This window comes from Vicia villosa, linkage group LG1 (genome assembly GCF_029867415.1).
Source record: "Vicia villosa cultivar HV-30 ecotype Madison, WI linkage group LG1, Vvil1.0, whole genome shotgun sequence".
NCBI classification, from domain to species: Eukaryota; Viridiplantae; Streptophyta; class Magnoliopsida; order Fabales; family Fabaceae; genus Vicia; species Vicia villosa.
The window spans coordinates 108,045,426-108,117,514 of NC_081180.1; the positions used below are offsets into that span (position 1 = coordinate 108,045,426).

The 72,089-nt window shown below is 34.8% G+C and overlaps 3 protein-coding genes across 5 annotated transcripts; 1 reads left to right on the forward strand and 2 right to left on the reverse strand.

Annotated features, from left to right (window-relative positions):
* The first annotated feature begins 29,694 nt into the window (after nucleotides 1-29,694).
* On the forward strand, nucleotides 29,695-41,008 carry LOC131643797 (dihydrolipoyllysine-residue acetyltransferase component 1 of pyruvate dehydrogenase complex, mitochondrial-like). The gene is made up of 23 exons (XM_058914116.1): nucleotides 29,695-29,892; nucleotides 30,719-30,766; nucleotides 31,125-31,179; nucleotides 31,257-31,287; nucleotides 33,351-33,397; nucleotides 33,492-33,536; nucleotides 33,670-33,743; nucleotides 34,691-34,760; nucleotides 35,362-35,553; nucleotides 35,641-35,685; nucleotides 35,833-35,906; nucleotides 36,339-36,408; nucleotides 36,621-37,010; nucleotides 37,447-37,507; nucleotides 37,595-37,639; nucleotides 37,741-37,824; nucleotides 39,109-39,185; nucleotides 39,252-39,314; nucleotides 39,473-39,543; nucleotides 39,652-39,712; nucleotides 40,248-40,308; nucleotides 40,391-40,471; nucleotides 40,550-41,008. Exons 1-23 carry the CDS (start codon nucleotides 29,813-29,815, stop codon nucleotides 40,606-40,608), a joined length of 1,884 nt encoding a protein of 627 aa, XP_058770099.1. The 5' UTR covers nucleotides 29,695-29,812; the 3' UTR covers nucleotides 40,609-41,008.
* A 5,337-nt stretch (nucleotides 41,009-46,345) lies between these two features.
* LOC131614070 (pyruvate kinase 1, cytosolic-like) lies at nucleotides 46,346-50,064 on the reverse strand. Of its 3 annotated transcripts, none has more exons than XM_058885700.1 (15): nucleotides 49,956-50,064; nucleotides 49,718-49,826; nucleotides 49,270-49,366; nucleotides 49,035-49,132; nucleotides 48,781-48,936; nucleotides 48,602-48,679; nucleotides 48,240-48,371; nucleotides 48,076-48,153; nucleotides 47,885-47,956; nucleotides 47,699-47,788; nucleotides 47,266-47,595; nucleotides 47,104-47,171; nucleotides 46,907-47,006; nucleotides 46,741-46,800; nucleotides 46,346-46,639 (listed from the first exon to the last, which is right to left on the reverse strand). In XM_058885700.1, exons 2-15 carry the CDS (start codon nucleotides 49,784-49,786, stop codon nucleotides 46,487-46,489), a joined length of 1,581 nt encoding a protein of 526 aa, XP_058741683.1. In that variant the 5' UTR covers nucleotides 49,787-49,826; nucleotides 49,956-50,064; the 3' UTR covers nucleotides 46,346-46,486. The 3 variants fall into 3 exon arrangements, with proteins under 3 accessions (XP_058741683.1, XP_058741689.1, XP_058741697.1); XM_058885706.1 differs by lacking the exon at nucleotides 49,956-50,064 and adding an exon at nucleotides 49,909-49,935; XM_058885714.1 differs by lacking the exons at nucleotides 49,718-49,826; nucleotides 49,956-50,064 and adding an exon at nucleotides 49,517-49,637.
* Nucleotides 50,065-55,478: 5,414 nt separating this feature from the next.
* LOC131651095 (uncharacterized) lies at nucleotides 55,479-57,050 on the reverse strand. The gene has a single exon (XM_058920766.1). It carries the CDS (start codon nucleotides 57,048-57,050, stop codon nucleotides 55,479-55,481), a length of 1,572 nt encoding a protein of 523 aa, XP_058776749.1.
* Nucleotides 57,051-72,089: the final 15,039 nt, after the last annotated feature.

Here is a 72,089-nt window from a genome sequence, read left to right on the forward strand (position 1 = left end):
TTGAGAAAAGGCCTATCTGAGTTGTAGTATCGGGTAGCGACTATGCTCTCAACATACATCAAGAGTAGTCCCCCCACTACGTTCCTAAAAGTCAGGATGGGTTAAAGGTAACTAAAGGTCCTTAAGCTCCGACTAACCCACGGACATCCGCACGAACCTCCCTCATACAAGAGAAGCATGCAAACACCCATAGAGGCCTAACTTAAGCGTGAACTCTCATATTGACCAATCCTCCACATACATGAAGGAGGTCGCCATGACTATGCCACTTCCTATCTTAGATGTACTTGAATCCGGGTGTAGGATTCGTCCTTCAGTTAATTCCTAAAACAGCCCTGAAAAATAAAGCAAGCAAAGCAAACAAAAGAATACAATTAAGTGATCCTAAACTTTTAAGGTAACCCCTATTTTTATCGAGAATCCCCAACAGAGTGCCAGTTCTGTAATACGGTGAACTGACTTTTATAATCGAAATGTTGCGGATAGCAAGAGTTGCCACCGACTTTTATTTTATCCAAACAAGTTAGAAAGGCTAAAAGAAACAGGAAAAACCTTTTAAATAAAATAGGGTTCGGGGGGTAATTATGCAAAGGGAAGGTGTAAGGCACCCTTTGCATCCATGGTTTTCCATGGGCTCTTAATTGCTTTGCTCTTTGTTTTTTTAGAAAAGTAGATGAAAAAGATAGGGACTTTAGCTCGTAAGTGAGCGTAGCCCTTTTGAAGGATTATGAGAAAGAATATAAAATTTTTGAGCAAGGCAAAGCAATTAGGGGCAATTACCTTAAACTTAGATGATAGGTCTCTTTTAGCCTTTCAGGGTGAAAGGGTCTATCCTTGCCATAAGAGGGCAGGAAGCCTTTCATTTGGAGGTTGAAGGGTCGTCGAGTTATCATTCGCCTTAAAACTGTCCCATGCCATAGAGAGGCAGGTAGTCTAAAGGGAAGGATCAGAATAGCCTTTTTCGTAGGCAACCAGAGGATACCTCAGCCTTTTCCGTAGGCAACTTCCGAGGGTCGAGGTCATATTAGTGTATCGAAGGCAGCATCATTAGGGACTCATGATCTTAATTGAGGCAACATGGCTGAGGTATCCTCGTGTTCGAGGGACATAGCTATTCTGCAAAAAACACAAGGCAACAAGGCAACAAAGAGGTTACCCCAAAAGTGTGCGTGGGTGCAACAATCATGTGATTCAATTCAGATATTTATCTTATAATTAGTGAGGCTAATTCAATTCAAGACTTGCACTCCCTAGGATTACTAACCATAACAATTAATATTAACAGTAGTAATGGGGAAGGGAAATTGTAACCAGCGGAGGAGAAAGGAATTGAAACCAGCGGGATATAATTAAAAGAAAAAGGTTTAACACAAGTAATAATTGAGGATAGGGTTTAGGGTTACCGATACTCGTAGCTTTGGCAATTGACAAACCCTGAAGATTGAAAAAGAAAAAATAAACAAAGAAGGGGTGAGTGCATTATTGATTCAGCCATAAACAGGGTTAACCCTAATCAATAAAAGTAAAAATATAAGAATAGGGTAAAGACACTTAGCTTTGATTGATGAAGGTAGATGGTCGGAGGTTGCCCGAAGCATTGACTCTGACCCTCGGAGAATTGAGAGAAAAATAACATGAAGCAGTGAGTGTATGGCTAATTCAATAGCAATTAAGTTTAACCCTAATTTGATAAAAAACACAATGAAATAAAATGATTATTTAAAATAAATACGAAATAGAACTTAGCTCTTGATTTGATCTGACATGGTTGGCGGTCAGAGGAAGCCTCGGGGTCACCCTGAAAAATGGCAACGACAAAAGAGAATGAAGGCAAGACAAACTCTGATTTTAAAAGGAAACAAAATAGACTTTGAAAATGAATAGGGTACTTAGCTTTGTGAAGGGTATGTCGCGTGATCGGAAGGCATCTGAAAATAACCCTGAAAAAGGACACAAAGAAATATTTTCAGTGTAGGGAATGATCGTCATAAACCCTGATTAGTGCGCGAATTGAGTAAAGCAACGCAATCGTTTTAATTAATTATTGGTCTCGCGACCTAATTAATTAAACCCGAAAAAGAAAATAAAATCAGGCGAAACATTTTTTACGATTTTTTTAAAATAAAACATATATGAATTTTGAAAATATATAGATAAATAATCTAATTAAATGAATAAATAATAAATATATTGGGAAAATAAATAACAAATAATATAAAAGAATTAATAAATATAATAAAACTTACTATTATTTATATAAAAGTTTTTTTTTTTGGAAAATTAATGTATGTTAAAAAAGAAACAAATATATATAAACATAAATTGGTTTGTATAATAATAAATAAAATTATGAAATACTTAGCTTATTATCTGGTGTAGCTGCGCTTGGAGCTGTATAGTGTACCCAAAACCTGATGGGCGTTGGATCCAGGAGGACTTTGATCTGAAAGGCTGAGATATGAAGGTGCACCATACGCAGGAGTTGACCGCCTGCATTGAATCTGGGGTTGGTTCTAAACAAGAAGAGAAAGAAAAAAACTGCATGGGACAAGTATAGAACTCACGCTCCTGGGCTTACGAAACTCGGTCCCCATTGTCCCACCACTAGGCCATGTTTCAGTTGGTGTTAATGCAGTCAAACGTAACATTAATATATACCAAGCAAACGGATAATAAAACAAAAAAAATCAAACTTGTTTCGCGCCCAGATTCATCATCTTCTTCCTTGCGAATTCTGGAAAAATACAGGCTTTTCCCTACGGTTCCAAGCGTGGTTATACCCTGCAATAATCAAGACTCGACAAATATACCACATAAATCACATATAAATACATGAATCGAACGGAAATCTCCTTCTGAATTCAATGGTGCCATTGATTTCGTCTAATTTTGTCTCCACCTTAAAGTCCCAAATCGAAGCTCTTGTGACCTAACAACGGTGGATTGCAATACTCGTATCTAAACTCGAATTAAATGGTATCAATAGCTTTGAAACTTCATCCCAAACACACACATATATTCAAACCGTATTTATAAGGCCGGAAAAACGAAATTGATTGCAAATTTTAAAAGCTCAAACCGTGAATGTGTGCGCTTTGGTTCTGAATGCTTTAGGCTCTAATAAGAATTGGGACGACTTCCTGGAGCATCAAGGATCAGTATTGAACCTTTGAAAGCCTTGGAATCCTCTTCTAAACCTGAAACCGATTGGGATTTTTCCCTTCAATTTTTGAACTCGGTATGGATATTTCTGGCTGCAAAACCTTGTCCAAGGCCCCCTAATGTTGTGAACTGATCAACTATTTATAAGTGAGTGTACTAGGGCAACAGAAATACATCCAATCTTCCTTAAATCCTTGATTGAATTTACTTGAAAATATGTGTTAAAAGTTCCTAAAAATAGGCCAAACTTGATCTTTCTCAATCCAATCTTTCTTGCACGAATTTGAGTGAAATATATTGTCTAATTGATGATTGAAATTGATTGGAGACAAAAGCAAATCAAATCTTTTGCAATTTATATGATTTATTTTGATTTTAATCACTTTTAATATGAATAAAAATTCATAATAAATCAAATAAATTAAGTAAATTCGTGACAATTGGATTTTGGATCATGGATAACTTGGGGAGCAAGATTGGGCCATAAAAACTTGGGCCTCTTTGCAAAGAAATCAATTTTGACGCTCTTTTGTTCACATTTTTCCCTTCAAAATTAGCCAAATTTGACAAGGCATATCTCTCTCAATTTTTGAGGTATGGAAGAGTTCTAGGACTTTTTAGAAACCTTGAAGAGTCCTCTAACCAGTGTCTTTGGTCTCATATCAAAATTATTTTCCATGCTCATTTTATGTCCTTTTTAAAAAAAGTGTCTTTTTGTTGACTTTTGAAAAGGACCTATAATATTTTGGTACACATCTCTCAAATGAAGCATTTTTAGACTTGGCATGTGAGACACAATTTTGTAGAGAATCAAATTTCCTTCAAAATGAGATTTGGATGGAAAATTTTGGCTGTTCCATGTGAGAGTTATGGCTGGTCAAAGTTCAGTTGACTTTTCCTATGCAAAACCCTAATTTAGAAACTTTTTTGATTTGTTGATTTTTAATCTCTCCTTGATGAACCATGATCAATTCTTGATAAAATGGTGAATGATACTTCAATATGAGGATCTTGACAAAAAATCAGGAGTTTTGACTTTATTTTGACCACAGTTGACTTTTAGGTTAAATTAGTCGACTGTTGACTTTCTGAACAACTGAGTGACCAATCCTTTGAGATATGCCTTGATACTTGTCATAGAGGTAATGTGGGACATATTGAGCCATATGAGATACCTTGGAACCATTGATTTACTGATTTTCCTTTAAATAAGTCAAACCCTAGTTCAAAGCCTTGTATAGGAGAAAGTGTCTATGAACTCTGTGTATTGATTTGCATTTGTACAAGAGAAATAGTATGGGCAAATTTTGGGGTATGACAGCTGCCCCTGTTCAATTTTCTTAAACCTGAAGATGTAGAGTGGTATGTATGCCAGTCGGAATCTGAAGGTAGAAGAGGATTGAACACTAGAATACCAAGAAATTTGCCCTTGAAGTTGGGACTTTTGTCGGAGATGGGCTCAAAGATGCCACCCAGGCAGAGTACTGACGGAGATGGGCTTAAAGGATGCCATCCAGCTTGATAGACTTGAGAGTCAGAATACATCGTATGTTAGACCTTTTCTGAGAGATAGACTTAGGTTGAGTCGTACGTTAGACTGGGTCTAGTTTGCATCAGCAGATGTCTGGAAAAAACCGTGCGTTAGGTCGAAGAATAAATCGTGCGTTAGACTATTCTCAATTGCATCCTCAGATGTCTGGAAAACTGTGTGTTAGGTCGAAGAATAAATCGTGCGTTAGACTATTCTCAATTGCATCCTCAGATGTCTGGAAAACCGTGCGTTAGGTCGAAGAATAAATCGTGCGTTAGACTATTCTCAATTGCATCCTCAGATGTCTGGAAAACTGTGTGTTAGGTCGAAGAATAAATCGTGCGTTAGACTATTCTTAATTGCATCCTCAGATGTCTGGAAAACCGTGCGTTAGGTCGAAGAATAAATCGTGCGTTAGACTATTCTCAATTGCATCCTTAGATGTCTAGAAAACCGTGTGTTAGGTCGAAGAATAAATCGTGCGTTAGACTATTCTCAATTGCATCCTCAGATGTCTAGAAAACTGTGCGTTAGGTCGAAGAATAAATCATGCGTTAGACTATTCTCAATTGCATCCTCAGATGTCTAGAAAACCGTGCGTTAGGTCGATGGATAAATCGTGCATCAGATCAGATCCAATTTGCATCCGTAGATGTCTGGAAAACCGTGTGTTAGGCGTTGCTTTGAATAAGATTCGAATCTTTGTAATGTACCTGTCAAATATTGTTAGCTCTTCATGCGATGTTATGATGCGTGAGCTATGTGCTTCTCAAAATAAATGAGGAACATGCATATGAGGTAATGCATGTGATGTATGAATATGTTTATGACTTATGATGTATGACTATGATTTATGTTATTTGACACATCTTGATTGAGAAAATGGATCTCCATGTCATTGTAATTTTGAGGTTTGATCTTATCTTGAAGATGCTCAGCTGGGGATTTATGATTTTTGCTTGGGGATGATCAGTAACTTGATGTACCCTGATTGGGGATTAGAGATATTAATGAACCATTTTGGAGAAGAGCGAAGTGTTGGAGAACCGGTAGTGTTGAAGATGTAAATTCTGTTGGGGAGCCATGTCTTTGTCGGGACGAGAGCATTTGAAGATATCTTCTTAATGATCATTCTGTGGGGATATGATCTTGTGAACCTGGCTTTGTGAGGAGACATGGGTGTCTCGAAAGATGCCCCCAGCATTATAGTAACCACCATTCCTGGATTTGATTAGGACACACCACTGAGTATTGATCAAGATGTCAAACTGGACTTGCATAGGTTTGCCCCAATTAGCATGAACCTTGGAAAGATTCGCCTCGCGAGGACTTTATGAGATGTTCACTATGGGCGATATGCCCCCAGTAATCATAGGCTCATGACAATGTCTTACGTTGATTGGGGAGTAGCTTTAGATATACTTGGATGCATGCCCCTGATTGTTCGAGCATCCATGAGAGATTCTTAGAATCTTGACTTGATTGCCCCAGATTGATCGGGAAAAGCGTGCCATGCCCCTTGTATACGTAGGAAACATTGCTTCTTGGAGTAATCTGTGTTGGTCGGGATAACTTTGAGTCATTAGCCATACCCTGTGCAAGTTCTTTCTGATGCTAACATTTGAAATTATGTAGCAGAATATGTTTAATAATGAATTCATGAGATGCAATGCATACGTCTGTCTTGAGATTTTTTGAAAATGCTTAAAACAAGAGATGTAAAAATGCGATATTTGTAAAAACGTGATATTTGTAACAATGTGATGTTTGTAAAAACGTGATATCAACTCGGCCTTTATGGTAAACCTTAAGGAGTCGGGATACCTTTTTGGTGACAGTATGCTTTCGAACTAACCATGCTTCAATTAGGACTTTCAAGGGTTGTAGCGTGGCTTAGTTCACGGTTTAAGAAACAAAGGATAAAGGCTCAAAATTTGATTGTACCCACCCCTCTTCATGATGATCTTCAGTCCTAAGCTTAGTTAATTCAACTTATGCATTCAGGTTCCAAGAGACTTTTGGATTTGCACCTTTGATAATGATGATAGTTCACAAGCAGAGAGAACTTTTTGAGATGGCAGTCACTCCTTCCTTTTGGTGGTCACAACATTGTGTTGTTTAGGAATTTATTGACTTCTCTTCTTTCACCTTTTTGATATCCCTAACTTTTGCCTGAACTGTCTCTTTTGAGCTTACAGTCAGCGGGACGCCTCGATTTTTGCCTAAGTCTTCTTTTTGATTTTTGACTTAGCAGGCTTTTCTTTGCATATATGTTTTTTCATTTTTTTCTTTTTGAAAGATATTGACTGCCTTGTTTGATGATTGATGAACCGTCATTGTCTTTTGATTGACATTTCCAACACTTTTTTGATGTGTGCGGTTGAACGTTGGTGATTGAAACCTTTGTTGAAAGGTGTACTAAATGATTCTCTTAAAATAGAATGCACAACCAAATTAACTGAGAACTACCCTGCCCCAGGTTATGATCAAGGGTTTTAATTAGTACAAGAAAGAAACTTCTACTTCTTAGGCTCAAAGGGGTTGACGAGGGATTATCATCCTTATATCTCCACTGTTTAGGAATTGAAACAATGTCTGTACATCGTCAGCATAGTCCGCTCGAAAGCATATTATATGAGGTTGCCGTATCGTTTTCGTCATCCTCCCTCAAAAGGTATACAACTTTAGCAGGAGTTGAATATCACAAAACACATGTAAAGTAAAGACATAATTTAAAATGAGTGATAGCGAAATAATTTATTCAAGACAAGCATATGCAATGCACTGATGATGATTATTAAAACAGATAATGTCTATCATGATTTGAATGTTTAAACAAACAGAAAAGAAATTGCAACTGGAAGTAGGACTAATGATCCAAAATTGCATCCTTCTAGACGTTAATCAGTCTTGTCATGACTAGGCGTGGAAGTGGTGATCACCCTAGGAGTTTTAAGAAGATTGAACTCAACTTCGCCAGCATCGATCATGTCTTTGATCTGATTCTTCAGTGTCCAACAATTATTAGTGTCATGTCCAGGATTATTGGAATTATAATGAGAAAAGGAAGTACTAGGATTCCTCGGAGGGTCTTTCAAAGTAATCAATTCTGACTTCAACAAGTGTCGTAATGCATGAGCCAATGACATATTGATCCGGGTGAATTGACACTTAGGTGCATCTGACTTGCGTCTTTGTTGTGGAACTAGTGTAGAGATCAGAATTGTCCCCACAGATTGGTTGTGTCCATTACGACCTTTCAGATTGTGCACAGCATTATTCGTGATGAGAGAAACGGGTCATGCATTTAGACCATATATGATAGAGGGCGTCAGAGCAAATAGACCATATATATTGAGGGATATCAGAATGAGTCGTACATTTAGACCTTGTCTGTTGAAGGATGTCAGAACGAGTTATTCATTAGACCATATCTGCAGAGGAATGTCAGAACGAGTCATACATTGGACCATATCTGAGGAGGAATATCAGAACGAGCCATACATTAGACCATATCTGAAGAGGAATATCGGAATGAGCCATACATTAGACCATATATGTTGAGGAATAGCAGAACGAGTCGTACATTAGACCATATCTGTTGGAATAGCAGAACGAGTCGTACATTAGACCATATCTGTTGGAGGGTGTCAGAACGAGTCATACATTGGACCATATCTGAGGAAGGATATCAGAACGAGTTATTCATTAAACCATATCTGAAGGAGAATACCAGAACGAGTCATACATTAAACCTTATCTGATGAATAATGCCAGAACGAGTCATACATTAGACCATATCTGACTGAAAATACCGGAACGGGTCATACATTAGACCATATCTGATTGAGAATACCGGAACGGGTCATACATTAGACCATATCTGATAGAGAATGCTTGCTCGTTAGAGTCGAAGAGTTATTTGACGAAGTTTTGGAATGTAAAAGGCTTGTCAGAATGAATCTCCAGCTCGATTATATCTCAGAGGAATGATTGTCGAGGCAGAACCTGAAAACAAAGTTAGAAATATGCAATGTCATGAATGCAAATGAAATGTTTTCAAGGATCTTTAAGGAATTTAGTTAGCAACATTGGAAAGTGATTTGGTCGCATATTTGTTTGAAGAATTCTGACTCTTGTCTTTGAACATCCTTCTTTGAGAATCAAGCTCACCATATCGAATGGGTCATCGCCTCCGATTCGGGATACTTCTAAATTTGAAGGTACATGGATAGAGGAAAATAAATCCTCTTGCCCCTTGCTAAGTACTGATTCTTTGAATTGGAAGGCATGTGGCTAGAAGAAAATAAATCCTCTTGCCCCTAGATAGGAATTCAGTCCTTGATAAGAGCACCTGAAATTGCGCGCCCTAAATTCCTAAGATCCTTGAAAGGGTTAGTTAATCATGTTATGCTTATGATGTCATGATGTCATGAATGTTATGCGAATGCAGTTCATTAAGCATAGTGTGAGATAGTAAGGGCAAACAAGTCCTTTTAACAAAACCTGCAAGGAGCGAAGGTTAGTAGCAAAAACAAGTCACACAAGTCACGCAAGTCACACAAGTCACACAATTTTTGGCTTAAGGCTTGCATGGAGTCTGATCAGGTGTCCTTCCCAAGGGTATTTCTATGGATAAGGATGATATCAGCAACGGGTTCTACCGAGTTACCCAGAATTGTCAGCCCCTCTAAAGCACCCTCGAACATGATACATACATACCATGCAATGATACTTTGAGAAAAGGCCTATCTGAGTTGTAGTATCGGGTAGCGACTATGCTCTCAACATACATCAAGAGTAGTCCCCCCACTACGTTCCTAAAAGTCAGGATGGGTTAAAGGTAACTAAAGGTCCTTAAGCTCCGACTAACCCACGGACATCCGCACGAACCTCCCTCATACAAGAGAAGCATGCAAACACCCATAGAGGCCTAACTTAAGCGTGAACTCTCATATTGACCAATCCTCCACATACATGAAGGAGGTCGCCATGACTATGCCACTTCCTATCTTAGATGTACTTGAATCCGGGTGTAGGATTCGTCCTTCAGTTAATTCCTAAAACAGCCCTGAAAAATAAAGCAAGCAAAGCAAACAAAAGAATACAATTAAGTGATCCTAAACTTTTAAGGTAACCCCTATTTTTATCGAGAATCCCCAACAGAGTGCCAGTTCTGTAATACGGTGAACTGACTTTTATAATCGAAATGTTGCGGATAGCAAGAGTTGCCACCGACTTTTATTTTATCCAAACAAGTTAGAAAGGCTAAAAGAAACAGGAAAAACCTTTTAAATAAAATAGGGTTCGGGGGGTAATTATGCAAAGGGAAGGTGTAAGGCACCCTTTGCATCCATGGTTTTCCATGGGCTCTTAATTGCTTTGCTCTTTGTTTTTTTTAGAAAAGTAGATGAAAAAGATAGGGACTTTAGCTCGTAAGTGAGCGTAGCCCTTTTGAAGGATTATGAGAAAGAATATAAAATTTTTGAGCAAGGCAAAGCAATTAGGGGCAATTACCTTAAACTTAGATGATAGGTCTCTTTTAGCCTTTCAGGGTGAAAGGGTCTATCCTTGCCATAAGAGGGCAGGAAGCCTTTCATTTGGAGGTTGAAGGGTCGTCGAGTTATCATTCGCCTTAAAACTGTCCCATGCCATAGAGAGGCAGGTAGTCTAAAGGGAAGGATCAGAATAGCCTTTTTCGTAGGCAACCAGAGGATACCTCAGCCTTTTCCGTAGGCAACTTCCGAGGGTCGAGGTCATATTAGTGTATCGAAGGCAGCATCATTAGGGACTCATGATCTTAATCGAGGCAACATGGCTGAGGTATCCTCGTGTTCGAGGGACATAGCTATTCTGCAAAAAACACAAGGCAACAAGGCAACAAAGAGGTTACCCCAAAAGTGTGCGTGGGTGCAACAATCATGTGATTCAATTCAGATATTTATCTTATAATTAGTGAGGCTAATTCAATTCAAGACTTGCACTCCCTAGGATTACTAACCATAACAATTAATATTAACAGTAGTAATGGGGAAGGGAAATTGTAACCAGCGGAGGAGAAGGGAATTGAAACCAGCGGGATATAATTAAAAGAAAAAGGTTTAACACAAGTAATAATTGAGGATAGGGTTTAGGGTTACCGATACTCGTAGCTTTGGCAATTGACAAACCCTGAAGATTGAAAAAGAAAAAATAAACAAAGAAGGGGTGAGTGCATTATTGATTCAGCCATAAACAGGGTTAACCCTAATCAATAAAAGTAAAAATATAAGAATAGGGTAAAGACACTTAGCTTTGATTGATGAAGGTAGATGGTCGGAGGTTGCCCGAAGCATTGACTCTGACCCTCGGAGAATTGAGAGAAAAATAACATGAAGCAGTGAGTGTATGGCTAATTCAATAGCAATTAAGTTTAACCCTAATTTGATAAAAAACACAATGAAATAAAATGATTATTTAAAATAAATACGAAATAGAACTTAGCTCTTGATTTGATCTGACATGGTTGGCGGTCAGAGGAAGCCTCGGGGTCACCCTGAAAAATGGCAACGACAAAAGAGAATGAAGGCAAGACAAACTCTGATTTTAAAAGGAAACAAAATAGACTTTGAAAATGAATAGGGTACTTAGCTTTGTGAAGGGTATGTCGCGTGATCGGAAGGCATCTGAAAATAACCCTGAAAAAGGACACAAAGAAATATTTTCAGTGTAGGGAATGATCGTCATAAACCCTGATTAGTGCGCGAATTGAGTAAAGCAACGCAATCGTTTTAATTAATTATTGGTCTCGCGACCTAATTAATTAAACCCGAAAAAGAAAATAAAATCAGGCGAAACATTTTTTACGATTTTTTTAAAATAAAACATATATGAATTTTGAAAATATATAGATAAATAATCTAATTAAATGAATAAATAATAAATATATTGGGAAAATAAATAACAAATAATATAAAAGAATTAATAAATATAATAAAACTTACTATTATTTATATAAAAGTTTTTTTTTTTGGAAAATTAATGTATGTTAAAAAAGAAACAAATATATATAAACATAAATTGGTTTGTATAATAATAAATAAAATTATGAAATACTTAGCTTATTATCTGGTGTAGCTGCGCTTGGAGCTGTATAGTGTACCCTCAACCTGATGGGCGTTGGATCCAGGAGGACTTTGATCTGAAAGGCTGAGATATGAAGGTGCACCATACGCAGGAGTTGACCGCCTGCATTGAATCTGGGGTTGGTTCTAAACAAGAAGAGAAAGAAAAAAACTGCATGGGACAAGTATAGAACTCACGCTCCTGGGCTTACGAAACTCGGTCCCCATTGTCCCACCACTAGGCCATGTTTCAGTTGGTGTTAATGCAGTCAAACGTAACATTAATATATACAAAGCAAACGGATAATAAAACAAAAAAAATCAAACTTGTTTCGCGCCCAGATTCATCATCTTCTTCCTTGCGAATTCTGGAAAAATACAGGCTTTTCCCTACGGTTCCAAGCGTGGTTATACCCTGCAATAATCAAGACTCGACAAATATACCACATAAATCACATATAAATACATGAATCGAACGGAAATCTCCTTCTGAATTCAATGGTGCCATTGATTTCGTCTAATTTTGTCTCCACCTTAAAGTCCCAAATCGAAGCTCTTGTGACCTAACAACGGTGGATTGCAATACTCGTATCTAAACTCGAATTAAATGGTATCAATAGCTTTGAAACTTCATCACAAACACACACATATATTCAAACCGTATTTATAAGGCCGGAAAAACGAAATTGATTGCAAATTTTAAAAGCTCAAACCGTGAATGTGTGCGCTTTGGTTCTGAATGCTTTAGGCTCTAATAAGAATTGGGACGACTTCCTGGAGCATCAAGGATCAGTATTGAACCTTTGAAAGCCTTGGAATCCTCTTCTAAACCTGAAACCGATTGGGATTTTTCCCTTCAATTTTTGAACTCGGTATGGATATTTCTGGCTGCAAAACCTTGTCCAAGGCCCCCTAATGTTGTGAACTGATCAACTATTTATAAGTGAGTGTACTAGGGCAACAGAAATACATCCAATCTTCCTTAAATCCTTGATTGAATTTACTTGAAAATATGTGTTAAAAGTTCCTAAAAATAGGCCAAACTTGATCTTTCTCAATCCAATCTTTCTTGCACGAATTTGAGTGAAATATATTGTCTAATTGATGATTGAAATTGATTGGAGACAAAAGCAAATCAAATCTTTTGCAATTTATATGATTTATTTTGATTTTAATCACTTTTAATATGAATAAAAATTCATAATAAATCAAATAAATTAAGTAAATTCGTGACAATTGGATTTTGGATCATGGATAACTTGGGGAGCAAGATTGGGCCATAAAAACTTGGGCCTCTTTGCAAAGAAATCAATTTTGACGCTCTTTTGTTCACATTTTTCCCTTCAAAATTAGCCAAATTTGACAAGGCATATCTCTCTCAATTTTTGAGGTATGGAAGAGTTCTAGGACTTTTTAGAAACCTTGAAGAGTCCTCTAACCAGTGTCTTTGGTCTCATATCAAAATTATTTTCCATGCTCATTTTATGTCCTTTTTAAAAAAAGTGTCTTTTTGTTGACTTTTGAAAAGGACCTATAATATTTTGGTACACATCTCTCAAATGAAGCATTTTTAGACTTGGCATGTGAGACACAATTTTGTAGAGAATCAAATTTCCTTCAAAATGAGATTTGGATGGAAAATTTTGGCTGTTCCATGTGAGAGTTATGGCTGGTCAAAGTTCAGTTGACTTTTCCTATGCAAAACCCTAATTTAGAAACTTTTTTGATTTGTTGATTTTTAATCTCTCCTTGATGAACCATGATCAATTCTTGATAAAATGGTGAATGATACTTCAATATGAGGATCTTGACAAAAAATCAGGAGTTTTGACTTTATTTTGACCACAGTTGACTTTTAGGTTAAATTAGTCGACTGTTGACTTTCTGAACAACTGAGTGACCAATCCTTTGAGATAGGCCTTGATACTTGTCATAGAGGTAATGTGGGACATATTGAGCCATATGAGATACCTTGGAACCATTGATTTACTGATTTTCCTTTAAATAAGTCAAACCCTAGTTCAAAGCCTTGTATAGGAGAAGGTGTCTATGAACTCTGTGTATTGATTTGCATTTGTACAAGAGAAATAGTATGGGCAAATTTTGGGGTATGACAGCTGCCCCTGTTCAATTTTCTTAAACCTGAAGATGTAGAGTGGTATGTATGCCAGTCGGAATCTGAAGGTAGAAGAGGATTGAACACTAGAATACCAAGAAATTTGCCCTTGAAGTTGGGACTTTTGTCGGAGATGGGCTTAAAGATGCCACCCAGGCAGAGTACTGACAGGGATGGGCTTAAAGGATGCCATCCAGCTTGATATACTTGAGAGTCAGAATACATCGTATGTTAGACCTTTTCTGAGAGATAGACTTAGGTTGAGTCGTACGTTAGACTGGGTCTAGTTTGCATCAGCAGATGTCTGGAAAAAACCGTGCGTTAGGTCGAAGAATAAATCGTGCGTTAGACTATTCTCAATTGCATCCTCAGATGTCTGGAAAACTGTGTGTTAGGTCGAAGAATAAATCGTGCGTTAGACTATTCTCAATTGCATCCTCAGATGTCTGGAAAACCGTGCGTTAGGTCGAAGAATAAATCGTGCGTTAGACTATTCTCAATTGCATCCTCAGATGTCTGGAAAACTGTGTGTTAGGTCGAAGAATAAATCGTGCGTTAGACTATTCTTAATTGCATCCTCAGATGTCTGGAAAACCGTGCGTTAGGTCGAAGAATAAATCGTGCGTTAGACTATTCTCAATTGCATCCTCAGATGTCTGGAAAACCGTGCGTTAGGTCGAAGAATAAATCGTGCGTTAGACTATTCTCAATTGCATCCTCAGATGTCTGGAAAACTGTGTGTTAGGTCGAAGAATAAATCGTGCGTTAGACTATTCTTAATTGCATCCTCAGATGTCTGGAAAACCGTGCGTTAGGTCGAAGAATAAATCGTGCGTTAGACTATTCTCAATTGCATCCTTAGATGTCTAGAAAACCGTGTGTTAGGTCGAAGAATAAATCGTGCGTTAGACTATTCTCAATTGCATCCTCAGATGTCTAGAAAACTGTGCGTTAGGTCGAAGAATAAATCATGCGTTAGACTATTCTCAATTGCATCCTCAGATGTCTAGAAAACCGTGCGTTAGGTCGATGGATAAATCGTGCATCAGATCAGATCCAATTTGCATCCGTAGATGTCTGGAAAACCGTGTGTTAGGCGTTGCTTTGAATAAGATTCGAATCTTTGTAATGTACCTGTCAAATATTGTTAGCTCTTCATGCGATGTTATGATGCGTGAGCTATGTGCTTCTCAAAATAAATGAGGAACATGCATATGAGGTAATGCATGTGATGTATGAATATGTTTATGACTTATGATGTATGACTATGATTTATGTTATTTGACACATCTTGATTGAGAAAATGGATCTCCATGTCATTGTAATTTTGAGGTTTGATCTTATCTTGAAGATGCTCAGCTGGGGATTTATGATTTTTGCTTGGGGATGATCAGTAACTTGATGTACCCTGATTGGGGATTAGAGATATTAATGAACCATTTTGGAGAAGAGCGAAGTGTTGGAGAACCGGTAGTGTTGAAGATGTAAATTCTGTTGGGGAGCCATGTCTTTGTCGGGACGAGAGCATTTGAAGATATCTTCTTAATGATCATTCTGTGGGGATATGATCTTGTGAACCTGGCTTTGTGAGGAGACATGGGTGTCTCGAAAGATGCCCCCAGCATTATAGTAACCACCATTCCTGGATTTGATTAGGACACACCACTGAGTATTGATCAAGATGTCAAACTGGACTTGCATAGGTTTGCCCCAATTAGCATGAACCTTGGAAAGATTCGCCTCGCGAGGACTTTATGAGATGTTCACTATGGGCGATATGCCCCCAGTAATCATAGGCTCATGACAATGTCTTACGTTGATTGGGGAGTAGCTTTAGATATACTTGGATGCATGCCCCTGATTGTTCGAGCATCCATGAGAGATTCTTAGAATCTTGACTTGATTGCCCCAGATTGATCGGGAAAAGCGTGCCATGCCCCTTGTATACGTAGGAAACATTGCTTCTTGGAGTAATCTGTGTTGGTCGGGATAACTTTGAGTCATTAGCCATACCCTGTGCAAGTTCTTTCTGATGCTAACATTTGAAATTATGTAGCAGAATATGTTTAATAATGAATTCATGAGATGCAATGCATACGTCTGTCTTGAGATTTTTTGAAAATGCTTAAAACAAGAGATGTAAAAATGCGATATTTGTAAAAACGTGATATTTGTAACAATGTGATGTTTGTAAAAACGTGATATCAACTCGGCCTTTATGGTAAACCTTAAGGAGTCGGGATACCTTTTTGGTGACAGTATGCTTTCGAACTAACCATGCTTCAATTAGGACTTTCAAGGGTTGTAGCGTGGCTTAGTTCACGGTTTAAGAAACAAAGGATAAAGGCTCAAAATTTGATTGTACCCACCCCTCTTCATGATAATCTTCAGTCCTAAGCTTAGTTAATTCAACTTATGCATTCAGGTTCCAAGAGACTTTTGGATTTGCACCTTTGATAATGATGATAGTTCACAAGCAGAGAGAACTTTTTGAGATGGCAGTCACTCCTTCCTTTTGGTGGTCACAACATTGTGTTGTTTAGGAATTTATTGACTTCTCTTCTTTCACCTTTTTGATATCCCTAACTTTTGCCTGAACTGTCTCTTTTGAGCTTACAGTCAGCGGGACGCCTCGATTTTTGCCTAAGTCTTCTTTTTGATTTTTGACTTAGCAGGCTTTTCTTTGCATATATGTTTTTTCATTTTTTTCTTTTTGAAAGATATTGACTGCCTTGTTTGATGATTGATGAACCGTCATTGTCTTTTGATTGACATTTCCAACACTTTTTTGATGTGTGCGGTTGAACGTTGGTGATTGAAACCTTTGTTGAAAGGTGTACTAAATGATTCTCTTAAAATAGAATGCACAACCAAATTAACTGAGAACTACCCTGCCCCAGGTTATGATCAAGGGTTTTAATTAGTACAAGAAAGAAACTTCTACTTCTTAGGCTCAAAGGGGTTGACGAGGGATTATCATCCTTATATCTCCACTGTTTAGGAATTGAAACAATGTCTGTACATCGTCAGCATAGTCCGCTCGAAAGCATATTATATGAGGTTGCCGTATCGTTTTCGTCATCCTCCCTCAAAAGGTATACAACTTTAGCAGGAGTTGAATATCACAAAACACATGTAAAGTAAAGACATAATTTAAAATGAGTGATAGCGAAATAATTTATTCAAGACAAGCATATGCAATGCACTGATGATGATTATTAAAACAGATAATGTCTATCATGATTTGAATGTTTAAACAAACAGAAAAGAAATTGCAACTGGAAGTAGGACTAATGATCCAAAATTGCATCCTTCTAGACGTTAATCAGTCTTGTCATGACTAGGCGTGGAAGTGGTGATCACCCTAGGAGTTTTAAGAAGATTGAACTCAACTTCGCCAGCATCGATCATGTCTTTGATCTGATTCTTCAGTGTCCAACAATTATTAGTGTCATGTCCAGGATTATTGGAATTATAATGAGAAAAGGAAGTACTAGGATTCCTCGGAGGGTCTTTCAAAGTAATCAATTCTGACTTCAACAAGTGTCGTAATGCATGAGCCAATGACATATTGATCCGGGTGAATTGACACTTAGGTGCATCTGACTTGCGTCTTTGTTGTGGAACTAGTGTAGAGATCAGAATTGTCCCCACAGATTGGTTGTGTCCATTACGACCTTTCAGATTGTGCACAGCATTATTCGTGATGAGAGAAACGGGTCATGCATTTAGACCATATATGATAGAGGGCGTCAGAGCAAATAGACCATATATATTGAGGGATATCAGAATGAGTCGTACATTTAGACCTTGTCTGTTGAAGGATGTCAGAACGAGTTATTCATTAGACCATATCTGCAGAGGAATGTCAGAACGAGTCATACATTGGACCATATCTGAGGAGGAATATCAGAACGAGCCATACATTAGACCATATCTGAAGAGGAATATCGGAATGAGCCATACATTAGACCATATATGTTGAGGAATAGCAGAACGAGTCGTACATTAGACCATATCTGTTGGAATAGCAGAACGAGTCGTACATTAAACCATATCTGTTGGAGGGTGTCAGAACGAGTCATACATTGGACCATATCTGAGGAAGGATATCAGAACGAGTTATTCATTAAACCATATCTGAAGGAGAATACCAGAACGAGTCATACATTAAACCTTATCTGATGAATAATGCCAGAACGAGTCATACATTAGACCATATCTGACTGAAAATACCGGAACGGGTCATACATTAGACCATATCTGATTGAGAATACCGGAACGGGTCATACATTAGACCATATCTGATAGAGAATGCTTGCTCGTTAGAGTAGAAGAGTTATTTGACGAAGTTTTGGAATGTAAAAGGCTTGTCAGAATGAATCTCCAGCTCGATTATATCTCAGAGGAATGATTGTCGAGGCAGAACCTGAAAACAAAGTTAGAAATATGCAATGTCATGAATGCAAATGAAATGTTTTCAAGGATCTTTAAGGAATTTAGTTAGCAACATTGGAAAGTGATTTGGTCGCATATTTGTTTGAAGAATTCTCACTCTTGTCTTTGAACATCCTTCTTTGAGAATCAAGCTCACCATATCGAATGGGTCATCGCCTCCGATTCGGGATACTTCTAAATTTGAAGGTACATGGATAGAGGAAAATAAATCCTCTTGCCCCTTGCTAAGTACTGATTCTTTGAATTGGAAGGCATGTGGCTAGAAGAAAATAAATCCTCTTGCCCCTAGATAGGAATTCAGTCCTTGATAAGAGCACCTGAAATTGCGCGCCCTAAATTCCTAAGATCCTTGAAAGGGTTAGTTAATCATGTTATGCTTATGATGTCATGATGTCATGAATGTTATGCGAATGCAGTTCATTAAGCATAGTGTGAGATAGTAAGGGCAAACAAGTCCTTTTAACAAAACCTGCAAGGAGCGAAGGTTAGTAGCAAACGCAAACAAGTCACACAAGTCACGCAAGTCACACAAGTCACACAATTTTTGGCTTAAGGCTTGCATGGAGTCTGATCAGGTGTCCTTCCCAAGGGTATTTCTATGGATAAGGATGATATCAGCAACGGGTTCTACCGAGTTACCCAGAATTGTCAGCCCCTCTAAAGCACCCTCGAACATGATACATACATACCATGCAATGATACTTTGAGAAAAGGCCTATCTGAGTTGTAGTATCGGGTAGCGACTATGCTCTCAACATACATCAAGAGTAGTCCCCCCACTACGTTCCTAAAAGTCAGGATGGGTTAAAGGTAACTAAAGGTCCTTAAGCTCCGACTCACCCACGGACATCCGCACGAACCTCCCTCATACAAGAGAAGCATGCAAACACCCATAGAGGCCTAACTTAAGCGTGAACTCTCATATTGACCAATCCTCCACATACATGAAGGAGGTCGCCATGACTATGCCACTTCCTATCTTAGATGTACTTGAATCCGGGTGTAGGATTCGTCCTTCAGTTAACTCCTAAAACAGCCCTGAAAAATAAAGCAAGCAAAGCAAACAAAAGAATACAATTAAGTGATCCTAAACTTTTAAGGTAACCCCTATTTTTATCGAGAATCCCCAGCAGAGTGCCAGTTCTGTAATACGGTGAACTGACTTTTATAATCGAAATGTTGCGGATAGCAAGAGTTGCCACCGACTTTTATTTTATCCAAACAAGTTAGAAAGGCTAAAAGAAACAGGAAAAACCTTTTAAATAAAATAGGGTTCGGGGGGTAATTATGCAAAGGGAAGGTGTAAGGCACCCTTTGCATCCATGGTTTTCCATGGGCTCTTAATTGCTTTGCTCTTTGTTTTTTTTAGAAAAGTAGATGAAAAAGATAGGGACTTTAGCTCGTAAGTGAGCGTAGCCCTTTTGAAGGATTATGAGAAAGAATATAAAATTTTTGAGCAAGGCAAAGCAATTAGGGGCAATTACCTTAAACTTAGATGACAGGTCTCTTTTAGCCTTTCAGGGTGAAAGGGTCTATCCTTGCCATAAGAGGGCAGGAAGCCTTTCATTTGGAGGTTGAAGGGTCGTCGAGTTATCATTCGCCTTAAAACTGTCCCATGCCATAGAGAGGCAGGTAGTCTAAAGGGAAGGATCAGAATAGCCTTTTTCGTAGGCAACCAGAGGATACCTCAGCCTTTTCCGTAGGCAACTTCCGAGGGTCGAGGTCATATTAGTGTATCGAAGGCAGCATCATTAGGGACTCATGATCTTAATCGAGGCAACATGGCTGAGGTATCCTCGTGTTCGAGGGACATAGCTATTCTGCAAAAAACACAAGGCAACAAGGCAACAAGGCAACAAAGAGGTTACCCCAAAAGTGTGCGTGGGTGCAACAATCATGTGATTCAATTCAGATATTTATCTTATAATTAGTGAGGCTAATTCAATTCAAGACTTGCACTCCCTAGGATTACTAACCATAACAATTAATATTAACAGTAGTAATGGGGAAGGGAAATTGTAACCAGCGGAGGAGAAGGGAATTGAAACCAGCGGGATATAATTAAAAGAAAAAGGTTTAACACAAGTAATAATTGAGGATAGGGTTTAGGGTTACCGATACTCGTAGCTTTGGCAATTGACAAACCCTGAAGATTGAAAAAGAAAAAATAAACAAAGAAGGGGTGAGTGCATTATTGATTCAGCCATAAACAGGGTTAACCCTAATCAATAAAAGTAAAAATATAAGAATAGGGTAAAGACACTTAGCTTTGATTGATGAAGGTAGATGGTCGGAGGTTGCCCGAAGCATTGACTCTGACCCTCGGAGAATTGAGAGAAAAATAACATGAAGCAGTGAGTGTATGGCTAATTCAATAGCAATTAAGTTTAACCCTAATTTGATAAAAAACACAATGAAATAAAATGATTATTTAAAATAAATACGAAATAGAACTTAGCTCTTGATTTGATCTGACATGGTTGGCGGTCAGAGGAAGCCTCGGGGTCACCCTGAAAAATGGCAACGACAAAAGAGAATGAAGGCAAGACAAACCCTGATTTTAAAAGGAAACAAAATAGACTTTGAAAATGAATAGGGTACTTAGCTTTGTGAAGGGTATGTCGCGTGATCGGAAGGCATCTGAAAATAACCCTGAAAAAGGACACAAAGAAATATTTTCAGTGTAGGGAATGATCGTCATAAACCCTGATTAGTGCGCGAATTGAGTAAAGCAACGCAATCGTTTTAATTAATTATTGGTCTCGCGACCTAATTAATTAAACCCGAAAAAGAAAATAAAATCAGGCGAAACATTTTTTACGATTTTTTTAAAATAAAACATATATGAATTTTGAAAATATATAGATAAATAATCTAATTAAATGAATAAATAATAAATATATTGGGAAAATAAATATAATAAAACTTACTATTATTTATATAAAATTTTTTTTTTGGAAAATTAATGTATGTTAAAAAAGAAACAAATATATATAAACATAAATTGGTTTGTATAATAATAAATAAAATTATGAAATACTTAGCTTATTATCTGGTGTAGCTGCGCTTGGAGCTGTATAGTGTACCCTCAACCTGATGGGCGTTGGATCCAGGAGGACTTTGATCTGAAAGGCTGAGATATGAAGGTGCACCATACGCAGGAGTTGACCGCCTGCATTGAATCTGGGGTTGGTTCTAAACAAGAAGAGAAAGAAAAAAACTGCATGGGACAAGTATAGAACCCACGCTCCTGGGCTTACGAAACTCGGTCCCCATTGTCCCACCACTAGGCCATGTTTCAGTTGGTGTTAATGCAGTCAAACGTAACATTAATATATACAAAGCAAACGGATAATAAAACAAAAAAAAATCAAACTTGTTTCGCGCCCAGATTCATCATCTTCTTCCTTGTGAATTCTGGAAAAATACAGGCTTTTCCCTACGGTTCCAAGCGTGGCTATACCCTGCAATAATCAAGACTCGACAAATATACCACATAAATCACATATAAATACATGAATCGAACGGAAATCTCCTTCTGAATTCAATGGTGCCATTGATTTCGTCTAATTTTGTCTCCACCTTAAAGTCCCAAATCGGAGCTCTTGTGACCTAACAATGGTGGATTGCAATACTCGTATCTAAACTCGAATTAAATGGTATCAATAGCTTTGAAACTTCATCACAAACACACACATATATTCAAACCGTATTTATAAGGCCGGAAAAACGAAATTGATTGCAAATTTTAAAAGCTCAAACCATGAATGTGTGCGCTTTGGTTCTGAATGCTTTAGGCTCTAATAAGAATTGGGACGACTTCCTGGAACATCAAGGATCAGTATTGAACCTTTGAAAGCCTTGGAATCCTCTTCTAAACCTGAAACCGATTGGGATTTTTCCCTTCAATTTTTGAACTCGGTATGGATATTTCTGGCTGCAAAACCTTGTCCAAGGCCCCCTAATGTTGTGAACTGATCAACTATTTATAAGTGAGTGTACTAGGGCAACAGAAATACATCCAATCTTCCTTAAATCCTTGATTGAATTTACTTGAAAATATGTGTTAAAAGTTCCTAAAAATAGGCCAAACTTGATCTTTCTCAATCCAATCTTTCTTGCACGAATTTGAGTGAAATATATTGTCTAATTGATGATTGAAATTGATTGGAGACAAAAGCAAATCAAATCTTTTGCAATTTATATGATTTATTTTGATTTTAATCACTTTTAATATGAATAAAAATTCATAATAAATCAAATAAATTAAGTAAATTCGTGACAATTGGATTTTGGATCATGGATAACTTGGGGAGCAAGATTGGGCCATAAAAACTTGGGCCTCTTTGCAAAGAAATCAATTTTGACGCTCTTTTGTTCACATTTTTCCCTTCAAAATTAGCCAAATTTGACAAGGCATATCTCTCTCAATTTTTGAGGTATGGAAGAGTTCTAGGACTTTTTAGAAACCTTGAAGAGTCCTCTAACCATTGTCTTTGGTCTCATATCAAAATTATTTTCCATGCTCATTTTATGTCCTTTTTAAAAAAAAAGTGTCTTTATGTTGACTTTTGAAAAGGACCTATAATGTTTTGGTACACATCTCTCAAATGAAGCATTTTTAGACTTGGCATGTGAGACACAATTTTGTAGAGAATCAAATTTAATTCAAAATGAGATTTGGATGGAAAATTTTGGCTGTTCCATGTGAGAGTTATGGCTGGTCAAAGTTCAGTTGACTTTTCCTATGCAAAACCCTAATTTAGAAACTTTTTTGATTTGTTGATTTTTAATCTCTCCTTGATGAACCATGATCAATTCTTGATCAAATGGTGAATGATACTTCAATATGAGGATCTTGACAAAAAAATCAGGAGTTTTGACTTTATTTTGACCACAGTTGACTTTTAGGTTAAATTAGTCGACTGTTGACTTTCTGAACAACTGAGTGACCAATCCTTTGAGATAGGCCTTGATACTTGTCATAGAGGTAATGTGGGACATATTGAGCCATATGAGATACCTTGGAACCATTGATTTACTGATTTTCCTTTAAATAAGTCAAACCCTAGTTCAAAGCCTTGTATAGGAGAAAGTGTCTATGAACTCTGTGTATTGATTTGCATTTGTACAAGAGAAATAGTATGGGGAAATTTTGGGGTATGACACTATCAATGTGACATGTATCTAGAGTTTTCATCATGACAACCTTAGATTTATATTATTATTATTATTATTATTATTATTATTATTATTATTATTATTATTTTCATAATATTTTATCCCCTTCAATTCTTTAACATATATTTTTTGGTTTAGGAGATTCTATAAATAATAATTATATCAATATGAATTGGAAAGCTTTAAAATATTACATATAAAATCAAATTTGACAAATATAAAGTAAAAAAATACCATGTTAATTTTACTTTACAAAATATTAATATTACTTTTTATTAAAATTAAACCTAATCTAATATTTTTTGACCTAGCATTTTTCCAAAATTAAAAAGATTTAATAGTGGTAGTTGATATATTGTTATTATTATTATTATTATTATTATTATTATTATTATTATTATTATTATTATTATTATTATTATTATTATTATTATTATTAGTTATAATATAAAACTAACTATAAAAAAATTGAATTAGGGTTCATATTAGAGTAGTTATAAAGATGAAATGTGTTTAGGGTATATGTTAGATTAGCTATCAATGTGACATGTGTCTTGGATTGTCATGACAACTTTAGATTTATATTAAGTAGATGTATAGTCGCAATGTGAATCATATGAATTGTGTAGGTTAAAAGTCTATTAAAAAGATTAAAGTTGATTATGTTTGAAGATGAATAATTCAACAAAATGAATTTTAAATTGACGTGCTTTAATGAGAGTTTGTGGAAGGTATATGTATTTTGTGGCATATACATATTTTTCCCGTGTGGCGGGTTCCCTGTATGGCGGATTGTCTGTGTGACGGGTTGCCTTAGTGGCGTGCTTGTATTTGCATCATCATGGCATATGCATTTTGAAGCTTAAGAAAAACACAATAAATAGGGGTTTGAATTGGATTTTCAAAACTTTTTCCTTTAGAGACATTATTCGTACAAGATAAACAATAACAAATTCAATAAAGAGAAAGATGACACATTCAATTATCCAGGTTCCATGTCCACCCGCCAAGGTGATTTTACCTTAGAAAAGGACTTAATCCACTAATCATCAAAATCATTACAATTGCATGGGCCAACTGTCAGTGACTAACAACCAACGTATTGATCAATCTGTTAGTGATCTCTTAAGAATTATGACCCAACTAGTCCCCTGAGAGATATAAAGATCAATGACTCCTTTAAGAATTTTGACCCAACTGGTCCCTTAAAAAAGATTTATCCACGATAACAAACAGTCAAAGTCTTCTTGAGTATACAGAATAAGACTAGTCACTCAATGAGCAAACAACTAACTGTTGCTTAATGTTTATGTTTACGTGATTGCTTCTATTAAGCTGATCACACAAATGTTTAAGTATAAAGATAACACAAAAGTGTTAAGCAAGATATTAGCAACATCTCCTTGCTTTTATATGATTCTACAAAGATGTATTTGATAAGTGTTTGAGTAGCATCTTATAGTAAACTTCTTTCTCTTATTTCTTTTCTTTCTCTTCATGATTTATCCTCTTTTCATATTTCCTTTTTTTCTCTTTTTGTTTGGCTTTAGCATCTTGTATTAGCTTGCGCTTGCTTTGAATACTTGAGCTTCGACATTAGTTGTTGCAGCAGCAAGCAACTCTATTTCTTCTAAAGTCTTGATCCTCCTTTATAGTCTTCAGAGAAAGAGATGTTGTAAGGATAGAAGAGTCCTTTACAAAAGCCAGCGGTTACTGATGATTTATCTTTGTTCTACTGATGATTTATCTGATGAGTAGTTCATAAACTACTTTGTTATGATAGCATGAAAACATTAGAGCCATTAGGAATAGAACTTTGTCTTTCAGTAATATTAGCAACAACTTTTCTGAAGTAGGGCGCAGGATTTCCTAGATCAAATCTGTATCTGAAGTAAGATAATTTATTTGAGTGGAAAAGAATTCATACAACTTTACATGCAATAATGTCAAAGTTTTTCAAAAAAGAACAATGTTTTCAGATATATAAAGCAACCGTTTTTTGAAGAAAGGTCTTGATATCTAAACTTTGAGTCATGACAACTAAATCGTATTTCTGATCTTGACCATTTTAGCTGATCTTGACTATGTCATCAGATTTGAAAGCAACAGCTCTTTTGACAAACATATCTTGGCATATGATCTTTTGAAGCAACAACTTGTATCTGATGTAGACTTACTTTTTATCTTGAGATACTTGAAACTTATGAAGCAACAACTTATTGAGAAGTACACAATAGATCCTCTTTCTGATTAACATTTAGCATTCTTCAGAACTACTGATGTTTCTTCAGAAGTGGAAGAGAGTAGTCTTTCTGACGAGTCAACTTATCTGATGATTCTTTAGACAACAGTTCTGAATCACAAAGAGCTTTTGATCTGCACACTCAAGAAAATATTAGAAACAAAATTATTTACATATAAAATATATATGTTGTTATCATCAAAACTTAGAGATAAAGTGCACAATCAAATCTTGTTTTAACACTTTTATGTGTGGTGCCTTAGTGGTTGGTTATTTTCCCCATTGTTATGGGATGAATTTTGTGTGGTGCCTTAGTGGCGGCCTGATTATATCCGGATCATGTAGTTCTAAGAGCATGCATATTCATAAGTAAAGATGATTGTAAAATATTGATTTTGTGGATTTGATGTCTCTTAAGCTATTATGTTTTGTATGATTTGTTTTATAATATTGTACCGTATATTTTGTTTGATTTGATATGAAAGATTGACCCCTTACAACCAACATTTTAGGTATCGGTGTGAAGTTTCAAGATTGATTGATGTGTTGCTTGTTGCGTGATCGTGGGAAAGAAGGGTTTTCAAAACAAAAATAAAACTAATATCATGTTAATTATGAGTTTATTTATTTATTTATTGTCTTTCAATTGAATTAGAAATACGATGATGTTCCGCTTAGAAAATTTGGTTTGACATTTGAATAATTAATTATGTTTTAATGTTCTATTTTGTTTAAACAAATATTTTTAATAATTTCTGAGTCATGTCTTGAATGAAAATTTGGGGCGTTAGAAAAAAGTCCTTTATTTATAGGTTAGAGGTTCGAACAAAAAAGGAAAAGAACCAAGGGTCAATTTAATGTCCCAATCGATTAGGTCCTCAAGGCAATCAATTAGATGCACCAAATAATCGATTGCAACGGCTCATTTTGGAAAGAATGAATAGAGAGTCGTTTCCCTTCATTAAGACTATGTCATAACCATTTACGGACGTCATTTGCACTGACCCGATCAATTGGGTATATGTTCATATTGATTGGACAGTTCAAAATTTGGTCCTAAACATTCTGTCCATTCCTAATTCATCTAACACGACTCTAAAATATGTTTAGATTATTTTCTTTGAGAAATACAAGCTTTAAAACATGTTTTAGTGTGTGTGTGTGTGTGTGTGTGTGTGATTCATCCATACTAATTTAGTAGAATGCCCTTGTGTTTCTATAAAATACCAATTACTCAGACGCAATTGGGGTGAGCTTTCACACTTCCTTTCTTTCATACTTTGAATTTTTTAGATTTTGCTGAATAAACCAATCATATAAGTACCCTCTCGAGTCTTCTTGAAGATGAGACCTGAGATATCTTCAAGTTGGATGCCATCATCGGAGGATAAATATCATCTAAACCCTAGTCCATCTGCTTGATTCAGAGGAAAAACTTTGAACAAAATTGTCTTGTGATATAATGCTTGCGTCTTCACAAGTTATCATTAGTGAAACCAAGACCAAGTTGTCATCATTAAAATAATCCATGATAACCTTTAGCTTGGATCACTTCTTGATCGTCTACAAAGCAATGTTCCACAATCTCGGCCTCTTTTGTTGTCCTTGGTATGCTCAGAGAGTTGCCCCTTCTTGATAAGCCATTAAATTGCATTCTTAAGTTAGATGAAATCATTGGTGTTGTGGCCATGAAACTTGTGAAAATGATTGTATTTAGACTAATCAGTTAGTGCAGACTCCTTAACCGAATATGGGTTTCTTATCCCAACATCCTTGAACTTTGTGTTGGAACGCTCTTTCAAGATCCTTTCTCCTAAAGTGTTTAAGGGAGTATTTGCATCAAATCTCAAATGTGGTATGGCCTCACTCTTTTCTTTGGATTGCCCAGAGTCTTTCTCAGATGGGCAACTAGATCCCATATTCTGTGAGACTCGACTTCTTGCATCAGTCAAAAAAATTCTTCATAGTTATAAGGTTGCACCTTACTAAGAAAATCCTTCAAATTGTGGGCTTCTTTGCCTCCTAACTTTTCCTGAAATGCCCAGTCTAGTCTGAGGCCTTTTCAAAGATTTGCCACTTTAGGCTTTCATCTGAGTCTCTAATAGCTACTACCACCTTGGTAAATCGGTCAATATACTTGTACAATGTTTCCTTCTTACCTCGTGTGACTTTGCTCAACACGACCTTGGTGGTTGGTTGACTTTTCATGGCGGTAAAATGGATAATGAAAGCCTTGTACATACAAAACAAGAATCAATGCTTCCGTTCATAAGGGATTTGTACCATACTAGGGCATATTCAGTTAGGATTAATGCAAATACCTCTTGTCTCGTTGTAACACTAGAGCTTCAAAGGCTACTCTAGTGACTTCAGGATCCTACTGTCTTAGATGCGGGCAAACATGGAGCTCTTCTTCCACAGTTGAATGTGGGCATCTTCTTTAGGCTTTCATCTGAGTCTCTAATAGCTACTACCACCTTGGTAAATCGGTCAATATACTTGTACAATGTTTCCTTCTTACCTCGTGTGACTTTGCTCAACACGACCTTGGTGGTTGGTTGACTTTTCATGGCGGTAAAATGGATAATGAAAGCCTCGTACATACAAAACAAAAATCAATGCTTCCGTTCATAAGGGATTTGTACCATACTAGGGCATATTCAGTTAGGATTAATGCAAATACCTCTTGTCTCGTTGTAACACTAGAGCTTCAAAGGATACTCTAGTGACTTCAGGATCCTACTGTCTTAGATGCGGGCAAACATGGAGCTCTTCTTCCACAGTTGAATGTGGGCATCTTCTTCATAACTTTTTCTCTTTCTAGGAAGACAAATTTCAAGAGGAGTGTGACTTTTTCTCCTTCCTTCGAGATCAAAGGAAGGAGTACAATGCCAATGTCATCAACGACTTAGAGACTTCTAGACCTCTTCAGGATCCCTTCTTGGCTCAAGAATGGTAGTTTTGTGTGAGGCTGCCTTTTATACAATGTTGTTCCTTTGATTGGCTTTGTGTAAGATTTCTTCAATTCTAATCTGCCTCTCTATAAAGAAATGGGAGTTCTGCTATTGAACATTTGATAGACTATGTGCAACAGTTCCTTTGCTCCCTGCTAGCCAAGATTGGCCTGTAAGATTATGGGAAATCGAAAATCTGAAGTCGCAAGAATCGAGAAAAAGTTAGATTATGGGAAATCGCAAGAATCTGAAGTCGATTGCCACAAATGATGCCAATATTCTGCTCTAAAACTATATTTGGTCAGAGATGATGAATTTATAATTTGTTGTGGTGGTTTAGAGCTTCCGATGTAGCGGAGAAGAGGCTGATCTGCAAGGTTAACACTACAACGCTCAAGTCAGCAAGAGTGACATGTGATGTTTGAATGAGAAAGAATTTGAATACTTTTCTATTGAAATAAGATATATTTAATTAGTAAATGAACATGTGTGATGATGCGTGAGGTCAATCATTAAATTAACCTATAAGGTTGAATTAAGGCACGCAAGGGAGATTGCTTGTTTGGAAAAAAAGGGGGGCAACCTACTTTTTGTTGGACGTTACTCTGTGTTGTTATAAAGCTTATGTAACTTTAGGTCTTTTGAACGATTCAAAACAATAATTAATATGAAATTAATTATAGAATGTTACATGTAAACATTTTAAAAAAATTAATTCGTAAATATATTATTTATATAAATATGCACAGTAAAATTAATTATTGACTTAATATTCCTTTTGGTCCTATTAACATCGGACTATTAACATCGGACTTTAGATTGATTCTTTAATTATTCAAAACATCATTCTTTTGATCTAACTAATAATAAATAAAAAATTAAAATCGGTACTAAACTCATTGCTAATTAAACCTTAATTATTTTATTTTATTCTAAAATATTAACCTTGCCTACCACCAAAAAAAAATTCAGAAAGCTGGGCTAAACAAAACCAACCCTCTTTTCTCTTCTTTACATACAGCAATCGAATCGATCAACGCACGCATTTCGGATTGATTCTCTTCAATGGCACTCTCGCGCCTTCGCCATCCTCTCCTCTCTCATTCCCTTCGTATCCTCTCTTCCTCCACCAGATCCATCTCTCGGTACTCTCTTCAATCCTCTTACGCTATTATCATTCCTTTTTAATAATTCAACACTAAATATTCGACTTTTCTCTGATTTAACGGGGTTCTGAGTTTTCAGCTCATAGGTTAGTTGCTAGGTTGCTCTTGTTTGATGGACTTGGATTCTGTGACTGTGATTTTGATTTCAACTTATAATATTTCTTATGCATTTAAGTATTGAATTTGAAGTGTGTTTTGCGATGCTTTCCTTTTGAATTCACTTTGTAAATTTGTTTTGTACTCAACTAGATGGTTATAGTCTATAGAGCTGCTGAGTCTGGACTCTTGTTTGATTTCAAAATGGTTTCTTTTCATATTTGGGTATAGTTCTCATGTGAAATTTAGAAACTTGGTTTCTAGTTTAGGGTTTTATGCTCCATTATTTGGATGAACCCGAAGTTGAAGTGGTGCTATTGACCATGTAGTGATGGCATTCTGCTTGTTATGTTTAGTATGCCCGACTCGTCCTGATTTCCATCTGAGATGCTTCTAGCTAGTGCTTAGTCGTGTTGGCTTTCTCTCATTCATGTTTACTTTTTCTATTTGATGAATCCATCCATGATCCATACTGAGAATATATCATATATATACACGATCATATGATGACATGACATCCTTTACTTATGACATGCCATTTCTGAATAGCTTTCGTTGCTTTAGAAATAATGGTAGACTTTTTTTTTTTTTTTTTTTAATGTTCATAGAATCTTAATTATTGTAATTCTGTTTTGATGCCTTTTTCTATTTCTTAGAATGCTGCTTCCATGTTTCTAACACACTGTTTTTGGTTATAATCTTGGCACAGAACTCCCAGTTCAAGGATTTATTCTGTCGGCGGTAATGGGAATCTAAGGTTTGCGTCCATTAACCTGTATTTTTTTCTCATAAGCTACAAACTCAGTTTTTTTTTTTTGCTGTTTTTGATGTTGTTGTTGTGTCATTATTATTTATGTGATTTGTTTATACTTTGAAGATGGGGAGGAACAGAAAAATAGGGAAATATCTTACTATGTCTATTAGGATAAAAAATTGTCCCCTTTTTCGACCACCAATCACTATTATGCATAAAATGTCTGTTTCTTTAAAGCCATTTTCCTGGTATGAGCATCTGAAATAAAAATCTGACATCATTCTCTAGTCTCTCTAGTTCATCCTCCTTCCTTGTTTTTGTATCATCTAATTGAAAGATTACTAATGGTGATGTTTATCAGGCCTACATCTTGGTCTGGGCTTACTGGAGTTTGTGATAGACCTTTGAAGTCAAAGGTTAGTATTTAAATCGATAAAAAATTTCAATCATTGCTATGATATTCTCTGACAACAGCTGTCAACATTTTTGGCAGTGGATTGGTGTCAAATTCTTCTCGTCTTCAGGTACTTAATGTTTCAGTTGCCTAATTTAAAAAGCTTCTACTTTTTTAGGCTTTTTGTTTAATGGTTTCTCTTTTAAATTTAGTAGATGGTTAATGGAAGCTACTACTTTTGGTCGAGAGTTATGATATATATTTGTGTTGGATGCCTAATTTTTTTGTGACATGTTAAATATGTAATTACCATCCCCATCATAAATCCAAGAAGTAGCATCATGTTTAGCAACTTCCAGCCTTCTCATTTATGCTTTAGCATCTTTACAAAATTTAATACTAGAGAGCCTTATGTTTAGAAAAGTAAAGAGACTATGGTAATTTGTTTATACAGAATAGATGAATGTTGGATATTTAGTTGGGGTGCAACTGGAAGTTGATTCCACGGGTGTTAGTCATTGCTCCTTCAAGAGAATTACGATCTATGATTTGCAAAGAGATTGGGCAGTCTTGGTATATTATACCTCTAATTTTTTTCCTTACAAGGTTTTGATAAGGTTGTTTAATGTCTTTTTATCTTGAGTAAAGAACTGGAGAAATTAAAAGGCCTTCTAGGGTTGTCTTAGGAAACCTATATGTTTTTCTGTTTTCCCATTTGGTCATATGAATTGCAGCTTTGGATGCAATCCAACCCAAGAAAGTGCATGCTTTTTTTTTTTTTGCTAGGAATGTATCCTCTTAGATACCTATATGTGAAAATATGCCTTAGTCCAAGGTGTACCCCATTGTAAATGTAAAGGGTACACAAGTGATTCTCTGTCGTTTCGTTACCTTTGATATAATATTTCGGAAAGAATGAATGATTGAAATTAACATTGTTAACTTTTAACCATAACTGTCTGTGGTTTTTTATTATAATCTGATGTCGATATACAAGGACAAGGAACATTGATAATCTCTTTTTCACGGGTGAACAACTTAGATGCTGCCTGTGAAATACCGACGTCTATTCTCTATAACTATTCTTGAATTTTTCTTTGGCCTTCATTAAGGTTGTTTTGGAAACCATAGTACCGTTTATCTGATTTACCAACAAAGGTTTAAAATCAATCTTTAGGTGTCTATACTATTTGGGGAAATTAAGTCCTTTATTTCGAATGCTTGTAATGACACCCTTAGATTAAAAGTTTGCATTTAGTTCCCTATATTACAAACCGTTAAGATACCCAAATTTAGAATACTTCACTAGATGATTGGAAATACTAGCTTAGATAGAATTGAGAATGGTAGCATTGGAGAGAGCTGAGGTAGCACCTATTGTAGAAATATGGTTGAATCTTAACTTGAATGGTTTTGGCTTTTGTAGAGGAGGCGTATAGATTCCGTAGTAAATAAGGTAGATCAGGTGATCGGTAGCCCAATAATTAGAGGCAGAGGAAGGGCACGAAAAGCTATAGGAAGTGAAACTATTGAGAAAAACTTAGAGGTCAATGGTTTTGCGATAGGTATGATTTATGGTAGAATACTATGGATCTATGTTGCCGACTCTACTTAGTGGGATAAGGTTTGATTGTTTTGTCGCAATCTTTTTATGGCACTCCTATTTGTTCAGTTCAGCATTTTTGGTGAATGTTTGGTCTGGTGTGCCTGGTACGCAGATCAATTATTGATGGTTAGTTTCATTTCATTAATGCATTTGCATAAGTAAAGACGCTATTTTTTGTGGCAATAGTGAACCTCTTCTTTAGTAAGGAACATTTGGTTGCAGTGCAACTTTCATATTTTAAGGAGAATTATTTGGCACATCACTTAATTTGGAAAAGATAAGTCATTTGTCATCTTTGTGGCAACGTCACGACTTTTTTGATGAAATTTCACTTACTGATATTTGAGGTTTGGGAAGCTTTGATACACTATTTTTTCTCATTTTCTTGGTTGTCTTTTTTGGAGAATTTCTTGCCCTCCATTCTCTTTGTAATCCACATTCTTCATATCAATATAAGTCACCTTTTGCATAAAAAGCGGATTGTTAATTTTACCGTCTTAACTTAATGTTATGATTAAAAGAGGTTAACTGCAAATTAAGTCATGTGCATCTAGTTATATTCTGATCATTTTCCTTTCATTTGATAGACTTTCCACATGAAGTCCTTAGCATGCCAGCTTTATCTCCTACAATGGTGAGCTTGGGGAAACAGACAGTTTTTTCTCCCTCTTCTGATCTCTTTTCTTTTATGGCTCTCATGGAATTTTGACTTCTTCTTTTGGTTTCAGACCCAAGGTAATATTGCGAAATGGAGGAAAAAAGAAGGGGATAAGGTAGGTCAGTTCGAAATTCTTATGTTTTGATTGTTGCCGATCACAACTCTGTTTGCTTTGATACTTTTATTTTGGAAATTGATATCTTTTAATGAATTAATCATTTTCTCATTGCTACTATTTAATCTTACAGATAGCAGTGGGTGATATACTTTGTGAAATTGAAACTGACAAAGCTACACTTGAATTTGAAAGTCTTGAAGAAGGGTATTTTTTTCTTCCAAAGTTCTGGATGACCTTTAATTTAAAATTTATAAACTCCAATTTCTTACTGTTTAAATGGTAAAGCAACTTGAATGTTAGTTCTTTTTAAGTTCAACATATCCGCCAATAAAATATCAGTTCAACATATCCGTCAATAAAAGAAACAGTTCAACTTCTCTCGGCTGGGCATTTTAGCAACTCAAAGGTTGCTCATAATATGCGTATCTTAGGTCTTCTTTGTTGTACAATTGATAATGGTGACATGATTGATTCTTGTCATAGATTATATCTACGGGATTAGGGTTTCTCTGAAGTTGTTTTGAAGTCCAAAAAGAAATAAATTGAAAAAGCTAAAACACAAAAAAGTTTATAATACTTGTGCCAGCTGGAACTTATTTTCATCTATTTTTAGCTTATAGAAACAAAAAAAGTTTATGGCTAAAGGAAGAGAGTAGAGAGAGAATAAAGACTTTGAATTGTTATAATGTTTTGATATTATGATTCAAAAGACTAAACACTAACACTTATTCATACTAATACTAAACTCCTAGTTGGTAGCATTAGATGAAACTAAAACATTATAGTCGGTGGCGAAAATCAAACTTTAAGATTACATGATAATATATGACCTTCACAATACTCATCTAACAGATAAGAATGACCATGGAGAAAACCATCTATGAATTGTAGCCATTCATTGTTTTTCCACGCGACCGTCTTCGGTACTTTATATGCAGTAAACATGGATGCGTCTGTTATAGACAAAATAGTGTATCTGATTTCTTTCTCTTTTTTGCTTCTCATTGTTATTTGTTATGCCTATGTGGGCCTTCTTTTATATCTGGTTTACTATAATTGAACTAATTTTAACCCTAGAGTTATATCATATAAAACCTGCAAGTTTTAGTGCACAGTTAAAATGTGTTATAGTGATTGGATGGTTCATGCAGATTTCTGGCTAAGATATTGGTACCTGATGGTTCAAAGGATGTGCCAGTTGGACAACCGATTGCAATAACAGTAAGCCAAACCACCATTTAGTTCCAACTCTTGTATTGTTATTTGTTAATGTTATATGGACGAAATAATGTTAGCTTCCGACATATTTGATTCTGCAGATGAAAGTAGCTTTTAAAGACAATTAATATTGTAATTTGTCTGTCCTTCAACATTTCTTTCACTCACTGAGTTTATACAATCCCTTTTAACAAAATTGACTCAACAATTCTTTTCACTGTTTGCACCTTTTATGCTTCTTAAGCTGCTAATGAAAACCTTACGATTTATCAGTTGCCCATTTCATCTAAAACACGATTTGCTTTTACTTCTCTGTCTTCTCAAATTTAATAAAATTGTGTCACACGCTCACTTTTACTGGCTTAAATAACAAGCCATTTTTTATAGAATACTTGCAATAGGAAGTTCGTTCCAGCTTCTATTTGTTTAATGGGAAAATGTAAACTTCAAATATTGTTGTTTTGGTTAATATTGAATCTAACAACTTTTTCCCCCTATTTAATTGTTAACTTCATGATGATTCTAACCTACAATTTTTGGAGTTCAAGTGAAATTTGTATCCTAAATATTTGATATGTAAGCTCTAACAATGGGCCTTGACAAGGTTGAGGAGGAAAGTGACATTCAAAATGTTTCTGCTGCTTCTGTGGGGGGTGAGAGCAAGGTTGAAGAGAAGAAACCAACAACTCAGGATGTTGCGGATGAGGAAAGTAAAACAGAATCAACTTCTACAATTGATACATCAGATCTTCCACCTCACGAAGTTCTCGGAATGCCTGCTTTGTCCCCAACAATGGTAAGATTATTTTGATGCTACTTGTAACCATTTCCACCTTAAATTTCTTTCCATCCATGAAATGATTTTCAATTTTTTTCTGCACAGAACCAAGGAAACATTGCTAAATGGAATAAAAAAGAAGGAGACAAGGTTAGTTATGTTTTTAACTCACGGTTTCAAGTGAGATTTCCTTTTTAATGTATTTTTGAATATTTTAAAATGAGAAGAATGTGAATAAGTCATTAGCATTCATTTTATTTATTGTCTGTCATGAATTAACATCTAGTCATCGAACAGATTGAAGTGGGTGACATATTATGCGAGATAGAGACAGACAAAGCTACTCTTGAATATGAAAGTCTTGAAGAGGGGTAAATATCTTTCCTTATACTAAAAGGCATTCATTATGTTTGGTATAGTTGCCTCGTATTGCAACGTGTTGTGTTATTAGACATTTTTTAGGCCACACTGCTACATCTTAAATAATGTTTTCACATGTAATATGTATTTTTAATATATTTGTTGCATGCATGATATCTTATTGAAGTGTTTACAGACTAATCAGTTTCCTTCAAGAAAGTTTGAAAGAAACCTAGGAATGGTATCTCTTTCATTGTTGCAATTTTGGTATATTGTAATCTATTTCTTTATAATCTGGCTAATTACAATGTCAAATTGCTAACCAGTTTATTAGCACAAAGCTGGCATTCTATTTGATCTAATTTGCAGACAATCATTATTTGTCTGTTTTCTTTCTTCTTCATCTAGCTGACCAATTTATGTCTGACATTGGGTGAGACTAGGTACCTAGCTAAGATAGTTGCACCAGAAGGTACAAAAGAAGTGGCAGTCGGACAGCCTATTGCAGTAACAGTAAGTATGACAGTGCTTTGTAATTTCTTCTTCCAACACATTGTCATGTTTGAGGTCTAACGATCTGGCATCTACTTTTGAAATACAAACTAAGCAAATGTCCAATGATGTTCGATGAATTTATTGGTTGGTTTACCAAATTGTTACCATTTGCTTTTGTCTTGAAAAGTACCGGGTGTATGAAATACTTACGCTGCCTGCCATTTCACTAGGTTGAAGATGCGGGTGACATTGAAGCTGTAAGGAATTCTTTTAGCAGCAGCCCAGTAAACCAAAAGGAGAAGGCCCCCCAATCCAGCACTAAAAGTGAGGTCAAAACCTCCAAAAACAATACCGCACGAATCAGTCCAGCTGCAAAGTTGCTAATTACGGAATATGGTTTGGATGCATCAACATTGAACGCAACTGGTCATCATAGCACCCTACTGAAAAGTGATGTTCTTTCTGCAATTAAATCAGGAAAGTTGTCTCCAAAACCTGCTTCATCTAAAGCAAAGGCACCACCATCTCAAAGTCATCAAGCTGCGGCTTCAGAAGAGTCAAAGTCTGACTTAAAGCAGTCAGATGCTTATGAAGATTTTCCTAATAGTCAAATTCGCAAGGTAGGACCACCAAATATTCTGTTAAATATGAAAGTTATTTTTGGTAATGAGAGTTATTTTTGTCAAATAAGAATATATGAACGTTCAAAAGAGATTCAGCCATTCAGGGAAGACATTGTTTGGTGTCTATGGTTGGGAGTTGAGTGCTCAAATCTTATAAGGAAAATCTTTGTTGTTGGACCTAATATGGGTCAGAATTGTTTTTATTGGCTCTATATAGTGCATTCAGCACATTGTTTTGGTAATACTTGGCCATTGTTGTAGATGTACAGCTTAGTTTAGTGATGTTTTTGTTTGAGCCTTTCTAATTACATCTCTACTGCCTGAATACTTGGGAAAATTGATAATTAATGGACTAAATTTCAAATTATTCTTCTTTACACTAATCCCATCAATTTATATGATTTGCCTGTATATATTTTTGACTATTTTGTAGGTGATTGCCAAGAGATTATTGGAATCTAAAATAAATACGCCACACTTATACTTATCATCAGGTTTTAATCCCCTTATGCCCTACATACTATTGAAAACTACTCTATTTGGTATTAACCTATTCATAATATTTTATTGGAATGTGACAGATGTTACACTGGATCCTCTTCTTTCCCTTAGAAAGGATCTTAAAGGTATGCAGTGATATTACTTTTTTATTGGCACATGTTAGATGGTATGTTTTTGGTCCTTGTCCTGGTTTGTTTTTGATTTTTTATTCGCTCCTTGATTGCAGAGCAGTATGACGTAAAAGTTTCAGTGAATGACATTATTATAAAAGTTGTAGCGGCTGCTCTCAAAAATGTACCAGAAGCGAACGGTAAGTAATTTCCTCTTATTGTTCTATCCATTTGTGTTATATTTACCTTAACTATCTTAGGTGGTAGCAGCAGTGACGGACCCAGAAAGTGCAGGGCAACTCACATATAAATTTATAGCTATTAAAAATATATATAACAATTTTTGTAACAAAAATACTACTAAATTATTATATACAATACTATGAATGTTTCCGAGTTGTTGACTTAGATGTTTAGCCTACAATACCGCACCTGCAAAGTATGTTTCAAGCAGAATCAAGTAGTATAAATTAACCTGGACTCCCTGAGCTTAATAACCATGTGGCCAGAAGGCTGTTGGAGATTAGTCTCTGATGGTAGAAGTAGAACTAGAAAGGCTTACTGGCCTGATACTTAAAGCCCCTATAGTTTGGAATAATCAGAGAACAATTGTAAGATCATATCAGCAGTCAAACTTGAGTACATGCAAGAAGTGGAGAAAATGACGGTTGCTATAGACGAAAAAGTAGGGCGAACACAGATGACACCAAACAACAAAACTTCTTATTTTTGAAACTTAATAGAAGAATAAGAATGAATCAGGTCATGGGGGAGTTGTACTGGTGAGTGCCATGATGAAATCAGATTTTTTTGAATCCCCCGAAACAGCGAAACATTAACTTTAAGGATTTGCTGGAAAAGGAAGGGATGAAAGAAACATCATGTTTTACTGATAAAATGTTCGTAAGATATAGTAGTAACAAGCATCAAATACAAAGCATTGACATTTATAGTTGTTGGAAGTTTGCCTTAATTGCAGGTCACTTCCAGCCGCCTCCAACATTTTATTCGTGCTAGATATGGTCTAAGTGGTGCTTACGGCTTGAGCGATCCTCATCTTACAAGCTGGTTTTGTGAGGGTTATTTAGGTCTTAAGCCTAAATTCCCAGTAAAATAATAAAATAGGCCAGACATAACTAACATGAATAACCTAACCCAAAAAGATTACCAAAACAACTAGCTAACTGAATATGAATTACCTAGTACTCTAACAGGCTAAATTCAGACAGCCATTGCTTGTTTTACCACAGGCTAAATTCAGACAGCCATTGCTTGTTTTACCACAGGCTAAATACAAGTTTCAAAATATTGTAAATTAGATATATAACGGAAATCAAGGGCTCAATACTTGATTGTGTTTTATGTCTTGGTTCATTTTTTAGGATTCTTTGTCTGTTATTGCTACAATTTCATTGCCTATTCTTAGAACTGATTTTTTCCCTATAGAAGTCTCTAATGCTTAAATCTGACTTATACTATGGCAGCATACTGGAGTGATGAGAAGGGTGAAGTCATCTTGCGCGATTCTGTTGACATATCAATAGCAGTTGCCACTGAAAAGGTAATAGATGTTGTTTAACAGTCATTATCATTTTACAAAGAGCTCAAACTTTTTATGTGGCTATAGGGCTTGATGACTCCAATATTAAAAAATGCCGATCAAAAGACAATATCTGCCATCTCTTCAGAGGTAATTTTATGTCATTGTCGTAGGTTCCTAGTTACTGTCTTTTTTAGTACTCCGCCGCTGTTTGTGTTTAGCCATTTTTACTTGAAAAAATTTAAAATATTGGAAAGTGAGGTTATTCTTTGTTCTTAATCAACTTTAATTCATTACTGCTACTTTAGGTCAAGGAGCTGGCTGCAAAAGCACGTGCAGGGAAGTTGAAGCCTCAAGAGTTCCAAGGGGGGACTTTTAGGTGAGTTTACTACAATATTGTCATGCAAGCTAGAAAATTCCTTATTATCATCTTTTTTTTTTTTGTTGCTAAAACCAATAACTCCGAGCTTTGTACAACGCCTTGCAGCATTTCAAACTTAGGAATGTATCCCGTGGATAAATTCTGTGCAATTATAAACCCTCCACAGGTATTTACAACATCTACTTTGCTGGAATATCTAGATGTTAAATTGGTTAACTTTTTTACTTTGTATTATGTTCCATTTTGCTTATGATCTCAGATAATTTCTACTATTCTTTTAATTCCAATGTTTTTTCATTCATTTTTTAAAGATGATATGATAAACCAATTTATATGTCCTTTCACTCGGCTATGTACCATTTCAACAAATGAGCTAACTATCTTGGTGAACCAAGGATGATTTTCACCTAATTTGATTTTATTTAATATAAAGAAAAAAGGAAATAATTGAAAGATTTTGGTTTTTTTATATCTTAATAGTCACTTAGTCGCAGACCTTTCGTGAAGTTATTCCTGTTCTCTGACTTATTTCCTTATTTTGTAATCCTTTCTCGAAATTGTGTCATTTCAGAATGCCTGTTTTATTAATCTGAGAAACAGTTACCCAATCCGCTTTGGGGCCTGGATTTTAAAACGATCAGTGTGTTCTGTTGCTCTGGATTAACATAGCTCTTTATTAATTTGGATATCATGTGATGCAGGCTTGCATTCTTGCTGTAGGGAGAGGCAACAAAGTTGTGGAACCAGTAATTGATGCTGATGGTATAAATTTTTGAACGTTCTTTATGCCACTTAATGCTTAAACTTGAAGTTTGTTTTGACATTGGTTTTTATTTGCTACTAGGAATTGAGAAGCCATCAGTTGCTACTAAGTTGAACTTAACATTATCAGCCGATCATCGTGTCTTTGATGGCAAAGTTGGAGGTACGTGTAATTAAATACTTTAATTAGCCAATGGAAAGTATGGTGTTTTTGATTATGTGGTTTAACTCAATTTTGCAGGTGCATTTCTCTCTGCTCTGAAGTCAAACTTCAGCGATATTAAACGACTTCTTTTATAATGACATACACCAAACTTTCCTGGTGTTTGATTATTGTGCTTCTCATGACAAATCATGTTGATTAACCACAACCTGGCTTGGAGTTGCATAACATAATCATTTTTGTGCATTTTATTTATACCTTCATGGGAAACGGTTTTTTACCTTTGTCGGTTTTTGTAAAATAATATACTGGGTGTCATTACCCATATCTTGAGGAAATACCCACCACCAATGTACCCATCTAACATTAGGCTTCCAACATATGAGATTCCAGCATGTTGGTAATTTTGTTAATTAGGCAGTTTTTTGCCTTTTGATATTTAATAGTTTTGTATGAACAGCTTTGTATAGACTGAATAAATATCAACATTGTTTTGATGAATAAAAATTACATTCATGTGCTGCATGCCCTACTTAAGCTGATGTTACTATTTATTTGTTCTTGGCGTTTTAATGTTCATCTTAGTTGGGTGTTGTTCTTCCCATCCTTAATCTTTAATGGTGAAGAGCCACTTTAATACCCCTTTTAATTTCAGAAGTACATATTTGGACGCATTTATTCCATACCAAAACACGTATTAAGTGAGACATGCTTTTATTTTTCTAAAAACTGGTATGGAAGTATATTCTCGAACTCACTCATTCAATGATTTTATTAATCTCACAACTCAGTGACAAATACGAAAGTGCAGTTCTGGATTTGTCAAGCGAGAATTTTAAAAAACACCACCTTGCATGTATTTTGCAACTCGGTGAATAGTGTGGAAGTGTATTTTCGAAATTGTCAAACAGAAAATTTAATAAAACACCACTTTGTATGTTTTTTCACTCACGATCATACTACCATTTCTTCTTCAAATCCTACCAAAACCTCCTTACACATTCAATCAACTGTTTTTACTTCAAAACAACATTTCTCTATTTTTTCACATCAAAAGAAACAAAAGAAGCTCGAATTTAAGGCAATGTGCTTGTATTTCCTTCCTTATTATTTCATATAATTTGGTTTTCTGTCTGAAAAAACAAATGTTGCGGTTGAAAATGTATATTCGGTATTTTTGAATTAGTTCAATGCTGCATTAGGTCCGTTTTTTTTCCTGTTATGACTGGCCTTAGATATGGTGCAACCTGTTGCTATCCTCAAATCCACTGTATCTACGGATGTCAAATCGGTTGATGGTAAGGTAGATGTTGGTAAACAATTTACAAATGAACACGAATTTGTAGTGAAAATATACTCCAATGGATGCGCAAGGTGGTGTCAAATTGAGTTTCGGTGTTGTAATCAGAAGGCCAGATAATGCTTTTGATGGAAGATATGCATTTGTGACACTGAGATGCAAAAGAAGTGACAAATACACGAAGCTTATACGGAAGTTGAAGCAGGATGACACTGGTTAGAGGAGATGTAAGTGTCCTTTTAAGTTGCAAGGGTACCTTAATAATACATGGATATTTAATGTGATTTGTGGCATTCATGATCATGACACGTGTTACAAATTAGTCGGTCATCTCATTGCATGTCTCCTTAAACCTGAAAAAAGAATGAACTTATTTATGACATGTCATTGAACTTGGTGTAACCCAAAAACATACTTGCAACTTTAAAATGGAAAAGAGTTTAAAATGTCAAATATCAATCAAGTATACAATGTTCGTACCCAAAACAACAAGGCGATAAGAGGTCCAAGAACTGAAATGCAACAATTTTTAAAACTTTTGGAAGATAACCATTATGTGTTAGGTTCAAAGTGTGCGAGGATGGAGAAACAATTTGAGATATATTTTGGACTCATCCTGATTCCATCAAGTTGTTCAACATATTTCCCACTGCTCATTATTGATTCAACATATAAGACCAACAAATATAGCTTCCACTTTTGAAAATTGTTGGTGTTACTTCTATGGAGATGACTTTTTCAGCCAGGTTTGCATTTTTGAAAAGTGAAAAAGAGGACAATGTTACTTAGGCTTTAGACATATACCGGATTATGTGGCTCATGTAGTAGAAGAAGATCCAATAAATTTTTAAGATGTCTTGTCATCTATGGATGCAGATTTATGGCAAGAAACTATTAAGGATGAGATAAATTCTTTAGAATCTAATCGGATCTAGCACTTTGTAGACTTAACTCCTGGTTGCAAATCAATCAGTTGTAAATGAGTTTTGAAAAAGAAACTCAAACCTGATGGAAGAGTTGATAAGTATAAGGCTCAACTTGTAGGAAAAGGTTTTAGGCAACAAGAAAATATATATTTCTTCTATACTTTTTCTTTAGTCACTAGAATTACACCCATTAGAGTTCTGCTTTCAATTGCTTCTATTTGTAACTAAATAGTACATCAAACGGATGTTTAAAACATCTTTTTTTAAAAGTGATTTAGAAGTAGAAATTTATATGGACCAATCAGAAGGGTTTGTGATTGATAGGCAAGAAAACAAGATTGGTAAGTTAGATAGGATTCTGTATAGTCTAAAACAAGCTCCAGGCATGAAAAGTTTGATAACTTAGTAACATTGAATGGGTACAAAGTGGATGAAAGTGACAAATTGTTTATTACAAATATGAAAATAACATTGCATTATCATTTGTCTCTATGTAGAAAACTTACTCGTATTTGAATCAAATATTCAGGTCGTTAATGATGTGAAGTCATTATTGTGCAACAACTTTGATATGAAACACCTCAGAGAAGGCAATGGGATTCTCGAAATCAAGTTCACTAGATCAGAAAAGCAAATATCTTTGGATCAATCTCATAATGTTGAAAATATCTTAAAGAAATATAACTACTTTGATAGTAAACTTTCTTACACACCATACGACCCTAATGTTAAACTATTTTAAAACAATGGTGATATTAGTAAACAAAATGAGTATGTGAGCATCATTTCCAGTCTTAGGTATGCCATCGTTTGTACTAGACCTGACATTGGAAATGTCGTAGGATTGTTGTGCAAGTTTACAAGTGAATCAAATAATTAACATTGGAAAGTTATTGAGAGAGTCATGTGATACCTTAAAAGAATCATGAATCTTGGTCTACATTATGAGATATTTTTTGATGTACTTGCAGGATACAATGATGCAAATTAGGGCTCTGTTTGATAAAATTAGCGGTTGGGTGATAAGCTAACTGTTAGCTTATAGCTTATGACTGATAGCTCATAGCTTATAGCTTATAACTAATGGCTGATGACTGATAGTTGATAAGCTAATTAAAGTGTTTGGTAAAATAATATAAATAAGTGATTATTTCGATTAATAAAATAATATAAATAAGTGATTATGAAATAAGCTAACCTACTGTTCATCCTCTAACATGTCATCGATTACATAATTTCCAAGACCTTTCAATTTCCTTTCGATTACAGTAACAATAACAAGCGTGATTGAAACTAATATATGATTTATGTTCCTAAATTTGAATTAAGCAAACAGATAATGAAAATACGAATTAAGCAAACGCGGTTACGATTAACAAAATATATATCAATCAAAATAAATCAATCCTATTTTATAAATATGAACTTGAATTAAGCAAACAAGTACAACTGAATAAAGCAATCAGAATTATAGATAGAATTGTAAAGAAATTGAAATTGCTTGGAAATTATTAAAACCTCAAAGTTAACGGAGATACGATTACTGCAGATCAACCCTTTGGAATTAGTCCTCCATAAGACTCGTGCTTAACAATGTATTTTCGTGAATAGTGAATAATATATAGTACCGTAGCGGTGATTTTTGACTTTTATAAGGTAAATCGGGCCATAATGCCATCCGACCCGAAAGCATAAAGTAAATAGCCAAATTCTAATTATTTTAACTAGTCTGGAACTTCAACAAATTATTCAAGGCTTCTTCACTTTGAATCAGATTTTGGATTCAACATAAAACTTGTAGCTCTTTCTCTTAGCTTTCCAACACATATCAGAACACGCAAAACGGCATCCCGTAGCTTAAATTATGGTCTACACAGTGAAAAGGTATCAAATAACTGTTAATGCTGAAAATCAAATACAAAAATAAATTAGATATTAAAATAAACTTAAATATAAAAACACAATAAAATAGTAAAATTAATAAAACAAACTAAGGAAATGCCTAAGTACAATAGTAGAAGAATGTGCATCAAAATGCACAGATCAGAGAGCCTTTATTATAATGGTAAGAGACGTCAAATAAGGAGAAATCACAACACTGTTAGAGGTTGTATTTCTAAGGGAGGTGTAAGAGTGAATCATGTACCCACTGGTGAAAATCCAATAGATCCTTTGACGAAAGAATTGGTTAGAGAGAAAGTCCATAATAAATCCAATAAGATGAGACTAATGTCTATAGATAACCGAGTTACTCACAATGGTAACTCGATGTAAAAGACTAGAAATCCCAATAATTAGATCCAATGGATAATAACAAATTGTGAGTAATATGAGATGATCATGCTAATATAAATAAAGAGAAAGGTCAATCGTGAAACCATAAGAGAATGGGATAGTAGAAACACTTAATGAGATGTATACTATGTATAAGTGGAGTACCTAGCTACAAGAGTACTCTTGATAGAATCACTTGTGTGATTGTGGAACTTAGGTCGGTTCCTATGAAATTTCGAGGCATAACTCCTAGAGCTTTCACTAAATTGGGATATACATGCAGGGTCATTGAAACACGAGCTTTTAAAATACACCCTAAGAAAATGTTGTGTGCGAGTTTGATGTCCGAGATAAAGTTTAAGACAATTGTGTTGTTCTTGTTGAATTAGAATCCTACATGTTATGCATAAGTTAAATTCATAGACACCTCTATTTAAGCACAATCTTACAAACGTTTGATGTTACTTTTGAAACTTTTTTTTTAAAAATTCAAATTGGGGATTGTTGAAACATGTCAATATTTCAATACGCGGATGAAGTTGAAGAAAAAAATCTAAAGCCCCACATTGTTAAAAAATTATGTGTGTTAGTTGAGAAAACTCTAAGTTCCACATTACTTAGAATCGATTTCTTGGTTAACTCATTTCATTATATAAAGAAGACACGTGTTTCATTACAAAACACCAAAAACTTCTTGAATTTTCTCTTGTTCACTCTCTTCTCTACGTTTTTGAATTTTCGAAGCGTCAACATCTCCCTTTTCTTTATACTCAAATGAATTTTCTGAGTACTTTCATGAATTCTTTTTAGATAATTATTTGAATTTCTCCTTGTTTGAGATTTTTTTTAAGTGACTAAATGATCATTATTGAACTCTCTTTGAAGAATTATTTAAATTTCTTCTCGTTTGAAAAATTATTACGACTGGTCTTTATAACAGATACTATGAGTGGTATTTATATCATATTTGACTGATTTTTATACCATCAAATGATATATTTCTAGAATTATTATTTAGTGCGCAAATAGAAATCATACAGTATAGAACTTCATTGTTTAATCTTGGAGGCATCGTGAATGTTTGTAACTTCATTGTTTAATCTTGGAGGCATCGTGAATGTTTGTATGTTCTGCACAATTTTGGACAGTGTTGTGAGACGTCTTAAAGAGAGCGATCTAATCCGCAACTCGATCCCGTAATTTCTTCCGTGAGACGTTTTAAAGAGAGCGACCTAATCTGCGACTCGATCCAATAATTTCTTCTTGGCAATTTTATCAAAATAGTAAACCAAAGTACAAAATTGATTTTTTATTATTATTTTAATACAATACCATTATAGTTCAAAACTAAAGTTGCCTCTTGAAACAAACAAATAACAAAGGAGAAGGTGCACACTTATTTTATTACTAAACAACTAGTAGAACTCAGTTACATGACTCAAAATCATCAAAATGAGGGAAAACCACTCTAGTGTGTTCAGAGTTTTATTACACATTCTTGAAATGACACAATTTCTAATCTTCAAGCTCAATAATCTTCACAACTGACGAGTCACCAACTTTCTGGCAAACAACGACTCGGTCATGTGGCTTTATGACGCCAAAAGCCTTGCCATGGTCTAAAGCAATCTTCAAAATCGATTCATTTGTTCCCGCATTAAACTCAGTCTGCATGCCAAAAAAAAAAAAACAAATTCACTTGAGTTTAACAATTCTAAAGAGAAAGATGACAAACATCACTGTATCAATCAACACTGAAAAATTCTTACGGGATGTCGAGGATCTGCCAACATAGGGAAAAGACCTCTCACAATAAGAGATTGCCTAGCCTGGGACACAGTCATAAAATGAAACAGATGGAACCAAAAACATGTTAACTTCAATGTCAAGTAATGTTATGCAAGTCAAGCAAAGACGAACTAGTTGATTATATACCTGAAAAGCGCCGGTGAATGTCCATCGTAGTTGATTTGTCTTCAACTGAGGAATGACAACAGATATCACAGGCATGGTTGGTCTGTACTTAGCAAGCAACCTACACAAATACACACACACAAAAAACAAGTAATTAATGATATAACAATAAGATATCAAAATCACAAGCAGAAGAAGGAGATGGAATGAAATAGAACCTTGCAGCCCTTCCAGATGAGGTGAAGCAAATGATAACAGACGCCTTAACCTTGACGGCGGCTCGAACCTGTAATATACTTCAATTAGTATATGGTCCTTTCAGCAAGTTAATAGAATAATGTTGACGAGGAAAAAATTAGTAATGCGACTACGATATGTACCGCAGAGGAAGCTATTGATTCTAGGTGGCTCATTGGCTCTCCCACATATTTGACAGTCTTCTTAAAATACAAGTCTTGATTGTAAACTTTCTCAGCTTCAGCGCAAATTTTTCCAACTGTAGAAATGGTTTCCACAGGGTATAATCCGATAAGGGTCTCTGCCCCAAGGAGAATTGCATCACTGCCATCCAACACTGCATTGGCAACATCGGTTGCTTCAGCACGAGTAGGTCTCAGATTGTTAGTCATAGAATCCACCACACGTGTGACAACAACTGGCTTTCCCGCCATGTTACACTTAAAAATAGCAGCTTTTTGGAACAAAAACACCTGCCAAATTAAACAAAATGGAAACATAGGATAACAACTATTATCTCGCTACAAATTTACCATCTATAACATCAGATTTTTCTGATCAGAAGTAAATGCTGACCTTCTCAGGCGGGAGATCTATCCCTAAATTTCCACGAGAGACAATGATGCCATCCGCTTCACTCAATATTTCGTTAAAATGTTTCAATCCCTATACGGATTTTACAGAAGAAAGATTAACTTTACAATCACAATTGAGCAGTCATCGAAAGACTTTGAAATGCCAAATTGGACCAAAGTTTCTTACCTCTATATTTTCAATCTTCGCAAAAATATGAGTCTGCTTGAGGTTTTCGAATTTGGAGATAAATTCACGGGCCTGAAAAAATTAAAATTAGAGGTGTTTTTTGTGAGGAATACGAAAATGAAAATGATTTACTTCATTAACAGTGTTACACAATCTAAGCAAAGTTAAAACCAATAAAGTATATCCCTTACATGGCGAACATCTTCAGCGTGCCGAGTGTACAGCGCAAGGAAGTCTATTTTGTTTTGAACACCCCACGTGCGAATTACCTGAGTTAGTGAATATAATGTCAAGCAAGAGATTCATAAAACTACGAGATAATCATCTCTATTCATGTAAGAGTTCTTTTTGCTACCTCTTTATCCTTATCTGTAAGAGTTGGAAGATCAATACGAATCTGAGAGACATGAAGAGTATACAATGAGCCAGAAAGTGTAGCGTCGTTTTTTATGAGACAAGTTACATCATCCCCATTCACATCGCTGACCTGCATTGGGAAACAGATAATATTTATTAAGATATACATTAACTCGGTAAATTCATAGGATCTAAAGAACAGTTTGGAGAAAAATTCAGTTTCAAAACCATATATATTAACTTGTCAAGAAGGTCAAAGAAAGGTATTGCAATAACATATGCAACTGAATTTATTAAGATAATCACTTAACCATAATAAACTATCGCAAACACATTGAAGATTGAACATGAATGCATTACCTCCAGCCATACAGATGTTGTTTCACTACCGGTAAACAAATATTTACCGATAAAAATGGTATCACCCTTCTTCACAGCCTGCGTAATCATGGATACGTTACTTACAGGGGGACTCAAATTGTAGTACGCATAACCAAGGCCAATAACGGAAAAAAAACGTGGAAAAGGTATATACTAACCTTTGATAGCCCGCTATAATTTACTGGTAGTAGATTTGAAGTAGCTTCTTTGTCTTGATCTGGAGTTAAGACAAGCAATGTGCCTGCTTCAAGGGTAATTGGACGATCGGTTTTATTCACAACTTGTAACTCTGGACCCGCGGTATCTAGCATAACCTGAAATCGGACCAAAATTAATGTATAATGTTACAATAATTACCCTTCATAATTCTTATGTCACAAGTCAAATAACAGCAAACATGTGGTAGGTTTACCGCGCAGAGTTTTTGTGAGGTTTTGATAGCATCCCTTAAATTTTCCAATGTCTCTTGGTGGTATTCTGAATCACCCCATGAGAAGTCAAACCTTGCAACTAGCATATGACAAAAAAAATAAGAATTAAATGACAAAAACAAATGACTCAGAAGGGAAAATGTGAGATCAATGTGACAAATGGAAATTTACAATTAATTTCTGAACAAACATTGAAAGGTTTGAATGAAATAATACCAGACATTCCTGCATCGAGGCATCGGGTAATTGTCTCAACCGATCGTGAATTTGGACCAAGTGTGCCTACAATTTTAGTCATAGCTGGAAAGAAACTCTGCAGAAAGCACATTTTAAAACTTGATCAATATCTTAACAAACAATAAAACAACCTAAAACACCAAAAACACAACACTCATAGCAATCAAAAGCAACAGCAAGAACTGGAACACCAAAAGCAGATATGTTTAAATCAGAATCACAATACTTAAAAGAAAGATCAGCCGAATTAAAACACAACTCAACAAAACCACAGTATCAAAATTTAAACTTGATCTGCCACACTAGGAATGGGTCAACAAAAATTCTCATAACCCGAATTGTTTAAATCAAAACAAGAATAACATAACATGAGAAAACAGTTGAAATAAATAAATAAATGAAGAGAGATAGAGAGAGAGATGCTGACAGGTTTGGATGGCTCTAGGATGGAAGCCATCCTAATAGGTTCCTCAAGAAGCAAAGGGCTTGAATGCATTTTGATGTTTGTTGTAAAGTGTTCAACAGCAGCACAAAACCTAAACAAAACCAAAACTAGTGATGATGAAAGAAAATGAGAGTAAATCTAAGAAAATGTGGTAGTAGTTGTTGTTGTTGTACGGTAAAGTGTTAATGATGATGATGATGAAAGGGAAGAAGAATAGTACAATAATTTTTGAAAGGTGAATAATACTAAACCAACAGTGTGATTGAAAAGGAAACTTAAACTAAACTATAGTACTAAACAAACTCTAATGAATATATGTATATATAACCAAAAAAAGGACCATAATTTGAAACTAATGACTATGTCTATCAACAACTATCTTTATAAAATTGGTTTTTAATAAAGTAATATTATTAAAATAGATTTTATGGAAAGTGAATTATGTTTGAACATATTAATAAATAGAATAGTTTAGGAGAAGTGGAAACTTGAAACCAAGGTGAGAAAAAGGTTGTGAAGCTGAAAGGAGTAAATATTATAAGTTAGGGACAAAGCGTGTCGAATACCGGTGGCGACAGAGTTTGCCTTGGATTTTGGTGGGAGTATCTGACCGCTTAACTAAACAACGGCTGTAAAAAATAACAAAAAGGGATGTATCTGGATAAATAACCGCCGGTATTAGAATTAGTACTAGTATGTTATTTATGACCAACTTTTTCTTGCGACCAAAACCACAACACAAACATGCCTTAAATATCTATATGTATATTTGTGACAAAACTAAGGTCAACTACGGTCATTTTTTTTTATTGTTTTTAGTATTTTTTTAAATTTTATTTATTTAATTATCTAATAATCAGAATTATAATCATGTAAGGTCAAGTTTATTAGATGGTTTAATAAAGCTTAGTCTATATCTAATTAGTGTCGTGAAAAATCAATAATTCAAGTGTTATAATTGGTTATTGTATTTTGGCAACCGATTGCAGGATGTAGTATATTTGAAAGAATCCACCAAACACCTAGTGTGCAACATGAATTATGTCTCCAATGAAAGAATCTCTGACTATCTACCAATCCTTGATTCGAAGAATTACGACAAATTGTGCAAATAAATGAAGGTGTTGTTTGGCTACCAAGATGTTCTTGAAGTGATCAAGAACACTGTGAGTCCTCTTGTCGAAGGTTCAACGGATGCACAACGAGCAACGCATAAGGAAGAAAAGAAAAAAGATTTCAAGACGTTTTTTTTAATCCATCAATGCGTTGAAGTGGATAATTTCAAGAAAGTCATCGAATGTGAATCATCGAAGCAAGCGTAGGAAATCTTGGAGAAGGCATACGCAGGGGCTAACAAGGCAAAGGTTGTGAGGTTACAAACTCACAAACGTCAACTTGAGTTTATTCAAATGGAGGAGAAGGAGACCATCAACTATTTCACGACGAGAATTACTCGGTTGGTGAACTAAGTAAAAGCATATGGAAAAACGATCACAGAGCAGTATGTTGTTGCAAAAATCGTGCTTTCTTTGACGGCAGGATTCAATAACATAGTCTTAGCGATTGAGGAATCGAATGATCTTGCGATAATGAGCAAAGAGGAGCTACAAGGCTTTCTTGAGGCACATGAACAAAAAATGGAAAAAAGGAATGTTTATAAGCCAAAGGTGGAGATTGCTTTGCAAGTCCGTTTCAATGAGAGAGACAAGAAGACGAAGGAAAAGTGTCCCATGAGCAAAGGTAGAGGGAATTTTTTAAAATTTTGGTGGAAGAGAATCTCAAAATTCCAAGAACCCAACATTCCAAAAGAGTAAAAACAGTGGTAGTAGGTTGTTGGATCAAACAACTCTAGATGAGGCAATCTAAAAGGTAGATATGGAATAATAATGGTTGGCAAAAACGTCGTGCAATGCTTTAATTGTCAAAAGCCTGGCCCTTTTGAAATAGAGTGCAATTCCAACAAGAAAGAATCTTAAGAAGATGAAGCTAGAGTTGCATGACAAGAGTTTGATGATGAGAACACACTATTGGTCATGATCATATAGGGTAAATGCAACACCAGCAGCATGGTGCGGGGTGTTACACTCTAAAACCCCAAATCTTATTTTTAAAAGATAAACACACATGAGATGTTACTTCATCAAAAACATGCATACTTTATTCATGCAAAGTCAACTAACTCGTAGTGGAAAATCAAATTGTAACATAACTTCGAAAACATTAGTCAAGAAAAGTAAAGTTCAACCATTACTCAATGAAAACACATTCACCCATTCCCTAATGTTACAGAATTAGAGCAATGTCCCAAACTAAACGAAAATAAATAGATAAAATGAAGTGAGCTGCGAAGCCATCTTCCAACTCACAAGTTATCACTCATGCTGATTATTTGTACAAATTGCACAAAGGCACACAAAAAACAAAAGAAAAGGGTGAGAATACGCCTTACAATATTAACGGTGAGAATTAATAGTAGAGGGATAAACATAATACATATCAATATATTATTATCACAATAACACAATCACAATTACAATTATAATTCATATTATTTGCAATGCTAAACGCACCAACTCCTTCATCTATATGCACGTGGTACCAGGTTTTAGGATATCAGAGGTGTATTACTTATTTATCCACAATCTCTAGTCTCTATATGAACCAACGATTCCACCAAATGAATCAGAGACCCGCGCCTCTGGTCGCTCACCTGAACCAACAATTCCACCAAGTTAATTTGAGGCCATCACTGAACTGAAATCTTACTTATCTCCAAGATATATGCATGCATGAAAATGTAGGCAACAAGCATGCAACTCAATAATCGCCAAAAGTCATTTTAATATCATTCACCAAAAAGGTTTCATATTTGAACCAAACATTTGCCAATAATCAGGTCACCACTATAATTACACCGGACTACTAATCACAATAAAATAATGACTTTCATCAATTATAATTATTAAACTCTAACACACCCAAAGTTACTCTCCAAGATTCTAAAGGATCCCAAAGGGTAACCTTCACGAGTGATAACTCTACTAATCCTAAGGGCTGGCAGTTTAACTCAAAATTGACCCGAAGGTAACCCGAAAGGTCACTAATGTCAAAAATTGCATAAAAATCGGCGAAAAATTCCCCAAACTCAAAACTGCCAAAAAACGCTTGACCCGCTGCCGCTGGTGCCGGATGCAGTCGGACTTCGAACTTCGATAACCGTTATTGTAACACCCCAATTTAAAATTTTGTTGTTTATAATATTTATTTATTAACATTATATAATTATTGTGTTGAGTTGATTAATTATTGGTGAGGGTGTAAGACCATGAGTCAGAAAATATATTAGAAAAATTAAATAATAGTTTATGTTGTTAGTAGTTAAAATAATAAGAAAAATAGAATATTAAAACGAGTAGAGATGTTGAGGGTATTGAGGTCATTTCATGAGATTAAGTGAGGGAATATGAGGAAAAACATGATTGAGGGGTTTTTTTAATAATAAAAAGGGAAAATAAGGGAAAAAGGGGTCAGATTTTCATTGCACATGAAAAGTTGAGAGAAAGGAGAAGAGTGTTAGGGCAAGAGGGGGCTTAAGGAGAACAATCCATCCATAGATATCTTCTCTTGTATTATGATTAGTATAACATAACAAAGAAATATTCACAAGTCAAACAAACATGGGTGTTTGGTGATTCCTCCCCCCCCCCCCCCCAAAAGATAAGATGAGCATAAAGCTAAAAGCTAAACTCAAGATAGTGATCTTTATATGTGGTAAGAATGCAAAATGATTGGAGAATCTTAGGGTTAAAAATTAGGGTATGACACCCGAGTCAAAGAACAAAACAGTTTGTGAGAAACATGTACGGGTCTGCGTCATTTCTTATCATTGTTCTTCTAGTTCCTTAAATGAAACATTTGTCTTTACTGTCTTTAATTTTCATTCTCGTTTAATGTCATTTATTGCACTTTACATACTTGTCATTTACCAAATCTTTTCTTTAATTAAGTTGTGCGTCTATTTTGTCTTTATTCAAATAATTGCATTTAATTCACATACACTATTTTTCATAAAATTACTTTGCACAAATTGCTTCTGATATTTTTCGAGTTAATATTACAAGCACAGTAAACTCGTGATTGTTTACCCAAAACACCGATAAACACCTAGTATGTATATTACACAAATGGGACGAGGGTTAGCTCACGGTGGTGAGTTGCCTTGTACGGTGGTTTTTTAGGCTATTTTAGGGACCAACTAAGTGAGGTGGGAGATCCTGCTGTTGGCTGACGCTGCTAGGTCGCATGTGGGCGGATGGAGCAATGTTGTTAGGGTTACTTATAGCGAAGCACTCTCCGAGTGATGTTTGAATGTGTGTAAGTAAGTGTTACTTGAGAGTTATCTCTATCCCCTTGAGGGATGATGTATTTGTAGGAATTCCATATTCCTAAGATTTTCTTGAAAAAGGTCACTGCGCACCCAGTCAAAAGGTGGTCAATTGAATTCTTATTCTCAAGGGATACGTGAGTCAATAGTTATCTTAATTTTCCCACTATGCAAGACCCGTCTTATCGCACGTTTCGTCTCCCCAGAGGCGATGAAACGCATGGGCGAGGCGATATCTCCCTTTAGCGACCTTGCCTCGTCGGCCTTTTCTAGGGCAGTCCTGAGTTGTCGCCCTAGGTAAAATTATATGCAAAATATATCACTACACAAGGTATTTAAAAAATATTGATCAAATACTAATTCAGAATTACATATGGACTAAATACATTGATTATTCAAAATTATTTTTTTATACAATTTATATTAAATACTCTTACATAAATATTAAATGATTATCACTCTTAATGATAAACTTGTAAAGTTAACAAAATAATCAACAAATTTACTATACCAACCAACTTTTTTAATTTTCATAATTTTTTCTATGAAATTTCATATTTATGGATGGAGATATAGTAATACTTTTCTCCATATCATCAAACATGTACCCAACGATTATAGACACTACTAAAATAAAAGTATTTTTTGTGGTAAAAATAGAGTATTATACTACCATTTCAACCAATTACTCTTGTTTCATAGAATATACCTATTATATTAAAATAAAATAAATAGTTATGATGAGTCATATATTTTGAATATCTAAACATCAACTTTATTTTTATCTCTTTTCTTCTGCCAGTATTAAAGATTATCATTTTGAGTATTAAACTTATGTTAAAAAAATAATAGAAATTTTTTAATAATGAATTAAAAAATATTTTTCACCATTATTTATTTTAATGTTAAAAAGTTTTGCATGAAAGAAAAAATACCTATTATAATTTCTATTTTATTATTATAAGAAAATGCAAAGGAAAAACTAACACAAGTTTAAGTTATATTAAAATGGTGTATCATATTACGTTCATCATCAGAATATAATCTTAATAGATATTGCATAGTTTTACATGATATTGATGAAAATTGGATAGATAAACTAAAAGCATATTAAAGTGTTTATGTCCTAAAGAACCTGTCTTAAAATATAGATATAAAAAACTAATACTTCATGGTAAAAGGTGAATAAGGTGATTTAGCTCGATTTAGATTAGCAAGATTTTTTATTTTATTTTACACAACAAAGTTGTAATCTTAGGACCTTTTCACATTGGAATTTGAGTGAGGTGATTGAGCAGGATTTGTACCTATTGGTACTTTTCTTTTAATTCCTGCAACGAAGTTGTAATCATAAGACCTTTATATGATAGGAGGCGAATCAGGTGATTGAGCTGGATTTGGACCGGAGGGAACTTTTCTTTTTATTTCTCGAACAAAGTTGTAAGACGTTTGTATGTTGGGAGGCGAATCAGGTGATTGTTCTGGATTTGGACCGCTTGGAACTTTTCTTTTAATTTCTCCAACAAAGTTGTAAGACGTTTGCATGGTGAGAGGTGATTCCGGTGATTGTTCTGGATTTGGACCGCTGGGAACTTTTCTTTTTATTTGTCGAACAAAGTTGTAAGACGTTTGCATGGTGGGAGGTGAATCCGATGATTGTTCTGGATTTGGACCGCTAGGAACTTTTCTTTTTATTTCTCGAACAAAGTTGTAAGACGTTTTCTTGGTGGGAGGTGATTCCGGTGATTGTTCTGGATTTGGACCGCTGGGAACTTTTCTTTTTATTTCTCGAACAAAGTTGTAAGTCGTTTTTTTGGTGGGAGGTGATTCCGGTGATTGTTCTGGATTTGGACCGCTGGGAACTTTTCTTTTTATTTCTCGAACAAAGTTGTAAGACGTTTGCATGGTGGGAGGTGAATCCGGTGATTGTTCTGGATTTGGACCGCTAGGAACTTTTCTTTTTATTTCTCGAACAAAGTTGTGAGACATTTGCATGATGGGAGGTGAATCCGGTGATTGTTCTGGATTTGGACCGCTGGGAACTTTTCTTTTTATTTCTCGAACAAAGTTGTAAGACGTTTTCTTGGTGGGAGGTGATTCCGGTGATTGTTCTGGATTTGGACCGTTGGGAACTTTTCTTTTTATTTCTCGAACAAAGTTGTAAGACGTTTGCATGGTGGGAGGTGAATCCGGTGATTGTTCTGGATTTGGACCGCTAGGAACTTTTCTTTTTATTTCTCGAACAAAGTTGTAAGACATTTGCATGGTGGGAGGTGAATCCGGTGATTGTTCTGGATTTGGACCGCTGGGAACTTTTCTTTTTATTTCTCGAACAAAGTTGTAAGACGTTTTCTTGGTGGGAGGTGATTCCGGTGATTGTTCTGGATTTGGACCGCTGGGAACTTTTCTTTTTATTTCTCGAACAAAGTTGTAAGACGTTTGCATGGTGGGAGGTGAATCCGGTGATTGTTCTGGATTTGGACCGCTAGGAACTTTTCTTTTTATTTCTCGAACAAAGTTGTAAGATGTTTGCATGGTGGGAGGTGATTTCGGTGATTGTTCTGGATTTGGACCGCTAGGTACTTTTCTTTTTATTTCTCGAACAAATTTGTAAGACGTTTGCATAGTGGGAGGTGAATTTGGTGTTTGTTCTGGATTTGGACCGCTAGGTACTTTTCTTTTTATTTCTCGAACAAAGTTATAATCGTAAGGCGTTTGCATGGTGGGAGGTGATTCCGGTGATTGTTCTGCATTTGGACCGCTGGGAACTTTTCTTTTTATTTCTCGATCAAAGTTGTAATTGTAAGATCTTTTCAAATGAGAAGGTGAGTGTGGCGAATGAGATGGATTTGAAATAATAGATACTTTTCTTTTAATTTGATAATTTGTATGATGATCACTAACAACAAGAGAGATGAGTAACATAGCCATAAGGACAATCAAATAAATCTTAGAAATTTCCATCTCTTTGAGTTTGAGTTCATGTGTTACAAGGATTATGTATAAATAACAAGGGTGTGGGGTATAAAAGTTATTTTGATCAAAATACAACTCACACTAGTTGTTTTAATTAAAACTTAATTAGAAACAAAATTGGTAATACAACTCACGCTAGTTGTTTTAATTTAAACTTAATTAAAAACAAAATGATATTTTATTTATGACAATTAAGAAATGTAGACGTGGATATTTCCTCAATTTGGAAATAAACAATTTTTAATCCATAGTTTTTCAAATAATTTATTTTAAGATTTTTCCTATATTACACTTTCTAGACTTTATTATCTAGTTTTTTAAATGAATATGCAATGTTTTGATTTAAAATCTAGAACATCGTATTATTTTATCAAATTAATAAATTTTGGACAAAATTATTTTTAGATGAAGCAACTTTAAATGAGGTGTGCCTTTGATTGAGGTGTAAACATAATTTTTATGGTATATGTGAGTTTTGTGATTTTGCATTTCCCTCTTTATAAGAAAAACATGTACACAAAATTTTTAAACTTTGTCGATATAATATAAAACACTGAAAACATATTTGTCAGTAAATAAACATAAGATAAAGGCTCAAATATTTGTCCTTGATAAATATTATAAAATGAAAAGAACTATTTATTTTTGAAAAAGTACAAAAATAAAGGATATAAATAAATATGAAAAAGAAATTGTTATTGATCCTGCCAATCAAGCAAAACCATTACCAAAAGTATGTATAAGGGGTGGCAAAACAGGTCGTGGTACACTGGGAAGACCTAGGGATGGCAATGGATACCCATGGGTACGGATACTAGTTTTCCGCTACCCATCCGTTTAATAAAAATGGTATCCATATCCGCTCCATACCCGTGTGGATATCTACCGGGTGGGTATCCGTTATATTTTAAATATCCGTGGGTATTTATGGATATCCATGGATACTTTTTTTAATTGAAATTTACTAATTTTCTATATATTGAATAGAAAATTTATCTTTTTATTAATAGAATAGTATATGTTATGCATTTACTATATTAAATTCAAAAGCATCTTATAATGAATATTGTGTAGAATGTGAAAAAATGTTAAAAGAATATTTAAGTATACTAATTGATATTAAAAAGATATTCAAGTATAGTAATTTTAAAAGGATATTTAAGTAATTTTAATCACTATTAACGGATATGGATACCCGCGGATATGGATACCATCAAATCCGTATCCGTACCCGTAAGTAAACGGGTAACTAAATATCCGTTTATAATACCCATGGATATCCGATAAGCTATTCAACCCGTGCCCGTGACGGATTTTATCCGCGGATATCCGTGGGTATGGGTTTTTTTGCCATCCCTAGGAAGACCCACGCACTCGCTAAAAAATGGTGGGTAGGATTGGAATTTTGGGTCGGCCGCCCACCAGAGCTCGCTCCGTCAAAATCTGGCGCCCGCTAAAACTTGTCCCACTAAAATCCGCCGCCCGCCAAAGTCCGTCACGCCTATTCGTCCAGCTTCTCCTGCCTTAAACCCGCCCTTTTTTAATTAATTTAGTAATTTCAATTCTTGATGGTTGTATTTTATACATTTATTTGTTAAATTGTGCAATATTTTTTAAGTAAAATTTGTTAAAAATATGCTTTATAAAAAATTATTCGGAAAAATTTACTTGAAAGGTAAAAAAAGAGGCGGGCAAGCCCGCCGCCCGTCAATCCGCCATCTTAGCGGGGCGTGTTAGGTTTTTATGTCCACTTTCACTTGGCGGACTTATCCGCCCTGCTCTTTTTGACTTAAGGCGCGGCGGGACAGGCAGCCTGTTTTGCTACCCCTAATGTGTGTATTTGGGACAAAACTAACGTCAACTAGTCATATTCTGATTTTTTTTAATATTTGTTTAAAATTAATTTTTTTTAATTATCTAATCATCAGAATTATAGTCATTTATCCTATAATTATATATGGTCAAGTTTATTAGATTTGTTAATAAAGATTAGTCTCTATTTAATCAGTGTCGCGGAAAATTAATAATTTAAATGTTGTAATCGGTTACTGCATTTTGGTAACCACTACTAATATGAAAACAAAACATCTAATTTCACTTGAATTAACCATTATCTCCACTTTTTCTTTAAAGGCACAACTTCTCTCTCTTTTTTCAATCTGAAACTACATTTTCACTTTTCATCTTTGAGTTATCTTCTTCTCATAATATTTACTTTACTCAACATATTGTTTTTCTCTTTTAACATCTTAACTTTGCTAGTATTTTTGCAGTTTTATAAATTCAACAAGACCACAATATTTTCAAGAACTTCAAAATCATATTTCCTCATATTAATTAATCTGCACCATTCTGTTTTTTCTTTGAAAAATGACAACCACGGTCCAACTTATAGAACAGTCCAAATCGCCGATTTTTCTGATTTCTTTTGATTTCTATCTGATTTTCTATTTCATTTCTCCATTATGTGGTATAATGGTTTTCTAGACATATTTAACCAAACAGATGCCCAACCGGACGAACCAGTTGATCCGATTTTCACTACCTTGGCTATAACAGCAGGGCCGGTTATATCCCTGTGCAGTCCGGTCCACTGCACAGGGCCTCTACAAGTACCAAGGCCTCCAATTTCAAAGCTTGTGCACGTAGTAAATTATAAGAAAATTAATTTTGACTTTTTCTAAAACTTGTGATTAGATAATAAAGTTACATACTAAATTTAATCAATCAATCAAACTTATAAAACGAATTGTAATGATTTAAAAATCATATCTTTTAATAATTTTTGTATGGATATCAATACAATATCTTAATTATTTATTTTCTCATCAGTATATCCTACCTTATTTAAACTTAATTTATTAATTGATTAATATATTCAAAAAATTTAAATATTTAAGATGTATTGTGAGATTTTGCTATAATATAAAGTTGTTCTTATGAAATATTTTGAACTTTTATATTTTTTTAATATTATACTTTTATTATTTTGCATGGACACATCTGAATTTAAAAATTCAGGTGTATATTATACCTAAAACCCTAAAACCCTTAATATATATCTTTTTATATATATCTTTATATATATATATATATATATATATATATATATATATATATATATATATATATATGTGTGTGTGTGTATATAGATATATGTGTGTATATATATATACACACACATATATCTATGTACACACATATATATATATATATATATATATATATATATATATATATATATATATATATATATATATATATATATATATATATATATATATATAAAATAGACCCATTTGTTTTTATGAAGGTCTATTTTAGCAACATGTACCTTAGGGTGCATTTAAGTATTTTTTTTGGTTAAAACTTACTAAAACACACCTTTATAAAATTAAGTGGCTGTATTATAGCAAATCTCTGTGGGGTTTGCTATAATACACCCACTTATTTTTATGAAGGTCTATTTTAGCGACATGCATCTTAAGGTGCATCTAACCATTTTGTAGTTAAAGTTGGCTAAAATAGACCTTCATAAAAACAGGTGGGTCTATTGTAGCAAAACCCTATATGTATATATATATATATATATATATATATATATATATATATATAAAGGGATTTTTTTAAATATTAGAACAGGACCTCCAAATTACTTGAGACGGCCCTGTGTAATAGATTACAAGTTTGTTGTAATCGATCATTGTGACCAGTTACTGTAACTGATTGCCATTGAGTTGAATTTAATTGATGAAACAACTATAATTGGTTACCAGTGAGTTGAATTTAATTATTGAAACAGTTGTAACCAGTTATCAGTGAGTTGAATTTAATTATTGAAACAACTTTAATCGGTTACATATTCGCTGTAACCGGTTACATATTCGTTGTAACCGCTCACTGTAGCCTATTAACACTGAGTTGAATTTAATTATTGAAACAGTTTTAACTGGTTACAGGTTCGCTATAACCGGTTACCACTAGGTTGAATTAAATTGTTGAAAGTGTTGTAACCATTTACAGGTTCGCTGTAACCAGTTACAGGTTCACTATAACCGATTACTGAACCAGTTACTATAATCAGTTACTATAATCAATTACAACTAAGATGAATTTAATTGTTGACACAACTGTAACCGGTTATAGGGTCGCAATAACCTATTACAAGAAATTAATTTTAGTTTTTCTATTATTTTAGTTCGTTGCTTGTGTCCCAAATCATTGTACTGGTATACATATCTTTGAGGTATCATTGTATACTTAATGCAATACGTAAATGTTGTATGAGCATATTTTCACCTTCAATTATACTCTATCTAATTCTCTCTCTCTCTCTCTCTCACACACACATACACTCTGTCTCTCTCTCTCTCTCCATACTCAATTACTCAATTTTCACCAAGTATGTAACATGAAGTATGTCTCCAATGAAAGAATTCCTGCAAATTTACACATCCTTGATGCGAAGAATTATAACAAATGGTGCAAGCAGATGAAGGTGTTATTTGGCTACCAAAATATTCTTAAAGTGATCAAGAACGGTGTGACTCCTTTTGTTAAAGGTGTAACTGATGCACAATAAGCAACGCATAAGGAAGAAAAGAAGAAAGATTTCAAGGCGCCGTTTTAAATCCATCAATGTGTTGAAATGGATAATTTCGAAAAACTTAATGATTAATAATCATCAAAGCAAGCGTGGGAAATCTTGGAGAAGGCATACGCAAGGGCTAACAAGATGAAGGTTGTGAGGTTAGAAACTCACAAACATCAACTTAAGTTAATTAAAATGGAATAGAATGGATTATCAACAATTTTATTACGAGAATTACTCGGTTGGTGAACCAAGTAAAAGCATGTGAAGAAACAATCACGGAGCAATATGTTGTCCCGAAAATCTTGTGTTATTTGAAGGCAAGATTCAATAACATAGTCGTAGCGATTGAGAAATTGAAGGATCTTCCAAAGAGGAGAAAAGAGGAGCTACAAAGCTCTCTTGAGGAACATGAGCAAAGAATAGAGAAAAGGAATGTTGATAAGGCAAATGCGGGGATCGCTTTGCAAGCACGTTTTAATGAGAGGGACAAGAAGACAAGAGAAAAGTGTATTATTAATAAAGGTAGAGGGAATTTTCGGAATTTTGTTGGAAAAGATTCCCAAAATTCCAAGAATTCAACATTCTAAAAGAGTGAAAACAATGGTAATAGGATGATGGATCAAACAACTCTATAGGAGGCAATATAAGAGGTAGAGGTGGAAGAATAACGGTTGACAAGAGCACCGTGCAGTGCTTAGTGTCAAAAGCTTGGCCATTTTACAAGAGAGTGCAATTCCAATAAGAAAGAACTCAATACGATGAAGCTAGAGTTGCAAGGCAAGATTTTGATGATGAGAGCACACTCTTGGTCATGATAACAAAGGGGGAATGCAGCAGTAGCAGGCTGCAGGATATCAACAACAATTTTGGAAATCCTGGAGAACTATGTTGTAACCAGTTACCTAAATGTTGTAACCGATTACCTAAATGTTGTAACTGGTTACATGCAGAAGAAAGTGCAATGTTTACTTTAAAGGAAGAATTATAGTGCATCGATCAATGGTATTTGGACTCCATATGTTCAACGCATATGACAGGGAGGAAATATTGGTTTGTTACAATAAATTGTGCCATGAAGAACAAAGTGACGTTCGCGGATGATACCACTCTAGCGGCATAAAGGATCATATAAGTATGGAATGCACCTAAGAGGGGGTGAATTAGGTACTTTAAAATTATCTAGTTTTAAGATAAAAGTGTGGTTATTTTTATGGTTTAAGGTTAAGTGGTGAAAGCGGTAAATGCAGAAAAATAAAAAAAACAGAGGGATTATACTAGTTCATCTCATAGTCCGACAGTATGTATAGTCCCTTTACAACATGTAGAATATTTTAATAGTTGTTAGAACTTTGTACAAGTCTAATCCTAGACTTCTAGATACAAGCTTCTAACCAATCACTAAGGAAAAACACCTTATGATTTAACCAAGAAGAAAAGAGAACAATCCTCTCCTTTTCCACTCTCTTGCTTCCAACAATCCTGGACAACAAGGTATCGACACCAATCAAGTAGAAAAAGAAAACAATCCTTTCTTTTTCACTCTCTTGTTTCCAACAATCCCAGACGACAAGGTAGCCACACAATTCTGGATTTTTTAAAGTAAGTTTAAAGATGTAAGATGTTTATCAATTACAAGAATTAATCTTCCCTTTCAAGTAGCTAATTCACAATATGATACACAAGTGCTCAAAAATAATGTTGAAACTTTAAATGATGCAATGAAAATTAAATGCAGAAAGTTTCATACAAAGATTTTATGACATATAACACTTGTTTGAAATTTGAGAGAAAACGAGTTTGAATTGAATTAAAAGAGGTGAAATTTTGAAATATAAAACATATGGTATTTATATGTGCATCATACCCTTATAAAAGAGTATAATATGATGTATCAACACAATGATTCATGGATGAAGTTTAAAACACGTTTGAGTCAGATTTTTTCACCACAAAGTGCCACTACTTCAGTGGTAACCGGTTAACATATCATCGTAATCGGTTACAGCTGAAGCAAAGCCTGAAAATTGAAATTTTCGAATGTGTAATCGGTTACCGAAATTTGGTAACTAGTTACCACTAATACTTTTTCAAAAACAAGGCAATTTTACAAACCAATGTGAATTTTAGTAGTTTAAAGTGTTGTTACGGCTTGTTCGAATGCCATAATTTACCAAAAATAGAATGTTTGAAACAATCTTCTGAAAAACCATTTTTACGTTTATGTAACCAATTAACCAATTGTTGTAACCAGTTACGCCTATTATAAAATTGAAAAATACTAAAACAACGGTTTGTATGCAAATTACTTGATGTTTAAAAACAAGTTATGCATAAGGATGACATTAACACAATAGATCTGAGCACTATAGTATAACATATAATGGATTTGCAACTTGTACCTAAAAATGTTGATCAAACTCCAATGAGGTCCAAGTTCATCTTCATAATGTTGTTTGATATACAAGTCTTGATTCCATAGCTTTGACTCATGATGCTTTTGCTCATCCTTCAAAATATGCACAAAGTCTTGAGAGATTAAAGTTGTCTTCATTAAAATGCAATGTTGGAGAAGCTTGACTTCACAAATTAGTGATGTATTGATCGAGACAAGGGATTGTAGACATTATTTGATAAATGATGTGTTGTATATTCTAGAAATCAATTGTAACCTTCTAAGCATTAGCCAATTTCTTGAGAAGGGTTACAAGATTCACATGGAGAACAAGGTGATACTCATTATTGACACAAACATGGTTTTGGTCCTAAAGGCTCTTATGGATCCCAATAGAACTTCCAAGGTTAATTTGAAGGTTATGGAGCATAGATGTCGTGCTACAACAGCTAGTCGAGAATAGTGGACATGACACTATAGGCTTGGGCATCTCAATTTCCGAGATCTCAATGCTTTGCAGAAGAACCGAATGATGATGAGGATACCATTAATCAACATACCGAATGAAATTTTCTGAAAAACGTGTGCAAGTGAAGCAACATAAAGGGAAAATTAGTAAGGATATGAGTTGTAGAACCATGCATCACCTTGAGGTCGATGATTGAAAGGCAAAGCGATTACAAGCTCAAAGTTCTCAAAACGGATGGTGGAGGCAAATATGTCTCAAATGAGTTTGGTAGGTTTTATGATCAATAAGGGGTAATACATGAGGTAGTACCTTTAATGGCTAAAGAGGGCGAGGATCATGTAACACTCGAGGCCGAAGAGGGGGAGGGGTGGTCTTCGAATTCACATTAAATAAGAGGGTTCATGAGGTTGTGCAGGGATAGGACCGCATGGTTGAAAGAAGACTTATAAGGATTAATTGGTACTACATATACCAACAAGATGCATCTTCTTTTTCAATAGAATATCAAATAAAAACTTCATAGTTAACTGTGCTTGACTTTGAGTAGTATTTGGATGGATGACCTTCTCGGAAGTTTCCTGGAAAACGTCTGAGTGAGGACAAAGCATGTTGAAAAAACCTTTGTTGGTTTGTAGGGTCATTCGGTAATCTTTGCAACAGTCAGGGGCATTACATAGTGGTATCAGAGGAAAATCTATCCCAGTACAATGTGGTTCAAGGACAAAACAATTGAAAGATAGTGGGCATGTAACACCCGAGACAGAAGAGGGCGAGGAGCATGTAACACTCGAGGTCGAAGAGGGTGAGGGGAGGTCGCCAAATTCAAATCGAAATGAAAGGGTTCCTGAGGCTGTACAAGGATGGAACTGCATGGTTGAAAGAAAGCTTATAAGTATTGATCGGTACTATCTATACCAACAAAATGCATCTTCTTTTTGATGGCCTAACGAGTAAGAACTCCATAGTTAAGCGTGTTTGACTTGGAGTAGTATTTGGATGGGTGACCTTCTGGGAAGTTTCCCGAAAAGTGTGTGAGCAAGGACAAAGGATGCTGAAAAGATCCGTGTTGATTTGTGGGGTTAGTCGGTAATCTTAAGCAGTCTAGGGTGTTACAAAAACCACCCTATACACAGCAATAAAAGGTGTTGTCGAAAGGAAGAATCGATTGATTATAAACATGGTGAGAAACATGTTGAAATGGAAGAACTTGCCGAAAGATTTATCCACGTCTGCATATTTTTTAATAGGTGTTCAACAAAGAAGCTTGAGAAAATAACACCAGAGGAATCATGGTCTAAATTTAAATCAAATTTGAATCACTAGAGAGTTTTTTGTTTGATAGTGTATCGACATATGCATGGACAACTTAGAAACAAGCTGGATGATAAGGCATAATTGATGATAGTTGTAGGTCATCACTCTAGCGGTGGTTATAAGTTGTATGATGCAACAAATAGAAGAAATGTGATTAGCCGATACATCGTATTTTATGAAATCAAGCAGTTAAAGCAGCTTATAACTAGTTACCAGAAAGCTGCAATTGGTTACAACAATGGGGAAATAGTTTCTACAGTGCTTGATAGTGTAGAAACATTCTCCGTCGAAGCTTAAAATGGAAAATAATGTGAGAAGATCAACAAGACAGAGAGGTTTGCCTCTAAGATCCCAAGATTGTGAGTTTTTCTGAGATAACAAAATCAATTATGATGGTTATTTTGTCCGTTTTTAACTTATGGCCAAATATGAACCCGTTAAAATTGAAGAGGCCTTGAGTGATTCAAAATGGGATTTTTCTATGAAGGAGGAGCTTTAATAGATTAAGAAGAATAATACTTAGGAGTTGGTTGATCTAATGGAGGGAAAGAAGAAAATTGTTGTAAGATGGGTGTACAAAGTAAAGGCAAATTCCAAGGGTGAAATAATCAAACATAAATCTCGATTAGTTGCAAATGGATTTTTGCAAAGTGGAGACATAGACTTTGAAGAGGTATTTTCACCAGTGGCTAGAATTGAAGCCATTAGGCTAGTTGTTGGTATTACAAGTAACAACAATTGGTCATCTATCAAATGGATGTTAAATCTGCATTTTTGAACGGATTGCTTGAAGAGGGAATTTATGTAGAATAGCCCCTGGTTTTTTTGTGAAAAACCAAGAGTTAAAGTTCTAAAATTTGAATAAAGCATTGTACGATTTGAAACAAGCTCCAAGAGCTTGAAACAAAAGGATAAATGGTTTCTTAAAGGAGATTGGCTTCAAGAAGTGTGTATCCAAACATGGTATGTATGTAAATAAGGATACAAATGAAGAGGTGATAATCCTTGTCTATACATAGACAATTTGTTGATTACGGGTAGCAACAAAAAGTGCATTTCTAATTAAGTTCAAGAGTTAGATTATGAAGGAGTTTGAGATGACCAACTTTGGCCTCATGACATACTTCCTCGGCATTAAGTTCCACAAATCCAAGAAGGGAATGCTCATGCATCAAAGAAGGTATGCACTTGAGATTTTTATAAAGTTTTAAATGGAGCATTGTAATATTGCGATTACACCAGATGGACCGAGGTTGCGGTTGTAGAAGAATGAAGATGAGCAAGATGTTAATCCAAATCAGTATAGAAGGATGATTGGATCCTTAGGTTACTTGTGCAATACACGGCCAAATTTGGCGTTTAGTGTCGGTGTTGTTAGTAGATTTATCGAGACACCAAAGGTGTCTCACTTAGCGGCAGTCAAGAGGATTCTAAGATACGTCAAAGGATCCATTAGTTGCAAAATTCATTTTCCCACAATGGAAACGGGTAGAAAATGCAACTTCTATATACACTTCTCAAGGTTTATTCTTTTCATAACATTTTTAAAAGATTTTAAGTGTATGTGTGTGCTTATAGACATCTACTTCTATAAAGAAAGACTTTTGCGTTTACAAAAGTTTTTCACTCACTTACTAAATTGGCATAACTTCCCTAAGGTTGTGACTGATGTATTCATTGTGTTGATACTTGAGATCTCCTGAGGCTTTTTATAATCACTTTGTTTTCCTTTGTCTGAACACTTTATCAACCCCTTATCAAACCTATGGCTTGCATCTTTAACCGCTTAAGTTTATTGGTTGACTTTCACAATGGTTACATCTTTACTATGTTGAGTGTTAATCTTTTCTGATCTTTTACAGTTGACATCATGTTGCATATTTATCATGCAGAATATCTTATTCTTGTTCTTCACAATTGTCATCGTGTTGATGTTACCTTTCTTGTTTGATCTTTTATAGTTCTACAGAGTTGCCATCATAAAAAAAACTATTACATGCAAAATAAGGTTCCATAGGAAGGTGTTTGTTGTGCTTTCCCAAAAATACAAGGAAGCTACCAACATGTTTTGGCAATAGGGGAGACCTACTTTCGATAGCTGAATCTAGTCGTTGATCCCCAAGTTTTTCAAGATTTAGGATTTTTGCTTTTCAATTTTCTTTAGCAAAAAAAGATAATCTCAAGGTTTTTGAATAATGGACAAGAGTGAAACACTCGAAGGCTATTACTATCATAACCTAGTTCAATGGGGTTCTCTACTTTGATGAAGGTTTTATCTTTAGACTCTTTCACGTCAGCTGTAGGTTTTTCCTTAGATTTTTTTGTCTCATCGACGGGTTTAGCCTTAGAGGTTTTGGTTTGGATCGCTAATTTTGTGCTAAGATTATCACCACTAACCGTTGACTTTTTCAACCTAGATATAGGCTTCATGCAATGATAAGCAGGGAAAAATTCCCTCAGTTTCTCAGCATTTTCTTTAGGGTTAGTAAATGGACCCATGAGCGCATGAGTTTTTCCAGAAATAAAGAAGGGGTTTAGTACCTAAGATTTGTAGATACGCAGTTTTCCTTCTTGAAGAGGTGGTTCAGGAACATGTGCTTGGTTACCTGAGATGAGGGGACCCAAAATCTTAGTAATAAGAGGTAGATAATCCTTTGAGCTCTTGGAACCTTTGGAGTCCTTTGATTTGGAAGCAACCATGGTAAAAATGGTAGTAGAGTTGGAAGAAAAGGGTTGATTGCTCGTATTTTTGTGGAGAAAACTCAGAGAGCTTGAAGTAGATGAGAAGCTGAAAAGGGATGAAAAAGAAGAAATGGGAAAAATGAAGAATTTATAGAAGAAAGAGGGAAATTTTTTAGTTTCTTTATTGACATTTGGATTTAAATCGTGGGACATGTGTGTCCCGCTTAGGGGTTTAGTCAGATGATTTATTTTTCAATGGCCTACGGTCTCCTTGAAAATAGGAGCCATGATTGGCTTTTTTGAACTTTGCATGTCTCGAAATGATGTTTGAGAAAAGTGGTCATGATGACCATGACTTCAGTACAGTGTTGGTTACAACATCGAAGTGGGAATGCGGAACATGGCTAAATAACTACTTTTTGGACTTATCTACATTAGAAGGACGCATGGAAGCAAGTTTGAAGGTGTAACACATGCAAATGAAGATGTATCAATTTATGGAGAAAGGATTGTTTGTTACAATTATTTATATTTCAGTATAAATAGGAATTCTAGTGTTAGATTCCAGTGTGTTGAATTTACTACAGAATTCAATATACGTGCAAAGTGAGAAATGAGTTTAATTGAGTGTAATGTATGTATGCAAACACCATTTTCAATTAATGCAAAGTCTTTTATATTAAAATTACTTTTCTGCATTAACTTTCATTTCTTTTAATTTTGACCATTGTCGAAGCCCTTTTATAATTCATGCACCTTTACTTTATTTCATTTATTTTACTTTAAAGATTTCGCCTAGGTCGAAATCTTTGTTTTTCCCACAAAATCATACAAACTCTAGAATGTTTTATGCACATATGTCCTAGGATCATATAGTCGATCCTGTAAGTAACCTTTTGGAAAGTTAGCGCTTGTTTACTAAATTTCACGGTAAACAATTATTTTTTCACTTTTTCATAGTTACAATTCACACATCGTAGAGTATTTTGACCATTTTCACAAATACAACTAATCATCTCCCCAACTTTCTTCATAACCTAACCTTGAACAAATGATCTCGTAATCCTAAGAATAAATGGACATTATATTGTTTTTCAATTTTGGTTTTAGGATATGTCTTCAAAAAAAATCAAAAATTATGCTCAAAGGGGTTACATGTGATCGCTCCTCACATGTAGGCTTTATGGCCAGTAGCTTCCACTTAAAATCAAAACATTGCCTTAATCATATCCATGGTTTTCAACAAGTCAAGCAATTAAACTGATTCAATCAAAATGAAAAACAATAATGTGAGATTTAGAACACTTTGATGATCAAATTATTAGAAGTTGTAAGTGTGAGATTTAGAACTTAGAATAGTGTGCCCCATTATTTTGATTCTATAGTGTATAGATTTAGGGTTTAAAAACCTTATAACCTTCTTTAAAAGAACTATCTCAATAAATATATGTCAGAAAATTTTGTAATCTATATCATTTAATGGTCTCTAGAAGTCAATCAAATGTATTCCTTAGTCCATTGTATTTTTTTAATCAAAAATGCTATTCTTACACTCCAAACATACACTACACCGTATGTCCGTACGGTACGGTCGTATGTCCGTACCGTACGGACGTACTATTCATGTACGGACGACACTATTCACCGTCCGTACATGAATAGTAAAATATTAAATTAATATTTTTTTACAAAAAAATAATTTTTTTTTACGTTTTTAAAAAAAATATTTGACGGATTTACCTACGAATTTGACAATATCTGCGGATTTACTTGCGGATTTATCTACGGATTTGACAATACATGCGGATTTACTTGCGGATTTACCTACGAATTTGACAATACCTGCGAATTTACTTGCGAATATACCTACGAATTTAGGTAAATCCGCAAGTAATGTTAAATGTAGGTAAATCCGGAAATAAATCTGCAGGTATTGTCAAATAATTTTTTACAAACAGTAAAAAAAATTATTAAAAAAAATAATTAAAAAAAATAATTAAAAAAAAATTAAAAAAAATGTAAAAAAAAAAAAATATTAATTTAATATGTTACTGTTCATGTACGGACGGTGAATAGAACCGTCCGTACATACGGTGTCAAATACGGTGTAGGAGTACGGCGGTGTAAGTATAGCATTGCTGTTTTTTAATACTGGGTGATCAGATTTTAAACGGATTAAGCCTTTAGTCACTTCGTAACATATCTATGAATTTAGGCTATGTTTGGGAGTTTGGAGGGGAAGGGAGGGGAGGGCTTTGAAAAATAAGAAGAATTGAGTGAAAATGATAAAAAGATTTTGGGTAGGAGGGTTTTGGAGGGTTTGAGTTTATTCATAACACCAAAAACCCCATAAAATGGGAGAACTCAAAAATTGTATTGAAGGAGGGTTTTGGAGGGTTTTGAAGGGCTTACATAAATTTTCCAAATATCTTTTAGGTTGTTATAGTATCCTGAAAATTGAAAATTTAGTAATGATAATAACTCTTTTATCATTCTAAACAAAATCATTTTTTCAAAAAATGTCAAATATTTTTCTATATTTTTTTAAAATTTCATTTTTGGAAGCCTTCCCCTCCCCTCCCCTCCAAACTCCCAAACATAGCCTTAAAGTCACTTACTTTTAGATGATAAATATCAACAAACAGTTCAATAATTTAAAGTCACATACTTTTAGATGATAAATATCAACAAACAATTCAATAAAAGTAAAATCCAAAATATTATTAACCATAATTTTAAAATTGAGTCAAACAAAGTGTACCAAAGAAAGAATTCTATAATTGAAGCGGTCAATTTGCAACACAGCCTTTCTAGTTATAAATAATTTACTCAGTAAGTTGGTTTCATTTTTTAACCAATTTGTATTAGAGGTGGCAAATCAGGCTTGGCCAATGGGAAAAGCCTGTTTTGTCTGCATTTTTTCACAGGACAGGATAAGGTTTTAGGTCTGTTTTCTTTAATGTGTCTGTCCCATTTCGCCCCGTCTCATTTTTTTGGGTTTTTACAATTTTACTATTTTAAGACCTAAAATGTTCAATGTCCACGAACTTTATCCGTCCTGCTCTCACTTTTTTACTGGGCAGAATAAAATTTTAGATCTCCACTCTCAAATATATCTGCTCTATTTTGTCATATTTTTTCGCGGATTTTTACTAGGCGGCTTAAACGAGACGGACATGTCCGTATGTCACCTCTAATTTATATTAGTCGTAAAAAAGTCATGCTGCAAATTATGTATCTACAACTACAAGGATGCAAGTTCTATTTATAGTGTCTTGATAAGGCTATATTAGTAAAAGCGCACAATTCCGTGTCATTGCCACTAAAAAAATTATTCATTAAACACCAATTGCAATTGCATTACTCAACCGTGTTTTAACTTTCAACACTTTATCTTTTCCGTCGACAAATTGACCAGAACTTTCTAACTAATTTTCTTTTTGGAAATTTCAACTAAATATTACTAATATACTATTTCTTATTTTATTAGTTAAAAAAACATTCAAATCGCTAAAATATATCTAAAGCAGCATAAATTTTACA

Coding starts and splice junctions, on each gene's coding strand:
- LOC131643797 (XM_058914116.1), top strand. CDS start 29,813: ATGGCACTCTCGCGCCTTCGCCATCCTCTCCTCTCTCATTCCCTTCGT. Junction 35,554..35,640: donor CTGCTTTGTCCCCAACAATG/GTAAGATTATTT, acceptor TTTTCTGCACAG/AACCAAGGAAACATTGCTAA. Junction 39,544..39,651: donor TTCCAAGGGGGGACTTTTAG/GTGAGTTTACTA, acceptor AACGCCTTGCAG/CATTTCAAACTTAGGAATGT.
- LOC131614070 (XM_058885700.1), bottom strand. CDS start 49,786: ATGCATTCAAGCCCTTTGCTTCTTGAGGAACCTATTAGGATGGCTTCC. Junction 48,154..48,239: donor TTACAGATAAGGATAAAGAG/GTAGCAAAAAGA, acceptor TCACTAACTCAG/GTAATTCGCACGTGGGGTGT. Junction 47,789..47,884: donor CGAAGATTGAAAATATAGAG/GTAAGAAACTTT, acceptor AAATCCGTATAG/GGATTGAAACATTTTAACGA.
- LOC131651095 (XM_058920766.1), bottom strand. CDS start 57,050: ATGGCTATGTTACTCATCTCTCTTGTTGTTAGTGATCATCATACAAAT.